We start from the raw sequence: 60,717 nt of genomic DNA, 5'->3' as shown, positions 1-60,717 counted from the left end.
GATAGGTAGGGGGCTGTGTGATCAGGCCCACAGAAATCCCAAAAATGCTGAAGTGTAAGGAAACCAGAGATGAGGGAACCAACCAGACCTCCATGCCCTAGGTGTCTTTTTCCTGACAGTCATCTGTGACCAACAAAGAATAACCAGGCCCCAAAAAGAAGCCATTCGAGATGTTATCACCAGCCCTCACTCAAACCAAGACATCATAAAAATGATAAGGCCATGAGCTCCCTGGTCAGTTCTAAATAAAAGACTGTCAGTGGAGGCTCCCATTGGTAAACACTTTCGGGATCCCTCTGGCTCCTGAGAGCTTTCTCTGTATCCTTGGTTAATCAACTTCTATAGCTTTATTCACTCTCCTTTATCCATGAGGTTCATCCTCTGACTCAAGATTCATTCTCTGACTCCATGAGACAAGAATTTCGCTTTCCTGCTTCCCCGCCACTGCCCTGGTGCCCTGGGGAAGCCAGTGGGGGGAGTGTCACCGTAGCGCTATGGTCCATTCTTTTTTTTTTTTAAGATTTTATTTATTTATTTGACAGAACAACAGAGCACAAGCAGAGGGAGAGGGAGAATCAGGCTCCCAGCTGAGCAGGGAGTCCAATGCAGAATTCGATCCCAGGACCCTGGGATCATGACCTGAGCCAAAGACAGCCACCCAATCAACTGAGCCCAATTCGCAGATAGGGCTCCATCATTCTCCCTTTTACTACCCTGAGAGCCTGGTACTCAGATGGCTGTGGTCCGCCCACACATCAAACCCCTCCTGTGCCCAGGGAGCCTACAGAGAACGGGCTAGGTTAGCCCTGCCCTCCAGGCACCTGCTGTCCATGAGCAGGTCAAAAGAAGTCCCTAGGCTCTTGAGGAAGGGTGTTCCCGGTGTTGAGGGACAGTAGTTGCCCTGAGGAAGGGGGGCGGGTGGCCTGGAACCCAGGGTGTAAGGGAGACAAACTTCGCTATCATGGGTGAATTTTGAATCTTGCCCATCATGCATACAAAGTGTACCTTCGGACAGCCCTGGTGGCGCAACAGTTTGGCGCTGCCTGCAGCCCAGGGCATGATGCTGGAGACCCTGGATCCAGTCCCACGTCGGGCTCTCTGCATGGAGCCTGCTTCTCCCTCTGCTTGTGTCTCTGCCTCTCTCTCTCTCTCTCTCTCTCTCTCTCTCTCTCTCTCTCTCTCTGTGTCTCTATGAATAAATAAATAAAATCTTTAAAAGAAAAAAAGTGTACCTTCATAAACGTTTTATATACAAGAATACATACGCAAATATACATAGACTTATGTATCAGGAGAGTATGCGGGTCAGGAGTGTTAGGGGAGTACAGAAATTGGGCTTTCTATTAGAAATGACAAATACCCACCATTTGCTTTGACATGGATGGAACTGGAGGGTATTATGCTGAGTGAAATAAGTCAATCGGAGAAGGACAAACACTATATGGTCTCATTCATTTGGGGAATATAAATAATAGTGAAAGGGAATAGAGGGGAAGGGAGAAGAAATGGGTAGGAAATATCAGAAAGGGAGACAGAACATGAAGATTCCTAACTCTGGGAAGCCAACTGGGGGTAGTGGAAGGGGAGGAGGGCGGGGGATGGGGGTGACTGGGTGGCGGGCACTGAAGGGTCACTTGACGAGATGAGCACTGGGTGTTGTTCTGTATGTTGGCAAATTGAACACCAATAAAAAATAAATTTATTATTTAAAAAAAAGAAATTGGGCTTTCTTGCAGAGGTGATATTGGAGGTTGGTTTTGAAAGAGAATGAAAATGTGCCCATCAAGAAAGTGGGAGTGGGGATGACAGAGGGACAGCTAGGAAGGAGGAATGGGATGGGCAAACACCCAGGCTTAGGAAAGCGGGATGTGTCTGGGGGATCCTGAGCTGTGTGAGGCTGTAACCGAGGCCCCCAGATAGCTGGAACCCCTCGGGAGGTCAGTCCTGCAGGAGGAGAAGCCTTCCAGGGAGAGTCTGAGGGTCAAAAACGGCTGAAGATAGAATGGGGTAAGGAGAGGGGATAAAGCAAGAAAGCCAAGACTTTATTATTTTTTTTTAAGATTTATTTATTTATGATAGACAGAGAGAGAGAGAGAGAGAGACAGGCAGAGGGATAAGCAGGCTCCATGCCGGGAGCCCAACGCGGGACTCGATACCAGAACTCCAGGATCACGCTCTGGGCCAAAGGCAGGTGCTAAACCGCTGAGCCACCCAGGGATCCCGAAAGCCAAGGCTTTAAGGGGCAAAAGAGGCAATGGGAGTCCTGACTGTCACTCAGGGTTGTTCTTAATCCTTTTCAACTCTGTGCCACACCCTCAACAGATAAACAGTTGGGGCCTGATACAGCTCCCTGGCCCATTCATCAGGCACTGGCAGGTCCAAATCCACAGGATGGAATCTAGGCCAACTCACATGGTTCCCACTTAAGCTCCATCAAGATGGTCAGAGACGTAGAACAAGACAGGAATGCAGGCTGTCCACACTCTGGGATGAGTGTAACCAGAGCCTGCTCAGTCCAGGGGGCCATGAGGAGCTCCTCCTTCCAACCCAAGGATGCATCGTCCAGTTTGGGAGCCGCTAGCTACCAGTCACTGTTTATAAATCAGTGTCAATTAACAAAAATTCATGGGATCCCTGGGTGGCGCAGCGGTTTAGCGCCTGCCTTTGGCCCAGGGCGCGATCCTGGAGACCCGGGATCGAATCCCACGTCAGGCTCCCGGTGCATGGAGCCTGCTTCTCCCTCTGCCTGTGTCTCTGCCTCTCCCTCTGCCTGTGTCTCTGCCTCTCTCTCTCTGTGTGTGTGACTATCATAAATAAATAAAAATTAAAAAAAAATATTAAAAAAAAATTCAATGAAAATTAAAAATAAGTTCCACAGCTACATGAGCTACCTTTCAAGTGCTCAACAGCCCACCTAATACCCCCTCTCTAGTGTTTCTGATTTTGCATACCAAAATAATTTGAAACTTCTCTCCTCACAAACTCCTCAGATGGTCAAAGAAACAGAAATTACTTCAAATGTACAGCTGAGTTCACACATAAGAAAGAGAAATCCCCCAGATGCCACAAACAAGAGGGCACTGACCCTGCAGAGGACAGCTAATGCACTCACCCTGCTTCTGTCCTGTGCTGAGGTAGGTGTGAGCAGTGATGGCTTATGCTCAGGGCCCATATGGGGACAGGACATAGCCTTGGGCCACACCGAAGGCCAGAGGTTGGTCCTGAGGTCTCTGAAAAGTGAAAGGGGGACCTTGAGACAATGTGCCCATCCACAGGGAGGTGACAAGCAAGCTTTGTCTGTTTCAGCCTGAGAATCCAAAGCTCCCAATCCAGCATCACGTGGTTTGGGATGTCAATTGGCTGGGCTGTGGCAGTCCCGAAACTTCCAGGCCAAACACTGCCATAAAAACTGAGCCTGGTCTGATGATACTCCTGGGGCATAAGCAAAAGGGAAAAGCTTGGGAGCCATGCTCCATTTTATCCAGGCTGCTACGGAATGAGGAAAGGATCATTCAACACCAACCACCTTAAAGATGAGCTCACTGTAGGAAATGGAAAAATCCCTGGAGGGACAACTCACTAGGATTGAAACTCAGGACACAACTAACAGAAGATGAGAAGCCCAAGACTCCAGAATACAATAAGCTGAAGGACAACATCAAATGAGTCCTAGAAATGACTATAAAAAGTGCTAACCTTTGGAAGGAAGAAGAAACTGGGAGTGGGCATTGGAGTGGCTTCCATGGGTTCTGGAATGTTCTGAGTCCTGACCCTGGTACTGATTCTAAGGGTTTTTCACTTATGGAAATTTAGTGAGGTGTATGCCTATGATTTGCACACTTCTCTGGGTATGCATTGTAATTCAATTAAAATGATTTAAGGGGTGCTTGAGTGGCTCAGTCACTCTTGATTTCAGCTCAGGTCAAGATCTCAGGGTCCTGGGATCAACCTCAGTGTTGGGCTCCCTGCTCAGCGGGAAGCCTGCTTCTCCCCATCCCTTTGCCTCTCCTCCTGCTCATGCTCTCCTGCACTCATTCTCTCTCTTAAATAAATAAATAAAATCTTAATAATAAAAAAAAAAAGACAGGGGTACCTGGGTGGCTCAGTTGATTAAGTGCCTGCCTTGGGCTCAGGTCCTGATCTTGGGGTCCTGAGATCAAGCCCTGCATCAGGCTCCCTGCTCAGCAGGGAGTCTGCTTCTCCCTCTGCCTCTCTCCTTGGCTTGTACTCTCCCCTGCTTGCTTGCTCACTCGCTCTTGCTCGTTCTCTCTCTCTCTCAAATGAGTAAAATCTTAAAAGAAAAAAAGACATAATGATTACTAAATTTTTGGACCTGACAAAAGACACAAATTTAAAGATTCAAGAAGCATAAACCCTACCCATACTTAGAAATGACAAGTCTTCATTTAGAAACCATCACAGTGAAAGTGCAGAACAAAAGCAAAAAGAGGGGGAAAAAGGAGGGAGGGAGGGGGGCCCCTGGGAGGTTCAGTAGGTTAAGCATCTGCCTTTAGCTCAGGTCATGATCTTGGGGTCCTGAGATGGAGCTCTGTATCAGGCTCCCTCCTCAGCAGGGGAATTTGCTTCTCCCTCTTCCTCTGCCCCTGCTCATGTGCTCTATCTCTCTCTCTCTCATTCTCTCTCAAATAAATAAAAATCTTTAAAAAAAAAAAAAAAAAAAAAGGCTACCAGAGGGGGAAATGCTGATTATCTGACCATAATGATGAAGGAGCAGAAGGCAAGCTGAGGACAAAATCATAGCTGATACCCCACAACCACCCCCCTTCCCCAACTTCTGAGTGGGATACATGTGACCTTTCTCCAGGAAACTCCCAACTGTCTTTTTTTTTTTTTTTTCCAACTGTCTTAATGTTAATGCTTTGCTAGAGGGAAAAGCACTTAGCTTGACAACTGTGACAAAGGCAAGGAAGGTCGCCAGTATCCTGAGGATTGTCCTCAGCAGATGAAAGTGTTTTTGGGCACCTCCCTTTTTCCTTCCACCAACTCCCAAGTATATAATCAGCCCCTCCTCACAGCCCCAGGGCAGCAGCTCTTTCTGCCCATGGGTCCTGTCCCCAGGCCTTAATAAAATCACCTTTTTGCACCAAAGATTTCTCAAGGATCCCTTCTTGGCTGTTGGCTGGGGACTTCACCCACATTCGAAAACTACATCAATAAGATTAACAGCAGAGAGGCACCAGGCTGGCTTAATCCAAGGAGCAGGCGAACTCTGGATCTCCAAGTCATGAGTTTGAGCCCCATGTTGGGCACAGAGCTAACTTAAAAAATAAAAATAACTCTAGGGTCCTTGTTTTATTTGGGATTACTTTTAGTCTTTGTTGCACCAAAACTGCATGCTGGAAATTGAATGACAATTTCTAAAATGTTTGAAATAGGATTCTTATTAGAAAGATTGGGGGAGGGCAGCCCAGGTGGCTTAGCGGTTTAGCGCTTCAGCCCAGGGCCTGATCCTGGAGACCCGGGATCCAGTGCTACGTCAGGCCCCCTGCATGGAGCCTGCTTCTCCCTCTGCCTGTGTCTCTGCCTCTCTCTCTCTCTCCCTGTGTCTCTAGTGAATAAATAAATAAAATCTTTAAAACAAAATTAAAATTACTTAAAAAAAAAGAAAGGTTAGGGGAAGGAATAAAAGGTATCGACCAATTTAATACAATGACATAAATAATCCAAATACATCTGTAGTCACAATGAATGAAAATGGACTAACTTGCCATTAAAAGGTTATCAAATAATATGATAGTAATAATATTTAACTGTCTGCTATTTACAAGATGCTCACCTAAAAATATAAAGATTCACAGAGGCTAAGTGTAAGGAAATGAGGGAAAAATATGCAAGGCAGAAGAAAGCTGGTGTGCAGAAATACAATAGGGAGTAGGTACTTACTCATATAAGTAGTATGAACATATTCAGGCAGGCTTTAAGACAAAAACAACAAAACAAAACACTAGTAGGAATAAAGAGGCTCTACATAATGTTAAAAGGATCAGTTGACCAAGAAGATAAAAGGATTTAAACCGTTATGCCCCTAACAACCGTCTCAAAATACACAATGCAAAAATTTACAGACTCATGAATATAAATCGACAAATCCACAATCACAGTGAAAGACATTAAAATACCTCCCCCACCAGCTAAGAGCTCCATTAAACAGATGAAAAGTATAAGATTTATAGGACCTTCACAGGGGTGACAGGCTGGCTCAGTCCTTAGAGCATGTGATTCTTGATTTCAGGGTTGTGAGTTTGAGCCCCATGTTGAGTGTAGAGATTACTTCAAAAAATAAAAAATCCTGGGGCAACTGGGTGGTTCAAGTGGGTTAAGTGTCTGGTTTCAGTTCAGGTCATGAGTCTGGTGTCCTGGGATCTGGGATCCAGCCTGGCATAGGGCTCTGCACTCAGCAGGGAGTCTGCTGCTCCCTCTCCCTGCTCATGCTCTCTCTTGAGCACTCCCCCCTCTCAAATAAATCTTTTAAAAATAAAAAAACAGGGTGCCTGAGTGGCTCAGTCAGTTGAACATCTACCTTTGGCTCAGGTCATGATCCTGGGGTCCTGGGATGGAGTTCCACAGAGCAGGGACCCTGCCTCTCCCTCTGCCTCCCTCTCTGTCTCTCATGAACAAGTAAATAAAATCTTTTAAAAAATAAAAACACAAAAATAAAATAAAATAAAATTAAATAAAATAAAATTAAATTAAATTAAAATAAACTACCCTCATAAAGTTCCATATGTGATAATTAGAGAATACACATGGATGGGGTTCCCTGGGTGGCTCAGCAGTTTAGCACCTGCCTTTGGCCCAGGGTGTGATCCTGTAGTCCCAGGATCTAGTTCCGAGTTGGGCTCCCTGCATGGAGCCTGCTTCTCCCTCTGCTTGTGTCTCTGTCTCTCTCTCTCTCTCTGTGTCTCTCATGAGTAAATAGATAAAATGTTAAAAAAAAAAAATCTTATATTTAAAAGAAAAAGAATACACATGGACCATTTTCAAAAACTGACCACATGTTAAGTCAGAAACAAGTCTTAATAAATACCAAAAAATTACTATCACATATATCATGTTCTCTGGCTACAATAGGGAGAAATCAGTGAGATAGAACATAAGCAAATCCCTATGCATTCAAAACTTGAAAATTCACTTCTGAGTATTCACTAGTCGAAGAAGAAATGAAAGCACCATATAACAAAACTGGGAGGATATGGCTATAGGAATACTTAGGGCAAAATTTATAACCTTAAATACATATCTGAGAAATAAAGAACCCCCAAAGGCAGTGAGCTAGGCAGTCAACTCAGGAAGCTGGGGTGGGGGGTGGGGGTGGGGCGGCAGGTAGTAGGGGCCAAACAAAACCGAAAATTCCAAAAGAGAGAATAAAGAAACAATAAAATTGAGAACAAAGAAATAAAAGAGGGGCCTTAAACCCCCCAAAAATTTTTAAAGCCTAATAAATCCTCTGGCAAAACATAAAGAGAGAGAGAGAGAACAGCAATAACTATTGGAAGGAAAAAGAACCATATTTTAGATACAGGTGCGGTTTTACTATGAACGACTCAGGACAGTAAATTTTAAATCTTACATGGAATAGGTATTGAGTCTTAAAAATGTAACTTACCAAAATATATTCAAGAAACTAAAAAGTCAAGGGCACCTGGATGGCTCAGTCAGTTGAGTGTCAACTCTTGGTTTCAGCTCAGGTCATGATCTCAGGGATGTGCGATCGAGCCCCACATCAGGCTCCAAGCTCAACAGGGAATCTGCTTGAGATTCTTTCTCCCTCTACCCCTGCTTGTACATGCATGCACACGTTCTCTGTCTCTCTCTAAAATAAATAAATAAATCTTTAAGAGAAAAATAAATTAAAAACCCACATAAATCAACAACCATTTATAAAATGGATATTTTAACATCCAACCACCAACTGGTCCTAGTGAGGGAATGAATAAATAGTCATTTATTCATACAATGGAACACCATATAGCTGTTAAAAAGAATGAACTAGTTCCACAAACATCAAGATCCAATCTGAGAAATATACTTTGGAATGCAAATGTACAGAAGGAATATAAAAGGTGCAGTCTGATACCACTCTATAAAATGGTAAAATACAAACTCAGTGGCAGTACCCAGTCCCTAGAGAGGAAAAGCCTGTAGGGAAGTCAGTAGGGAGTGGTGGGGCCCAGCATGGCCCAATACCCAACTCCAGTGCCCGGTGCCACAAACAAATGAAAGCCGGCAGTCACCAGATCATCCCAGTTTTTGAAGACAAACAAGAAATCAAGGCATTTCAGTGAATTATGTTCCAGTTCTTTGAAAGACATCAGTCAGGGGTGGAGAGTCTTCTATAAGAGGTATATTTGCTCCATGGTTCCCCAGGTTGTGCCTTTCCCCCAAGCCACAAGAAGTCAGGTCTAGGTTTGAGAAAGGGCTCTGGGGAGGACAGGCTGGATCACCTACCCTGGAAGCAACCTCGATTCTGCCCAGTGACTTCAAGCATCAGGGGTCAGACCCACAGCTTCCTTGGCCAGGGTCCTCTGAGCCAAGGGGCCCTCAGCTATGGCTCTGGGCATCCCTTCTTTCTTCTCCGCACTACATTTCCCTCTTGTGATCCAGAGGCCTGGGGTGCCAGACCAGACCTCAGTTGGCCAGAGGCCAAAAGGCCAAAACTAGCCTGGTTCTGAAGGAAACAACTGTCCAGTGGGGAACACAGGTCATGTAAATGACCAGCTGCTAAAACACTGCCTGACTGCAAGATCAGAGGGGCACGCCTGGGAAAAACAGGGAAATTTTCATATATGTAAGAGTAATAGTAATAAGTTACATGTGAAACATGTATTGCCATTTCTGGCATCATGCAAAAGCATTATATGACTGAGCTCATTTAATTCTGTTAACAACCTCATGAAGTAGAACATTATAATACAGACAATACCGGCATTTTGCATTATTTTTAAACTATTTTTATTATTTTTTCTTTAAATTCAATTAATTAACAGATAGTATATTAGTAGTTTCAGAGGCAGAGTTCAGTGATACATCATTTGCATATAACACCCAGTGCTCATTACATCATGCGCCCTCTTTAATATCTATCCATCACCTCATTACCCCATCCCCCACCACTCTCGCCTCCAGCAAAGGCATTTTGCATTTATTTCACAAATTTTTTGTTTGTTTGTTTGTTTTTTGTTTTTTGTAAAAACTTAGCAGGGCCTGGGTGGCTCAGTTAGTTAAGCGTCTGCCTTTGGCTCAGGTTGTGATCCCTGGGTCCTGGGATCAAGTCCCATGTTGGGCTCCCTGCTCAGCAGGGACTCTGCTTCTCCCTCTCCTTCTGCTCATCCTCCTGCTTCTGCTCTTTCTGTCAAATAAACAAAACCTTAAAAAAAAAAAGATTTATTTGACAGAGAGTGTGTGTGCACACGGCAGAGAGGAGGCAGAGGGAGAGGTTGAGTCTTTAAGTAGACTCTACATTGAGCACAGAGCCCGATGTGGGGCTGGATCTCACGACCCTGAGATCATGATCTGAACCAAACCAAAAGTTGGACCCTTAACTAACTAGGCCACCCATGCACCCCACAAAATTTATTTCTAAAAAGTGTTTAGGATGCACAAGCTAAGGTCAGTGAAGTTAAATATTTATTGTATTGCAAATACAAATATTTTAACAAAATATTAAGTTAAAGCTTATTTATAAAAAACATACTACTGTTTAGCCGATTAAAGAGATAAAAATGAAGCATTATTCAGAATGGCTGGGTAGCTCCCTCAGTTAAGAGCCTGACTCTTGATTTTGGCTCAGGTTATGATCTCAGGTTCATGAGATTGAGCCCTGTGAACACATGCTCTGTGCTGAGCGGGAGGCTGCTTAGGATTCTCTCTTGCCCTCTCCCTCTGCCCCTACCCCCAAAAGGCATTATTCAAAAGTTATAAACCAGGGGTGCCTAGGTGGCTCAGTGGTTGAGCATCTGCCTTTTGCTCAAGTCATGATCCTGGGGTCCTGCTTCCGGCTCACCACAGGGAGCCTGCTTCTCCCTCTGCCTGTGTCTCTGCCTCTCTCTGTGTGTCTCTCGTGAATGAATAAAATCTAAAAAAAAAAACAAAAAACAAAATCCAGCAACAGGAGGCACCTGACTGGCTCAGCTGGTAAAAGCATGAGACTCCTGATCTCAGGGTCATGAGTTTAAGCCCCACACTGGGCGTAGAGCCTACTTATTATTATTTTTTTTTTCCGTAGAGCCTACTTAAAAACAAACAAACAATAACAAAAAAAAAAAAATACCCCAGCAACAAAAGAGCACTGTCTTAATCTGATAGAGGGAATTTATGAAAAATCCACAGCTAATGATCATACTCAATGATGAGACTGGATGTTTTCTTCCTAAGATCACGAACGAAAGGAGGATGTCTAGACTCACCACTTCTTGTTTTTTTTTTTGTTTTTTTAAAAAGATGTTATTTATTTATTTGTGAGAGAGGGAGAGGGAGAAGCAGACTCCTTGCTGATCACAGAGCCCAATACGGGACTTGATCCCAGGACCCTGTGATCACAATCAGAGCCAAAGGCAGACACAATCGACTGAGCCACCCAGGCACCTCTACCCTCACCACTTCTGTTCAATATTATAATCTTTATCCAGAGCAATGAGGCAAGAAATGAAATAAAATGAACCTAGATTGGAAAGGAAGAAGTAAAACTATCTCTATTTGCAGATAACATGATCTTGTACTGAGAAAACCCTAAGGAATCTACTTCAAAGCCATTAAAAGGAACAAGTGGGATTCAACAAGGTTGCGGTATACAAGATCAACACGTGAAAATCAATGGTATTTCTATACAATAACATCGAGCAAACTGAAAAAGAAATTCCACTTTACAACAGCACCAAAAAAAACTTAGAAATAAATTTAACAAAAGTAGTACAAAACTTTTATGGTTGACCCTTGAAGAACACACAATTGAAATGTGCGGGTTCATGTACAAGTGGGTTTTCTTTTCTTTTCTTTTTCTTTTCTTTTTTTTTTTTTTTTTGATACAGTACTATAAATATATTTTCCTTATGATTTTCCTATAATGCTCTCTGGCCTACTTTATCATAAGAATACAATCTATAATATACATACAAAATATATGTTAACCAACTACTTTTGTTATCAGTAAGGCTTCCAGCCAACAGAAGACCACTGGTAGTTAAGTTTCGGGAAAGCCAAAGTTATACACAGATTTTTAAATGTGCAGAGGGTCAGTACCCCTAGCCTCCAAGCTTTTTGTGCATCAACTGTACTCTGAAAACTGCAAAACACCGGTGAAAGAAATTAATGGCAACCTAAATAAAGGGAGTGACATACTATGTTCACAGATCTGAAGACTTAATATTGTTAAGCTGGCAATAGTTCCCATTTTAATCAGCAGCCTTAACGCAATGCCTGCTGAAATCCTAGCTGACCTCTCTCAAGATGACAAATTGATCCTAAAATTCATATGAAAAAGAGACCCCAAATAACCAAAACAATCTTGATAAAAAGAAAAAGCACAGAATTGGAAGACTCACACTCGCACATCTTGGTTTGAAAACTCACTGCAAAGCAACAGTGATGAAGACACTGAGGTGCTGGTATAAGGCTAGACCACGTATAGACCAAGAGAAGAGAATTGAGAGTCCAAAAATAAACTCACATATTTATAGCCAGATTTTTTTATTTTATTTTTCTTTTTTAAAGATTTTGTTTATTTATTCATGAGAGACACAGAAAGAGAGAGGCAGAGACACAGGCAGAGGGAGAAGCAGGCTCCATGCAGGGAGCCCGATGTGGGGCTCGATCCTGAGACCCCAGGATCATGCCCTGAGCCAAAGGCAGAGGCGTCCCATATTTCTTTTTAAGATGTATTTATTTGAGAGAGAGAGAGAGAGAGAGAGAGAGAGCATGAGCAGGAGGGGCAGGAGGAGAGGCAGAGGGAGACAGAATCCTTAACCAGACTCCACACTGAGCACAGAGCCTGACAAAATGATTTTTGACCAGGTGCCTGGGTGGTTCAGTTGGTTGGGAGCCTCTTTTTTTTTTTTTAATTTTTTTTCAAGATTTTATTTATTTATTCGTGAGAGACACAGAAAGAGAGAGAGAGGCAGGCTCCAGGAAGCCTTGTGCAGGACTCGATCCCGGGACTCCAGGATCACGCGGGGGCCAAAGGCAGGCACTAAACCGCTGAGCCACCCAGGGATCCCCAGGAGTCTGACTCTTGATCTCAACTCAGGTCTTGGTCTCAAAGTCATGAGTTCAAGCCCCATGTTCGGTTCCATTCTGAATGTGGAGCCTACTTAAAAAAAAACAAACAAACAAACAAAAAAAAAACAGATTTTTCACCAGGGTGCCAACACAACTCAATCAGAAAAGAATAGTCTAGTCTTCAACAAATGGTGCTGGGACAACTGGATATCCACATACAAATGAATGAAGTTGAAGCCCTATGTTACATCATATATAAAAATTTACTTGGGGCATCTGGCTGTCTCAGCCATTGGAGCATGCAACTCTGGATCTCAAGGTTGTTAAGTGCGAGTCCTACATTGAATATAGAGGCTACTTTTTTATTTTATTTTATTTTATTTTATTTTATTTTATTTTATAGCTCAAGAGAGGCTAATAGAGGCTACTTTAAAATAAAATTTTTTTTTTAAGATTATATTTATTTATTCATGATAGATGTAGACAGAGAGAGAGAGGCAGAGACACAGGCAGAGGGAGAAGCAGGCTCCATGCTGGGAGCCCGACGTGGGACTCGATCCCGGGACTCCAGGATCGCGCCCTGGGCCAAAGGCAGGCGCTAAACCGCTGAGCCACCCAGGGATCCCCTAAAATAAAATTTAAAAAAACTAACTCAATGGGCACCTAAGTGGCTCAGTTGGCTGGGCATCTGCCTTCGACTCGGGCCATGATCCCAGGATCTTAGAATCAAGCCCCAAGTCGGGGTTCCCTGCTCAGTGGGAAGCCTGCTTCTCCCACTCCCTGCTTGTGCATGCACATGCTCTCTCTCTCTCCAATCCCCCACCCATCAAATAAATAAAATCTTTTAAAACAATTAACTCAAAATGGATCAAAGTCCAAATATAAGAACAGAAACTATAAAACTCCAGAAGAAAACATAAGCATGAATCTTTGTGACTGGATTAGCCAATGGTTTCTTAGGCACGACATTTAAAGCATAAGCAACTAAATAAAACATATGTAAGTTGGACAGGATTAAAACTTTATGTTTCAGGGATGCCTGGGTAGCTCAGTGGTTGAGCATCTGCCTTCAGTTCAGGGTGTGATCCCGGGATTCCGAATCGAGTCCCACATTGTGCTGTTGGGGGCCTGCTTCTCCCTCTGCCTGTGTCTCTGCCTCTCTCTCTCTCTCTCTGAGTCTCTCATGAATAAATAAATAAATCTTTTTTTTTTTTTTTATGATAGTCACAGAGAGAGAGAGAGAGAGAGAGGCAGAGACACAGGCAGAGGGAGAAGCAGGCTCCATGCACCGGGAGCCCGATGTGGGATTCGATCCCGGGTCTCCAGGATCGCGCCCTGGGCCAAAGGCAGGCGCCAAACCGCTGCGCCACCCAGGGATCCCAATAAATAAATCTTAAAAAAAAAAATTTTATGTTTCAATGGCACCATTAAAAAAGGTGAAAAAAAAAACCAACAACACAGAATGGGAGAAAAATCCTGCAAATCATATGTCTGATAAGGGTCTTATATCTAGACTATATAAAATACTCTTACAATTCTTTTTTTAAATTTTTTTAAGATTTTATTTATTCATGAGAAACAGAGAGAGAGAGAGAGGTAGAGACACAGGTAGAGGGAGAAGCAGGCTCTATGCAGGAAGCCCGACGTGGGACTCGATCCCCGGTCTCCAGGATCACGCCCTGGACTGAAGGGTCGCTAAACCGCTAAGCCACCCTGGCTGCCCTACTCTTACAATTCAATAATGAAATAAATAACTCAACTTAAAAATGGGCAAAGGACCTGAATACACATTTCTCCAAATAAGATCTATAAACAGCCAATAACCACACGCAAAGATGAGTTCACAGCCATCAGAGAAATGTGCATCAATAGGATGCCTGGGTGGCTCAGCGGTTGGGTGCCTGCCTTTGGCTCAGGTAGTGATCCCGGGATCTGGGATCTTGTCTTGCATCAGGTTCCCTGCAGGGAGCCTACTTCTCCCTCTGCCTCTGCCTCTCTCTCAGTCTGTGTCTCTCATGAATAAATAGAAAGAAAGAAAGAAAGAAAGAAAGAAAGAAAGAAAGAAAGAAAGAAAGAAGAGAGAGAGAGAGAGAGAGAGAGAGAGGGAGGGAGGGAGGGAGGGAGGGAGGGAGGGAGGGAGAAAGAAAGAAAGAAAGAAAGAAAGAAAGAAAGAAAGAAGAAAGAAAGAAAGAAAGAAAGAAAGAAAGAAAGAAAGAAAGAAAGAAAGAAAGAAGGAGGGAGGGAGGAAGGAAGGAGAAAGAAAGAAAAGAGGAAAGGAAGAAAAGAGGAAAGGAAGGGAGGAAGGTGCATTAAAACCACGAGATACCACTTTGTATCTATAAGATAGTTATAATAAAAAAGACAGTTAGTAACCAGCGTTGGCAAGGATGAGGACACATAGAAACCCTTACACAGTGCTGGTGGGGATATAAAATGGTGCAGCCACTTAGGAAAACAGTCTGGAAGTTCCTCAAAAAGTTAAACATAGAAGTACCAAATGACCCAGCATTTCCACCTCTAGGTGACACCTGTGAGAAGAGAAAAGGTATCCACACAAAAAAAACATAAATCTTCACAGCAGCATTGCTTGTAAATGATTTGGCCTAAAATGGAAACAACGCAAATGTGCATCACCAAAGGGATAAAAAATGTGATCTATTCATACAATGAAATCTTATTTGGCAATAGAAAGAATGAGACACTGATACATACTCCAGGTTGGAGGAACCCTGAGAACATGATGCTGAGTGAAAGGAGTCAGTCCACAAGGGCCACATATTGAAGGACTCCATTTATATGGAATGTCCAGAAGAGACAAATATATAAGGATAGAAGGTAGATTTCTTGGTCCCTAGCTCTGGGAAGGAGGTGGGGGTTTGTGAGTTAAGACTGAGGGGAGTATTGCCCATTCTTTCAGGTAATGAAAATGTTCTGGGGTGCCTGGGTGGCTCAGTCAGGTAAGTGTCCAACTCTTGATCTCAGCTCAAGTCTGGATCTCAGGGTCATAAGTTTAAGCCCTGCATGGGGTTCCACACCTACATTTAAAAAAAGGAGAGTAGGGGCACTGGGTGGCTCAGTGGTTAGGCATCTGCCTTTGGCTTAGGTCATGATCCCAGGACCCTGGGACTGAGTCCTGCATTGGGCTCCTCCACGGGGAGCCTGCTTCACCCTCTGCCTGTGTCTCTGCCTTGCTCTCTGTGCCTCTCATGAATAAATAAATACAATCTTAAAAAAAAAAAAGGGGGGAAAGGGAGGGAGGGAGTTGTTGACAGTTGCACAACTCTGATTATGCTACAAACCACTAAATCATATACTTTAATGGGTGAATTGTATGGTATATGAATTGTATCAAAATAAAACTGTCAAAAATAAACCTAATAGAGCACATGAGTGGCTCCATAATCGAATCACAGAGTCTTTGGGTCCACAGAGCTCCAGTGGTTGCAGAAGCTCTTTGCAATGCTGCCCACGTTGAGGGTCCAGAGGAAACAGGACGATGGAGAAAGGCTTTTAATCTAATTTTCATCAGATTCCCATCTCTGTTGAAGTAACCAGTATTTATTGAGTGTCTTCTATGAGGCAGACCCTGCTGCAGGTGCTAAGACTTTATCAGCAAGCAGAAAACAAAGTCCCTGCTCTCAGGACACAAATGTTAAATAAGAAAATAAGAGATAATATCTCAGGTAAGATAAGAGCTAACAGGAACTGGGGGCTGCTGCTATTTCAAGCAGAGCAGGTTAGGGAGGGCTTCAGGGCTTCTCTGAGCAAAAGCCTAAAGGAAGCGAAGGTGGGTGCCATGTGGGTTATCAGGGGGACCGCAGGTGCAAAGGCTCGAAGGTTGGGGCATTAGGCGTACAGAGCACAGAAACCAGCGTGGCTGGGCTGAGAGCTATGAGAGAGACAGGGAGGGGTTGGGTGGGGAGCAGACCAGAGGAGGGGCTCTGGCTCCTACTCAGGAGGACAGGAGGGTGGGAGAAATGAGGGCAGGCCCTGATTTCAGTTTTGCAACCACTCTGTGGCAAACAGATCAGACCAAGGAGACAGACTCAGAGCATCCTCCTTATCCAAACATTCCCATCTCTTCTCTGATAAATTTGGGAATCTTTTTAAACAGTTTTCTCAGTTATTTTGCTAAGTCCGCAGGCCTTTAATGCTAGTGAGCTATAGATCTGGTTACAAAGACAGGCGTATTCAGTACTTTGTTCTTTGTGGTCATCACATGTAGATGGAGAATTTCATGAGTCAATTTCCATTTTTCTCATACTCAGATTCACTTGTTTGGAAAGTCTCTGACCTGGAGCTTGTAATGGAAGCTTTGCGGTAGCTCAACACAGATGCATACTGAGATTCACACAAGAGCGGTCCTGTACAGATTCAGAGTATCAGTAGGCCTCTTCACAGAAATTGACTATTTAAATCACTGATATTAATCTCGACATAAAAATGATTCATACTTGGGTTATTTTAGATAAGTTAACAATATCACACCAACAAAACGTATCAGAACTTACAAATAGCTAAATACTAAAAATTAAGATCACAATGACTATTTTTCCTGCTTTATAGACGAAGAACTGATGCTGACACAATTTGCTTGAGGTCAGACTGCTAGTAGTTAGTGGCTTGGCCAGAATTAAACACGAGCAGCTTAAATGCAACCCACAGACCTTGCCACTACATGAAAGGTTCCCAGAGAAAGTGGCATCTGAGTTGGGCCTTCAGGGAGGCTCCTATCCCACAACTCCTGGGAACTGGTAAACACCGGGATATGCACTCTGCAGGAGTCTGGGAGCAAATTAGGATCAAAGCTCATGAGGACAACCTCAGAAGAGGCTGGGCATCTAACTGTGCCAGGGAGGCATTTGCCGTGTGGACGTTACTTTCTAGGGCTGGCTTCCATCCTCTGGATCCTGGGTGAGAGGCAGGCTGTGTGCCGGAGAACCCAAAAAAAGGGAAAGGTTTTCGGCTAGTAGGAGTACGACCCAAGACTGACCCTAGGTGCTAGCTGGATAGAGAAAGGGGGATTAACTCTGGAGTAAGGGGATGACTCATGGATGGTCCCAATACTTGGAGGGCCCCAGCCATTGGCCTTTCTAAAAGTCTTCCCTCTTTTTATTTTACTAATGATAAATTATCCCCTCTCCCTCTCCCTCACATACAGCTCTGTGGGAGATGACCGAGAACTCTCAATATGGGTTCCTGTCCCACAGGATCTCACTCTCGGTGACTTTGTGATTAAAAACCAAACCGTAGTTAAGAAAACAAAAAAAAGAACCGTAGTTAAGCCATTCAAGAATAAATATTGGGGCGGGGGTGGGGTGGGGTGGGGAGCACCTGGGTGGCTCAGTGGATGACCTTTGGCTCAGGTCATGATCCTGGGGTCAAGTCCCACATCACACTCCCTGCAGGGAGCCTGCTTCTCCCTCTGCCTCTGCCTCTCTCTCTGTCTCTCATGAATAAGTAAAATCTTTAAAAAATAAAAGAATAATATTAAGGTTTCAATAAAACTGGAAGAAAATAAAATAAAAATAACGTTTCCATGTAGTCAAGTGCATCTGGGTACGTTTTAAGAGTAATGGACATGTTATGGGGGGGCAGAGAGGTGGAGGGAGGGTCCTAGTTCAAGCTTTGCAAGGAGAGAAGAAACCAAATAGCCATACTGATGCCAGGTACATAGATGTGTGCTCAGTATAATCATTGTGCAACACGAATTTCCCCAACGTTTCTTCATCTAATCTTTACAATGCTTAGAAGGTAGGGGATATCCTCTCCTTTCATAGATGATAAAATTGAGACACTGAAGAGCTTAAGTAACTTGATTATAAGTCACACTGCTAGTAGGAGGCGGAGCCAAGTAACTCAAGGTCTAACAGATAGTAGTGTTTTGTTTTTTTTTTTAAGATTTTATTTACTTATTAATGAGAGACACAGAGACACAGGCAGAGGGAGAAGCAGGCTCCCTGAGAGGAGGCCGATGCCGGATCCGGAGATCACAACCTGAGCCCAAGGCACACGACCAAACCAGTGAGCCACCTAGGCATCCCAGTAAAGTGGTTCTATCACTTGGAAATAAAAAAGGGATGAAAGCATAAAATGACTCCATAGCTGCTCTGTCAATCCCAGCACTGGGCTAGAGTAGCAAAAACTGCCTATATCTAAAAAGTACCGGGCATGCACTGCAAAAATTGAGGTTCTTTTACATTGTGCCTGGACACAATCTCCACAGCAGAGCTGAGCGAGCACCAGCGTCATTAATTCTCATTGCATAGCCACGCTTTGCTACAGCTCGCTGAAATTCGAGTCAGGGTTGAATGGCTTCCCAGCGCAATGACCTCTGCAAAAGCAGGATGCGCCAACTCTTGCTAGTTCGGACACCTACCCGGTCCTCTCAACACGGCCGCCCACCCCCGACACCCACGAGCCAGACGGCGGGGTCGCTCGCACGCCCGGGTCCTCACCCCGTCTGGGCCCTTCGTCCCTGCGCATTCTCAGCGAGTGCCCAGCTGGGGGCGGGGGGGGTTGCTTCCTGGAGGAGTTGGCCCTTGCTTAGGCGTAGGCGGGCGACCCTCCGCCCGGGAAGAGGGTGTCGGGGCGGGGCCAAGCGGAGCAGAGCTCCGGGGGCGCTGCCAGGGCTGGAGCGCAGAACGCTGAGCGACCCCGGGGGCGCGGCGCAGCCCCGGGAAGGACAGTCAGGGCGCGCCGAGGGAGGGCGCGGGCCGCGCGCACGGGCGGGGCGGGGCGGGGGCGGCGGCGGCGGCGGCGGGCAGCCGCGGGGGAAGCCGGGGGGCCAGCACACAATGGGCGGGCACGCAGGGCTGGGCGCCCGGCCCCCGCCCCGCCGCACCACGTGGGCCGCAGAGCGCGCCGGGCCAGCAGCGGCCCGTCGGCCCAGGCCGGGCGCGGCGCGGCGTACGTGCGCGCGCGCGCGCGTGCGTGCGTGCGATTTGCGATCAGGCGGCGCGGCGGACAGCCCCGGCGGCGGGGCGGGGGGAGTTATATTGCGGGGTCCTTCCTCGCTCACCCTGGTTCCTCTCGGAGCGGAGACGGCAAATGGCGGACTTCGATACCTACGACGATCGGGCCTACAGCAGCTTCGGCGGCGGCAGAGGGTGAGGCGGCGGGGCGCGGGCCCCGGCCGGGCGCGGGGGGCGGGCGGGGGCGGGGGCGGCGGCCTTCCCGCGCTCACCTGGGGCGGCGGGCGGCAGGGGGCCCGGCCGGGCCCGCGGAGGCCTGGGAGAGGCGCCCGGAGGGCCGGGGCCTGGAAATGGCGCGCTCGGGGAGGGGGCGGCGGCGGTTAGTGTCCCCCGCGTCCTGCTCGCGGCGCAGGCCCGTCCCTGGGTCTCCCGCCGCCGCCGCCTTTCGCCGCCGCGTCGTTTCGGCGCCGCCTCGGCCGCAAGGCCAGGCCGCGGTGGCGCTGAGCGCCCGGGAAGACGCGCTCCCGCTCCCGCTCCCAGCCCCCAGTACGGCAGGGCCCGTGCGAGCATCTGCTGCCGGGCGGAGTGGGGGCCCGGCCCGGTTCCGGCCGCCGGTGGTCCGTCTGCCCTGCGGGCTCCCGCGCTAAGGTCGGGAGGGCGACCGGGGCGTGAGTCCCTGCCCTTCTGTGTGAGGCAGGGATTTGGCGGCTCCAGCCCGGCAATGGTCCGATCCACGCCGGGAGAGGGGGACACCAAGCAAAAGAAAATACATAATAGCTTTTTTTTTTTCTTTTCTTTTTTTTTTTTTTAATTCCAGTGCGTCTTGGGAGCACCGTGCCTTATTGACAGGTGCTACGTACTATTTTTCCGTCGTTTCCCCTTCCGACCCGGAGAAGGAACCGCGCGCGACTTCGGTTATATACAGACTGTCTATAATCGAGACACCTCATTTAAAAGAGCAATTCTTGACTAATGAATAAGAAGCTTACGGTGTTCAATAGCGGGCATCCGCACTGGGTGTGTGTGTGTGTTTAATACAAGTTCCCTCACACGGAATTTAGGAGACGGGCTATAAACGTCTTGCTGTTTGTCAAGGACACACTTGGCCATTGTGTACTCTAACAGAAAGGATTACTTTGCCAGGACAACACTACAATAGTACCTACTGAGGTGTCCAGTCTCCTGGGTTGCTATCCCAAAAGTGTCTTTGGTGAAGAATGACCTTTTAATACCTAGGTTTGGGACCGGCTCAAACAAAGGCTTGTTTGGGTGCGGGAATGCACCTAATATTAATGGCACTAGAACGTGGAAGATGGGGAAGGTGGAGCCACCTGTTATTTCAAAGAATATTTTATTTGCTAATAAAAAAAAGGAATAGATGTTGGATGACACGTAAAAGTATTGCCTTTGGGGTAGGTTTCTAGACACCAAATTTGCACTTAAGTCATGTTGACATTTAATAACCAGGATTCTTTTCTTTCTTTTTTTTTTTTTTTCCAGTTTCAAGAAACATTTGGGAGTGCCCAGGAAAACTCTTACACGAGTAGTTTGATTTAAGGCAGATTCAAGGAGTTTTAGTTGGTTTGGGACTACAATAAGTTATACTGAATCTGGGGTTTGGAGTTGGTTTTTGTTTTTTTCCTTATTCTGCCTTTTGACAGATTTGCCCCTGTTCTGGTGACTTGAGGTGTTTGAGTCACACTTGTAGTGACATTTTGACAGTTGGGATGCCTTGAACAATACCAAGTGGTCAAGATGCTCTTCGTTTCAAACATCAGAAGGCAGATAAATGTTAGTCGTGTCCAGATGTAATCCAAAAACCCGTGTGAGAAAATAGCTAGTCACTCTGCATCTCCTAAGCTTTCTGATAAAAAGTCACTTTACTGTTAAAAATCTTCTGTATCTGACCTTGTTGGAGTTTTCCATTTGACTTCAGATCCGTGTAAAAACTATGTGGGAAATAGGACTCAGATTCCTAAAAGTAGTTCTGTTCTAAAAACCTATTGGTGAATTTGTGTGTTTGTGTAGACTGTCTGGAGTGGGTCCAGAAACTTCACAGAGTACCGCACATGCAATGGAGTGGTCTGGGCCAAAGCTTCCTATCCCAGAGTCCGTGTTAATTTTAATTTCATCAGATACGGAGTTATCAGTTAGTGGTTTCTCTGAAATTTAGCAAGATGGTAGGCTAGTTGATAACCTTTAGTGATAATTTCTACTGTTAGATGAATTATGTTTCCCATCAACAAATGTCTAAGTGTTGTTTGCTTATGCTGAGATACTGTGCTTAGGCATTTTGGAATATTGTCACTTCTGGAAAGCCAGTCTTGCATTGCTGTGTTTGGTATTTTTGTACCAAGAGACCTTCCCTCTAGTCTAAAACACCTTAGCTAAGTAAGAGATCTCAACTCTAAGCCACTTGGGTCATAGACGAAAGGAATAGCAGGTTTGAAATGCAATCATAATCTAAAAATTTGGTTGTAATGATTATGCATTCCGTGCTAGTTTATTTTGTAGTTGTATGTAGTGACCAGTGCTGTTGTCAGTAAGCAGTGTTAAGCGACTGGTTTATCTTCTCGATCTACAGAGGCATGTCCCTGGTAGCCAAAGAGAGACCCTAGGGACTGCATTGTTGCCCCAGAACAAGTCAAATCAGAATTCCAAATTATCTCGTTAATTGTACTAGATCTGGAGTGTTATTTTGTTCTGTGGGTTGCTAAATTTTCTTTCCTGGTTTTATTTTTTATTTTTTTTTTATTTTTAAAAAATTTTTATTTATTAATGATAGTCACAGAGAGAGAGAGAGGCAGAGACACAGGCAGAGGGAGAAGCAGGCTCCATGCAAGAAGAGCCCGATGTGGGATTCGATCCCGGGTCTCCAGGATCGCACCCTGGGCCAAAGGCAGGCGCTAACCTGCTGCGCCACCCAGGGATCCCATCTTTCCTGGTTTTAATTTTTCATTTGGCCATTGGCAATAAACTGGACAGTAACAGTGTTTTGTTTTGTTTTGTTTTTGTTTTTTTTTTTACATTTCTAACTACAACATGCTTTTGAGTGCTCCACCTAAAACTGTCAATTCTGAGAATCAGATTGGAACTTGGAGGTAACAAGAATTAAGATTGCTGAAAATGGTACCTACTAAAAACTGGTAAAACTACACATTGAAGTATTTTTAAGTTCCAGTTGAGGAGGGGCAATTGGAATTCTAACTTTTGAGTCTTCTAAGGCTTAAGCTTCGCATCTCTGTCTCAATTTCTAAGCATATTTTAAGACTAAAAAGGGGAAAGAAAACAGTGTATAAAAAGAGTAGCTATTTGCACTAATCACGTAGACTTCATACAAGTATTGAAAAGCTTATTTTAGGGGATCCCTGGGTGGCTCAGCGGTTTAGCGCCTGGCTTTGGCCCAGGGCGCAATCCTGGAGTCCCCGGATCGAGTCCCGCATCAGGCTCCTGGCATGGAGCCTGTTTCTCCCTCCTCCTGTGTCTCTGCGCCTCTCTCTCTCTCTCTCTCTCTCTCTGTGACTATCATAAATAAATAAAAATAAATAAAATAAGCTTTTTAAAAAAGGATTTATTCATTCATTCATGTGAGAGAGAGAGAGAGGCAGAGACACAGGCAGAGGGAGAAGCAGGCTCCATGCACCAGGAGCCCAACGTGGGATTTGATCCCGGGTCTCCAGGATCGCGCCCTGGGCCAAAGGCAGGCGCTAAACCGCTGCGCCACCCAGGGATCCCAAAAAAAGCTTATTTTAAAATCCTGTTTGCCTACCAAGTGATAAGTGGTTTAGGGTTATTATTATTGTCCTCTCCACTCCCTAATTCCCACTTCTTGATTCCAAATCATTATCTTCTATGAAAAAGTGTTATCACAGATACTTGGTTTTACAAAACAAGAGCCTCTGACACAGTTTGGGGAAAAGGCCTAGCTTTGGATTGGAATCAGGCAGACTGGACAGAGGTCCAGTGTCACCTGAGCCTTGATTCATGTATTAGCTGTGTGACTTGGAACAAGTTTCTTTACCTCTGAGCTTCATCCCCCCCACCCCATGTAAAATAGAAATTCCTCTATAAGGCTATTGAGAGTATTCAGTGAGATGTCTCAAGCATGCAGCACAGTGTCCATTACACTTAATAATTTGTGGATCTTGATTTATATAATATGTTGGTACTTGAAATATTTCCCTTGCATCAGTAAGAGTGGGAAAAGTTCTGTTGAGCTAGCGAGTGAGTTTTTACTTTCTGGGCAATATTTCTAGAGCCAGGTAAGAGAAATCTATTCAGTTTATGGGTATAAAGCATTTTACAAGTAGAGTACTATGTTGTAAATGAATGCTAGTTGAATAATTTGTTCTTGTACGTTACTGGTTTGTTATAATTGTGCTTGGAACATTTAATGTAAATGCTTCTGAAATTTCTAAAAACTATCTTTGCATGTTTCTATTTGAAATTAACCTTTAGTGTTCTGGGAGGACATTATGCAACTTCAAGTAGTCATCCCAGAAACTTGGAACATGTGGAACAATGGTGGGGGTGGGGGGGGCAGTCCTAGATCAGTCTCCCATCTTCCAGTTTCCAGCTTCCTCTAGAAATAGAAGAGAGTGTTGGGCAGGAGAGCATGCCAAGCCTCTGTACTTCATTTGTACAGCTGGTTAGACCTGCATACTCAGGCCACTAAATAAGTGATTGCTTGATTTTGATAGAACGTAACAGTAATACCTAAGTTGTCTTTTTTAATTGGATGTCCTTGGTTCTTTGAAGTTTTTTCCCCATGTCATGATTTCTTCTTTCTTTCTTTTCTTTCTTTTCTTTTCTTTTCTTTTCTTTCTTTTCTTTTCTTTTCTTTTTTCTCTTTTCTCTTTTCTCTTTTTTCTTTTCTTTCTTTTCTTTTCTTTTCTTTTCTTTTTTTCTTTTCTTTCTTTCTAGATTTACCCATTTATTTATTCACGAGAGAGAGGCAGAGACACAGGAGGAGGGAGAAGCAGGCTCCAGACCGGGAGCCCTACACGGGACCCAATCCCAGGACCCCAGGATTGCGCCCCGGGCCAAAGGCAGGCGCTAAACCGCTGAACCACCAGGGATTCCCAACCGCCCCCCTTGTCATGTTTTCTAAAATGTTCTTGATGGGGCCCTCTGGATATGCTCCAGGATGTTGATACCTCATTGAAAACATGGCACCTCCAGTTGAGCCTTGTATTCCAATATAGGGTACACAGTACCTGTGGGGTACAGGGTACATATTTCAAATGGATTCTTTACTAGTGCATGATCTTGTAACATAATGGGTTGGTTATTATTGAGTTCTGGAAGTCTTCAAATATTGGCACATTTTGTTTTATCATACAGCATCAAAACTCGTGTTTATTAACATCACCATTGATTTTATCAGAAACATTTCAGGTACAGTGAGGCTGTCAAGCTTATGTTGATGGATACAAGTTTTCTAAAATTTTATTTTTTGTTTAAAAGCCCAGTCTACATTTTAAAGAAAAGAAAATGTCTGCCTAATACCTAAGTCTGAATAACCATAGTTTGTCAGTTCTTCAGGTGAAAATGGTGTTCCATGAAAAGAATACCTAGTTCAGCTTGTAACTCACTTGCATGAGTGTTTTCCTGGAGATAACCATCACATTTCTGTAAGCCGCAGAAGTGTTTTGCCCCTATTTTGAAACATGGGATAATAAAAAGTGGGTCAAGATTTAAAAAACTAATCATTTTTACTGCTTGGTCAAGGACATTGTTTTTTGTTTTTTTGTTTTTTTCTTTTGAAGCTCGCTGGCTTCTTTCTCTCTGTAAATACTGTGTAATGAAGCATGAGTGATAGTACGGTTTGGGTGCCCCTGCCTTGGTTTATGCTGGGGTCAAGTGCAAGACCAGTGCAGGTCACAGGATACAGCCACTAGTTGGACTGTGAGGAACTGTTCAATGCGGAGAGGTGACTCTGGAAGGCAGAGCTAGAACCAAAGGAAGTACACGTTACTGGACTTTTACAGACTGTCTGAAAATCTGAAGGATTGCTCTTTGAGCTAAATAACTTCTTTAATGGAGGAACATCCGTGTGGTCTAGACTAGACCAGAATTTAGCAGTTGCTCGTTTTATGTGACATTTAAAAATAAATCTGAGGTGCTCAGTCGGTTAAGCGTCTGCCTTCTGCTCAGGTCATGATCCTGGGGTTCTGGAATCGAGCCCTGCATCGGGCTCTGGACTCAGTCTGCCTCTTCCTCTGGCCCTCTCTCTGCTTGTGTACTCTTCTTCCTTGCTCTTTCTCTCATGAATAAATAAAATCTTTAAAATAAAAATAAATTAAACATTTTCATACATAAACAGAGACTAGTATATTGAACCCACCTGGCCGTTCCCCGGGTTCATTTTTCTTTTTCAAGTTTTGTGTGGTGTGAGTGGTAAAATATATACATAAAATTTACCACTTTGACCATTTCTTCTTTTTTTCTTTTAGATTTTTCGTTTATTTTAGAGAGTACACATGAGCGGGGAGGGGGGGTGGGAAGTGAGCAGACTCACTGAGCACAGTTCAATGTGAGGCTCCATCTAACAACCCTGAAATCATGACTGGAACCCAAATTGAGTGCGACACTCAGCCAACTGAGCCACCCAGGTATCCCCCGACCATTTCTGAGTGTACAGCTTATGCCCACAGTGACACTCACCATCTTGTGTTGTTGCCGCCACTGTTTCCAGAACTCTTTGATTGTTCCCAAACAGACCCATTAAGCAACTCTTCACTCATTTCCATTCATTAACTTAAACCTTTTTACTGTTCTTTGCGCCTGTCTTCCTCATTGTGGGGAAGGGATAGAATATTTTAAAGCCAATCGCAGCCATCCTGTCATCTGTCTTAAGATATTTTTAATACTTGAGTATGTGTTTCAAACTGATCAAAGGTTTCTTTCTAACCACCAGTTTTTCTATCACCCGGTTCATGTTCAGTTTTGCACAGTTACCTCAAAGATTATTTCATATAGTTGACCTATTTGAATCTGCAAAAAATTTGATTACAGAAAAATTAAAGCAGAAAAGTAGAGTCTCCTATAATGACCCACCTCATGTGCCCATGACCCACTTTTTAAAGTGACCACGTTGGGATCCCTGGGTGGCTCAGCGGTTTAGCACCTGCCTTTGGCCCAGGGCGTGGTCCTGGAGTCCCGGGATCGAGTCCCCGCATCGGGCTCCCTGCATGGAGCCTGCTTCTCCCTCTGCCTGTGTCTCTGTCTCTCTCTCTCTCTCCCTCTCTCTCTATGTCTATCATGAATAAATAAATACATCTTTAAAAAAAAAAAAGTTACCACGTTTATTTCATCTGTATCTTCTTGTGCCACCTTCCTCCCACATGCTACTGGATTATTTTAAAGCACATCTTAGATGTCACATTTCATTTCATCTGGAAGTACTTTAGTATGCGTTTCAAAGGTACAGACCTAAAAGATGTGACCACAATATTATATCCAAAAACTTCCCCGTAAATATTTTTACTTCTCTAATTAGCTCCTACAGTTTGATGTACAACTGATTTGTTTGAATCAGGACCAGAGTTTGCATATGGCATTTGTTCCATGTGTCCACTAAGTCTCCTGATAAGATTCCTCCTCTCTTTATTGGTTGTTGTTGTTAAGTCAGGGTGTGTGTGTAGCTTTTTTCCAGGTACTTTTAAAGTATTTAGGGATCCCTGGGTGGCGCAGCGGTTTAGCGCCTGCCTTTGGCCCAGAGCGCGATCCTGGAGACCCAGGATCGAATCCCACGTCGGGCTCCTGGTGCGTTGAGCCTGCTTCTCCCTCTGCCTATGTCTCTGCCTCTCTCTCTCTCTGTGTGACTATCATAAATAAATAAAAGTTTAAAAAAATAAATAAAGTATTTAATCCAGAGCGCCTGGGTGGCTCACTCGGTTAAGCATCTGCCTTCAGCTTGGATCATGGTTTCTGGGTTCTGGGATTGAGCCCCACATGGGGTCCTCCACTCCGTGAGGAGTCTGCTTCTCCCTGTGTGTGAGCACGCATGCTTTCTCTCTCAAATAAACAAAATCTTAAAAATAAAGCAGTTAATTCTTGTAACTACCATGTGGAAGGTAGCTATAAGTTAGATTTTGTTAGCAAAAACAATTATTAGTAAATACTGAGTATTCATCTTAATACATACCTGTTTAAATACAAGTAACTTAAGTTTTTATGATTTTTCAAATATTTTTAAGTGAAGTATAACATACGGTGTTATATTTGTGATTTTTCAGATATTAAGTGAAGAAAAGAACTGTTAGCTTTGCATGCCTTTAAATTCTGGGTTTTGACTCTTTTTTTTTTAATTTTTTATTTATTTATGATAGTCACACAGAGAGAGAGAGAGAGAGAGAGAGAGAGAGAGAGAGAGGCAGAGACACAGGAAGAGAGAGAGGCAGGCTCCATGCACCGGGAGCCTGATGTGGGATTCGATCCTGGGTCTCCAGGATCGCGCCCTGGGCCAAAGGCAGGCGCCAAACCGCTGCGCCACGCAGGGATCCCTAAATTCTGGGTTTTAACTGGTGGTCTATCTGTAGCTGTTTGTGCTTCTCTAAATAATTGAAACTTGTAAGTTATTTGTAGATCATATAAAATTGACCAGCGCATGAAAATGTAAAGTGTTCTTTAAAATGAATTGAAGCTGGGATGCCTGGGTGTCTCAGCACTTGAGCGTCTGCCTTTGGCTCAGAGCGTGATCCCGGGATCTGGGGTCGAGCCCCACATCGGGCTCCTTGTGGGGAGCCTGCTTCTCTCTCTGCCTGTCACTGCCTCTCTGTGTCTTTCATGAATAAATAAAATCTTTTTTAAAAATTAAGATAAGATGAATTGAAGCTGATAGTACCTGGAATGTCAAATCTCAAATAATAGGCATTCTAATTTAGAGAAAAAGAACTCTTGGGTTATAAAGTTCAAAACTAACCCATAGAAATATTTACATCATAGCTTCAAGACAGATGTTTTTTGTGGCAGTACTCTGAGGACCAATAAACAGCTTTAGGTTTAAGTTTTTATTTCCTCTGAAAAATCTGGAACTTTGGATTGAATGACAAATTGCACCATGTGAAATTACTAAATTAATAACCCATTTGTTTGCTTTCATTAATGCATGGGAGTCCAAAATTTTAGTACATTGTGGTAAATGGCCTTTTGCCTAGTAAGAAAGATTTTTTGAAAGACCATGTAAATCAGAAGTCCCCCTTGGGTTTGCTGTTCTCCTATAACAAGGCTTTCAAACTGCCTGTCTTGTTGGTAGATGATGAAATCAATTTATTTTAGGGGTCCTGATGAGCTTTTTTAATGGTGAAATAGAATAAGAGACTAGTGTGTTATATTGTGAGTTTATAGTCTTACTTTTGGGCAAGCTTTTTGTTACTTGTTCATATGCAGTCAGGTAGATATGTGTGTATATGTTTGTAGTCATGATGTTGATCACAGCCAAAAATTTTTTGGAAAAACACTGAAGGACCTAATTGGAGAGGTCATCTAAATACACGTCACCCTCTCTTACATTTTACATTTTTTTGCCAAATAAAATAGCCATATTAGTAGAAGTTGTTTGTGATACTAAGGTCTTCATTCCTTCTACCCCGCTAAGTACCAGAGACTGTAATAATTCTGAAGACTGAATTCTTGCCTTAGAACTGCTTTGCATGTCCCTGCCAGGTTTCTTTTTAATCCTACAGATGAGATTAGTTTATGAAGAAATCATTCACAGCAGAAAAGAGCTCCCTGAAATAGGGCTTATGAAAAATTCCACCATTGATCCTGCCCCACCCCAGGGTTGATCAGAAACATTGGGGGCTTTCATGCCCATCCTGTAGTTATAAAGGGGTCTAATTGTGAATGCTGATTAGGGGCCTTGGAGACTGCATACATTTAACAGAGGGAGATCTACTTGGAAATGCTTTTAAACCAAGCAGTGTGGGGCTGGTTTTCAAAAAACGTAAGCTACAACTAAAATGTCATGTGATCTTTGGCTCCTGGAACAGAAAAAGGGTGTTAGGGTTAAAAAACTAAGGAAATCTGAATAAACTGAACTTTAGTTGAAATTTATTGATACGAGTTCAGTGATTTTTTTTTTTTTAAGATTTTATTTATTCATGAGAGAGAGAGAGGCAGAGACCTAGGCAGAGGGAAAAGCAGGCTCCCCGCAGGAGCTCAATGTGGGACTTGATACCCAGACCTGGGATCACACCCTGAGCTGAAGGTAGATGCTCAACTGCTGAGCTACCCAGGTGTCCCAGGTTCAGTGATTTTAATCAGTGTTTAATAATATGTTAGTAGTAAGATAAATCAGTATATATGAAATGAGGGCTTGACATTTATGAGTTAAACCTTTTTTGCTTATTTTCTAGAAACCAAATAGGTTGCGCGTTATGACCATTACTTTTTAATTTTTTTCATTTTAAGCATGTTCAGTGGACTTTGTTGCTTACTTGCATTTTAATCTTACAAAGGCAGTCTTCTGTTTTTGTTCGTTTGTTTTTAAGCCCAGTGAGGGGCTGGAACTCAAGACTCTGAGATCGAGACTAGAGCTGAGATCAAGAGTCGGGCTCTTAGCCAATTGAGCCACCCAGGCTTGTGATTTTTATATAGGATCCAGCGTGGTGCCACATGTCAATATAATCTATGCTAGTAAGCATTTCTGGATGGCACATGAAAGAGCAGATTTGTTGATCAGCCCTGATGATACTGTGTCCCTAACCTAGAGGTAATAGGAGAACACCTGATGTTGCAAATACCAGAGAAAGGTTAATACTCTGTACTGGATATCTTGGCAGTGGTCTTGAATTTACAGTGGCAGCAACAGGGCTTAAATTCTGTGTAGTTTCTTATGGCACCTAGAAATCTTCATAAAGTCCTTTCTCAGAAAATAGCTTATCGTGAGTCCTTCCTTTTTCCTTATCTTTTATTCTTGGGAAGTAAGTCTGGGGCACTTTTTCTCTTGAATCCACTTACTGGATCTAATCCCAGCCCGAATTCTCTCTTCTCTTGCTTTTTTTGTTTTTTGCTTTTTCTAAGATTTATTTATTTATTCATGAGAAAAAGAGGTGGGGGGGAGCAGAGACACAAGCCGAGAGAGAAGCAGACTTCCTGCAGGGAGCCCAACATAGGACTGGATCCCAGGTCTCCAGCATCATGCCCTGGGCCAAAGGCAGACACCCAACCGCTGAGCCACCCAGACGTCCCTCTCTTCTTGTTTCTTTTTATTTATTTATTTATTTATTTATTTATTTATTTATTTTTATTAAAGATTATTTATTTATTTATTTATGATAGACATAGAGAGAGGCAGAGACACAGGCAGAGGAAGAAGCAGACTCCATGCCGAGAGCCCTATGCGGGACTCAATCCCAGGACTCCAGGATTGCGCCCTGGGCCAAAGGCAGGTGCTAAACCGTTGAGCCACCCAGGGATCCCCTCCTCTTGTTTCTTACAGCCGCCTCTTCCAGGCTCCTTTCCTCCTTCTGGTCTGTGTATTCGCAGTTACTGTCTGCTTAGGAGTTCAGTGTTTCCCTGTGTGTGTGGGAATGCGGAGTGGAGTGAAATCTTGGTTCCTGGCGGCTCCACCCTGCAGAAACCTGTTCCTGTTACTGTCTTTCGGGTTGTCTGCGCCCTTTGTTTTGGGATGTGGTTTCTCCTTTCCAGAGGAGACCTCTTCAGTTGAATTATCTGCTCCTTAAGGGCAGGGACTGATTCTGAGATGTGAGCCCTCTGTGCCTGTTCTGGCCTTCATAGATACTGCATATATTTAGTTAATTTGAGTGAAGAAAAGTGATTTGTCTCTCAAGGATTTTGGTCACACTTTGAGTTGAAAGTTAGATTTCCTTAGTTACTAAGGATGTAATTTATGACCTTAAAACTCGTATATGTTGTTTTGAAAATTGGCGGGGGCACCGCAGTGGCCTGCTGCCTTGTTCATCTGTTTCTGCCGGTGACCTTGAGCGTGTTTAGACTTCCCTGTAACATTTTAGAATTGTTATTAAACTTTTATAAAGCAGTCAAGATTTATGAGGTGGTTTTATGATCAGTTTTAAACTTTATAAAATAAAGTTTTGAAGTATTTGCGTAGTCACAGACACGAAAACTGAAGCACAGAGGTAATTTGGAAGCAATCCTACACAGGGCTAAGGTGTCAAATGAGTCTTCTCTCCCTGTCATTTTTAACCTGTTCTAGAAAGTGCTTTTGTGTAACGTAGCTTGTTCAGTTAGGGGATAGTCCGTATAAACCTTAATGTCACAGTTATCTTAGGACTTTCAGCTCAGGATTTCCTGGCTTGGGGATTTTTTGGTGGACTGCTAACAGGATGTAACATTTTATGACTTGTATGTGTACTCTCTGGTGTGTCTCCCCCACTCTTGGTTCTCAAGTTGCTGGCACACTGGTGACTTCCACTTTCCACTTCTAACTTTGTAACTTTTGGAGCCAGTAAATTTGGAATCTAGGGAGAGGGCCCTGGTCCCACTGCACTGACTGCCCCCACGTCTTCAGTGAACTACCTACTCACTGAAAAGCTAAAACATACTTAAGTCCAGTAGAACTGACTACATCAGATCAGGTGGTATTTAGGATGATTGCGGTGACTCTTGGGAAAGGTCTGGAATTGTCAGCCACCAGCTATTTTGTGAGACTTGGGTGAAATGAGCAGGTTAATGGGCTGGGTTAGCTGTTCCCACATTTTTAGCTTTTTTAAAATACTGCTTGCCTGAAATGAGATTCTTCAATCTTCCCAAAGCCCGGGCTGGCTTCTTACCTATTGCATTTTTCTAGCGCCCTGTCATCTAATTAGCACCCTCACCCCGCCGGGGAAGCAGTCCTTATCAAGGCTCCCTGACCTCAACCTTCCCGGGCTTGTATCTAGCATCCTCCAGAAGTTCTCGTGTAAATGTTTGATGCGCTCTTTAAGCAAGCCCTCCATATTCCTGATTCATGGATGTACACCTGCTGGATTTGTCAGCTCTCCATCCTTACCTTTACCTTAGATTAAAAAAAAAAAATCATTGCAGCTCTTTGCCATATGTGTGTGTGTACATAAATACACAAATATGCATGCGTGCATGCTCATAGTTATTCGTATTTTATATGTGCTACTCACTTGTGAGCTGCTTGAGGGCAGAGGACTGTTCCACCAGATGTTTAGTAAATATTGAATACGTGAATTTAAAGTTGTTAAAATTGTTAATTCATCTTGTGTTTTGACAGTTTTGCAAATGCTTATGCTTATACTGTATCTTACATAATCAGTATTCCGTCTCAAAGAGTATCTTACTGAAAATATTTTAACGTTTAGGGGTGCCTGATGTCTTAGTAGGTTAAATGACTGACTCTTGATTTCAGCTCAGCCCATGATCTCAGGGTCATGGGATTGAGCCCCATGGCAGGCTCCTTGCTCAGCAAGCAATCTGCTAGAGATCCCCCCCCCCCCGCCCTGCTTGCCTGTGCATGCTCACGTACTCTCTCTAATAAATAAGTAAATCTTTATAAAATAGTTTAAGGTTATCAAGATAAGAACAATGGTGTTGCAGAGAGTATTGAAGTCAATTTACTAAACTCAGTGGGACAGGGCTGGGGAGTGGGAGCAAGTGGAATGCAGTCCACTTGAAAACAAAACATAGGATTTCTTATCTGCAAGAGGTGGAATTCTGAGTCACTAAACTTAAAAAATTTTAGTCAAGGGGACGCCTGGGTGGCTCAGCGGTTAAGCATCTGCCTTCCGGCCCAGGGTGTGATCCCGGGGTCCTGGGATCGAGCCCCACATCAGGCTCCCTGCATGGAGCCTGCTCCTCCTTCTGCCTGTGTCTCTGCCTCTCTCTGTTTGTCTCTCATGAATAAATAAATAAAATCTTTAAAAAAATTTTTTTTAGTCAAGAATTACGTCATGATTTGGTTCTTCGGCTAAAAACATGTCTTAAAGAAGGTTACCTCAGGGGGCAGCCCGGATGACTCAGTGGTTTAGCACCACCTTCGGTCCAGGGCGTGATCCTGGAGACCTGGAGACCTGGAGACCCGGGATCGAGTTCCGCATCGGGTCCCCTGCATGGAGCCTGCTTCTCTCTGCCTGTGTCTCTATGAATGAATTAAAAAAAATAATAATAATAATCAGGAGTTTAAAAAAAAAAAAGAATGTTACCTCAGGAAAGATGGGGAATCTCTTTCATGATATTTCTAGCAAAATGGGATTAAAAAAACAAATTACTAAAAAAAAAAAAAAAAAAACAAATTACTTTCTGTGACTTGTATTGATGCTTGCCCTGCAAAAAGGGTAACTTTGAGCAGATCTTTGTTGTGAGGAGACTTATTTAAAATGAATTTTACGTGTCTATAAAAAGAAACACCACTTCCCTCTTTTGGATTTTTTTTCCTCTCATGTTCTGCAAATATTGGGAACATTTTCAAATCCACAGTGAAGTTGAAAGAATGATAGAGTAGACACTGTTAGAGTCACAAGGCTCACATTTGCCTTATCTTTTTTTTTTTTTTAAGATTTTTTTATTTATTCATAGAGACAGAGAGCGAGGCAGAGACACAGGCAGAGGGAGAAGCGCAGGCATCATACAGAGAGCCTGACGTGGGACTCGATCCAGGGTCTCCAGGATCACGCCCTGGGCTGCAGGCAGCGCTAAACTGCTGCGCCACCGCCACCGCGGCTGTCCTATCTTTATAGGTACCTGCACGCGTCCTTTATGCTGAACCCTCTGGGTCTCTCCTGAGAACAGGGCCATTCTGACCACAGTACCAGTTACCACTCCCCAGAAATTAAACATTGATGCAGTGATAGCTGTTCATGCCATATTCTAATTTCTCCATCTGTTTTTTTTCTTTTATAGCTGTTTGTTCCGGGATCAAAGATGATATGTAGCATTAGTTGTCATGTTTCATTGATCCCCCTGCCTTTTTCACGATTTTTGACATATTTGAAGAATCTGTGCCAAAATAGAAGGCACAGTGTAAAAGTTTGTCAGTTAGCGGTTAACATGGTGATGGCCAGGTACATTTTATATTGGTGGTTTTGATGTCCATTGATGAGACTTGCCTGAATCAACCACTGCTGTTTTGGTGGGTACAAGTAGTGATTCTCTTTTTTTTCCATCTTCCTTTTTTTTTTTTTTAATTTTTTTGAGAGCACAAGAAGACGCAGAGACGCAGAGGGTGAGGGACAAGCAGATTTCACAAATAGGGGCTCCATCCCAGAACCCTGAGATCACGACCTGAGCCGAAGTCAGAAGCTTAACGAACTGAGCTGCCCAGGCACCCCTAGAGTACTGGTTTTCTATGGACATGATTCCTTTTACATTTATTAGTTGACATTCTTGTTGATATAAAGAAGAGCTCCCCTCCCCAATCATTTGTTCTAACTTATTATTTTTTTAAGATTTTATTTATTTATTCATGAGAGACACAAAGAGAAGCAGAGACAGGCAGAGGGAGAAGCAGGCTTCCTGCAGGGTACCTGATGCGGGACTCGATCCCAGGACCCTGGAATCATGACCTGAGCCAAAGGCAGACACTGAACTACTGAGCCACCCAGGTGCCCCATGTTTTATTTTTTAAAGCAATTTTAAGTTCACAGCAAAATTGATCAGATAATACCAGTTCCTAAGGGTGCCTGCATGGCTCTGTCACTTGAGTCTCCAACTCTTGGTTTCCCCACAGGTCATGATCTCAGGGTCATAAGATCAAGCCGTGTGTGAAGTCTGCTTCTCTTCTCTCTCCCTCTGCCCCTCACCCCCACTCACTAGATCTCATTTGCTCTCAAATCAGTCAGTCTTTGGGGAAAAAAAGAAAATGCAATTCCCATATTTGCCCTGCCATCACACACACACAGGGCCACAGATGGCCCTGCTGTCAACACCCCACAGCAGAGCAGTACATTTGTTACAGTCCGTGAACCTACACTGACATTGTCATCACCCAGAGTCCATATTTTACATTAGGGTTCACTGTTGGTATACATATTCTGTGGATTCTGACAAATGTGTAGTGGCCCCAATTTATTTCTTAATTATCTATAAAACATTGTGAACCTTGAGTTATAGGTGTGATGATGATAATGTTACTTCCCTGTGTGTACTGTGCTTCAGTCAGTGTTTAGGGGCCTTATATTTGTTATTTCTCAGTAACTCAAGCTCTGTATTAATATTAACCCAATTTTACAAATAAATAAAGCTTAGAGAAGTTGAGTAACTCATAGGGTAGAGTGAGTTGGTGACAGCTGGGGTTCAAACCAGAACCTGTACAAATTAGCAATGAGATGTGGTAGAGTCAGTTTCTGTCCTGCTTTTGCCACTTTTGAGCCTCATAACCATAGACACATAACCACTTATTATAGGGGAGGTTGCTATTGAGGATTAAGTGGATTAGGTAATACGCATTTGAGGACCGGTGAAGTGTGCATGGGCAGTGGTGGAAGGTAGTATGTACATGGTACTTGCTGTATAAAATCTAAAATTTTTATTCGAGCATTTGTATTATCCACAGTGTGACAGTAGCAAGAAGCAGGTGTGTTACGAATGGGTTAAACTTCAGCAGCTTTACAAATCCTTTCTGAATACAGTGTGCTAACTCTGGACAGTCCATTTCCGCATGTATTAGGATGATCATGTGTGAAGAAGGAGGGTGTTTTCTAAGGTTTTAGGATATAAATCTTTTGCAGGTAGTGAATCTAAGTAAATAGAATGTAACCAGTTTTGCAAGGAGGGTATGTCCTACTTGGATTTGAATTTCCAGGGAAATGAATATTTATATAGATTGTGTTTCGGTGGACATTTCTGTCACCAAAACCTAGGCACCCTGGTCAGGAATGATAGTTTGGAAGACTTGATAATTTCAAGGTGTTATTGTGTCTTCAAGTGGAATGATTCACATGGGTGGTGTGGCTGAGTGGAAGACCATTTCCTCGTTCCTGCTCCGAGGCAAGTAGACTTGAATCCTGTCTGTTTCCCCTCCAGGTCCCGCGGCAGTGCTGGTGGCCATGGTTCCCGCAGCCAGAAGGAGCTGCCCACAGAACCCCCCTACACAGCGTATGTAGGAAATCTACCTTTTAATACAGTTCAGGGCGACATAGATGCTATCTTTAAGGATCTCAGCATAAGGAGTGTGCGGCTAGTCAGAGACAAAGACACAGACAAATTTAAAGGTGAGTTTGGGGGTGTTCTTTGTACCAATGTAGAGGGAGCATTGAAACCAAAATGTTAGGGAACCAGAGAGCTCCAGTTATGAAAGTGTTCTAAATATTTGCCTGTCGTAGCTGAAATAAACAGGCCTTTAGCTCATAGTCTTTCAGTTCTACTTGGGGAAGAAATGTCTACACATTATCTGGTTTGTAGAAATACACAGTATATATATGACCGAGTAAATCTTTTTGCCTGACCTAGCTATCTTGTCTCACCAGTAAGGGAGTTCCCTGAGAGGGGAATGAACAGATAAAATTGAGGACTTTGCAGGTGCATTTCACCTTGGCCCGACTCCTTGCATATTTCTTTATAGTTTTCCTGTAATCTAGGTATTTGTGTGGAATAAAAAGAAAACCTAATAAATATTGTCACTCTACATTTGTGGCTTTGGAGCATGTGTGTTTGGGAAAGGTGAGGAGTGGTATGAGAAGTGGAAGTTTCACTCCTCTGAATAGTTTTGCAAATAGGTGGTACTTTTATCATTTTGAAAGTTTTTTTTTGGCTTTAGAACCTGAAGCCTTGTTTTAAGTGCCCAAACAATGAAAACAAATGTATCCATTCTATTGTGAAAGTAAGCCCCAGCCAGTATCCCTCCCTGAGGCACCAGGAGTGCCTGGCTTCAGGGGAAATGGGTGGGGGAGGCCAGCCTTTGGGCTGAGTCTGTAGAAGCAAGTTTTAGTTTGTCTACTGGAGGGTCATCCTCAGTTTCAGCAACTCAGGAAGGGTGAGATGGGTGAGTGGGCTTTTGTGGCCTCTTTGAACTTGCAAAGTGGTTTCCTCAAGTACTCCAGACATTGAATCCACTTGCAGGGAAGGTGGAGACTCTACAGCTAAGCAATGCGTTCTTTAAGTAGTTAATGAGTAGATGGTGAGCAGGACGAGTTTGGACCCAAGCCTACAGAGCACTTGCGGTCTAGTGGGCTTTGAAGGTGAAGTGTAATCATCACACAGGATAGGGATATACAGGGTGGAAGGGTGTTGGCATGGGGTGCAGTGTGAGCGTATTGGGGCAGCGGGGATGCTTAACCTGGATTTAGACACCAGGTGGCAAGGACAGACCATGGAAAGTGTGTTGGAGGTAGAGGGAGAAGCTAATGCAAAGGTTGGAGGTGAGAGAAGGTGTGGTTTCCTCTGCCTGGGAATGTGCTCCCGGGCCTTTGTCAGAATCTGGCATCAGGGACACAGATTGTGGGTAACACGTGTTTGGACCTAGGCCATCTGTCTTTTAACTAGCATCCCAAAGAGGATGCCCTTGTTACTGAGGGTATATTTCTTAGTTTTATAAAGCAGATTTTATACCAACTACCTGAGTACTAAGTAGTAGGCACCTTCAGCCTATTCCTCCAAAGCATGTTTGGTATTGAATGTGAAATCTGTCTTTAAGCCCCTGTTGTGTTATATTAAAGTTACTCAAAAGTCAGTCCTGACAGCTCTTCAATGACTCAGGAAAGGTTTGAATATTATGGTTAAAATTCATAAAAAGAAACCTGTAAAAACGGAGCTGCCAAATATCTCAATGCCTGTTTGGCTCTTTCTGACAGAATATAATTGAGAGGGAGGAATGCCAGTCAGGTATTTTGTATTTATCCGAAAGTGCAATCTCACTTTTAGGCTCTACTAGTCTAGTGTCCCCTAGATACAAGAGTTGGGAAATGGACCCGACAGGAATCCCACCATGTCTTCACCTAGAATTCCTTGAGGAAATTGGGGTTTGTTTCTCTTACAGGATTCTGCTATGTAGAATTTGATGAGGTGGATTCCCTTAAGGAAGCCTTGACATACGATGGTGCAGTAAGTATCTTCAGGTTTTCTGTGTCATGTTAGAAGTTGAGATGTTTTTTTCCTGCCAATACTTACACTATTTTCCCCTTATCATTAGCTGTTGGGTGATCGGTCACTTCGTGTGGACATTGCAGAAGGCAGAAAACAAGATAAAGGTGGCTTTGGATTCAGGAAAGGTGGACCAGATGACAGAGGTGATTGGTTCTTCTAAAATTGAACATAAACTTGCTGTAGCCCACTGATTACAACTCTTGAAGGTTACTAGTAAAACTATCTTACAGGTCTGATAGGTTTTTGTGAGTTTTTAAACACATGTAAAAATCTTGAGAATGGATGGTGCTTCTGCAAGCCTGGAGGGTTTTTTGGTTTGTTGTTTGGGTTTTTTGGTTTTTCAGGGTTTTTTTCTGTGGCAGCAAGAACTCTTATAATTCCGGTGAACTTCTCATCACATGAGTTGTCCATCTTCCCACTGAATTTTTCCATGTTTGTGCAGCAAGGTAATGGTACAACCTCAACTTTATCTTTCTTGTGTATCCTCAGGAATGGGTGGCCCTGGAGAATCTAGAGGTGGATGGGATTCCCGGGATGACTTCAATTCCGGTATCAGCATTTAGAATATTGCCACTTAACCTTTTTCAGTGGCCTTGCTGCTGTTGTACGTTTGTTGTGAGTAGCCCGCCCGGCCGGACCGCTCCATTAGCTCATTCCACAGATGAAACTTTCCCAAAAGGTCCCCAGGCATGCACCAAGCCTCTATTAGAACCTGAGTGTTTGGAGTAGGACTTGAGAGGTTCCCCACTGGGCAGGGTAGACTGATCCTCCATCTTGTCTTACCTTGCCTTGGCCTACAGTTATCATCCAGGCCTTGGTCTCAGGAATCCCCTTGGCAGCGCTAGGGTGCATGGTACAAATAGAAGCTCTGCTACTTCTAGAAATAGCGTGGAGGTTTTGGAAGCTTACAGAAAGCTTTGTCACTTTAGTTCTTGGTGACTCCCTCTTGCATGGTTGAAGTCCTGGTGACCAGGGTTTTTTTTCTTGAAGGGCATGGAACTCCCATCCCTTCATGGTGGACATGATCCACTTGACTATTCCTTTTCTTAACCTACCAAGACAGGCTGTCAGGTGCCTCTCTGTCTTAACATAGGAGATCAGTTTGCGTGTCAGGCCTCTGCTTTGAAGGGTCGGTCTCCTACTAAACATTTTTTAATCTTTTTTTTTTTTTTAATTTTTATTTATTTATGATAGTCACAGAGAGAGAAAGAGAGAGAGGCAGAGACATAGGCAGAGGGAGAAGCAGGCTCCATGCACCAGAAGCCCGATGTGGGATTCGATCCCGGGTCTCCAGGATCGCGCCCTGGGCCAAGGGCAGGCGCCAAACAGCTGTGCCACCCAGGGATCCCCCTCTTTTTTTTTTTTTTTTTTTTTTAATAAAAGTAATTCACATATGCAATAAAAATATCAGTTGTAACAGAAAGGTGAAAAAATGAAAAACAAATGTTTTCTTCAGACTCTGCACTCCCCACTATATAAGATGGTGCCATCAGCGCCCCCACCCACTATCATCCTCCCCCCACCCCCCATCAAACCAAATTCAGCATAAAGTATTTGAGTATTTGGTAAGTATTGGAAGAAGTAGGACAAGCTGTTGTAGATCAGAATTATTAAAAATTCCTTTCAGCACTAATCTAGCTAAACAGATGACTGCTTATATCTGTTGAATAACTTAATTCCTAAAAGTCCTCTAGCCAATCAGAAATGAGCTTATTCATAAAAGTACAGTATGATCCAGTAAACCTGTAATTTTATGTATAAGCTAGTCTCTGATTGAAACATGCAACAAATGTCTTCTCAGTCAGTCCAGGTGCAGCCCTTAGTGGCCTGATGAATAGTGGTCTTGAACCTGCTGGTTTTGAATTCCTGGGACTGGAGGAATACACAAGCTGTGGCTCTGGATATGTGGAGGTTACCTAAGGACCTGCTGCCTTAGCTTGGGCTTGTACTCTTCTGGAACAGAGAACACAGCCAGAGGCCTCCTCAACACCCGCCAGTTTCAGCGTCAACTGCAGTGTTTGGGGGGTATCTGAAACCCAAAGTGCCCACATGGAGTAATGCCTATATGTGTTATTTGTGAAAATAGATCTTTTCTGTTCTTCAAAGAATGATGCTTTGTTTTTTACTTAAGATTTTACTTATTCATGAGAGAGGCAGAGACACAGGCAGAGGGAAAAGCAGGCTCTGTACAGGGAGCCCAATGTGGGACTCCATCCCAAGAGTCCAGGATCACGCCCTAAGCTGAAGGCAGATGCTCAACTACTGAGCCACCCAGGTGTCCCAGAATGATACTGTTTTTAAGATGATACATGCTCATTGTAAAAAAAAAAAAAAAAAAAGACAACTTAGAAGATTCTCATGAGGAGTGTGCCTCCCAAAAATCTGTCTTCAGACTTTGTTTTGTTTTTTTTTAAAGTTTTATGTATTTGTTCATGAGAGACACAGAGAGAGAGAGGCAGAGACCAAGGGAGAAGTAGGCTCCCCATAGGGAGCCCAATGCAAGACTTGATCCTGGCGTTCTGGGATGCCCTGAGCCAAAGGCAGATGCTCAACTGCGAGCCACCCAGGTGTCCCATCTTCATACTTAATTAAAAGATACTGACTAATGTCATGCCTTGCTTTTCCCTCGTCATCTTCCCCTGCTCCTATCACAAGCAGTTTGGGAATGGGGCTGTTACTTGCTCTTAACATGCACTGGGTATTTTTCCTCCATTAGACTGTCTCCTGCCACCTGGACAAAGCAGCAGTTGTCTTTATCTGCCTTGTCAGTGTGAGTGTGACCTGCTTACTGGTACACACTGGTAGCAAGAATTATGTGCACAGGGGAAGTGACTTCCATGTTCACGTGGGAAGATATGCTTCCCAGTTTATTGGGGGGGGGGGGGGGATATGTCAGGTTAAATGTTTGAATACCAGGCAAGCTTATTTAATAAACAGTGTGAGCTCTGATTCAAAAGATTCTGTAAAGAATCTTCGATCTGACTCTGCGCGTCCTAGTGTATTTTCCCCAACTCAGTGCTTCTCTTGGCCTGAATGTTTTTGAAATTGTTTTCATTACTTGTTTTGTTAAAATTGATGTTGTCCAGCTCTTTTTGTGATACAACATACCAGATACAACGTAACTTGATCTCTTCCCAAATTCCTTGGCCACCCTTAAAGAACAGAAAAATAACATCCTTGCAAAAAGAATCATTCTCCGTATCCAAGGGAGTTAAGTTTAAAAGTACTGGGAACAGGGATCCCTGGGTGGTGCAGCGGTTTGGCGCCTGCCTTTGGCCCAGGGCGCGATCCTGGAGACCCGGGATCGAGTCCCACATCGGGCTCCTGGTGCATGGAGCCTGCTTCTCCCTCTGCCTGTGTCTCTGCCTCTCTCTCTCTCTGTGTGTGACTATCATAAATAAAAAAAAAAAAAAAAAAAAAAAAAGTACTGGGAACACCTGATAACCAGACACCAAACCATTGCTCCTGGGGAGACAACAAGGTCGGATTCCTGAGAATCTCTGGTCATAGCATTTTTGTCAGCCAGGCAGTGCATACTTTCTTGTATGGATTTCTGTTTAAAGACACCTTAGTTCATATATACTGTTGATTCACCTGACCATGAACTCATGGCCAGCAGCACTAGAACTCTGCCCGAATGGAGCTTACCTAACTCGTACTTTCTCTGTGAGGCACAAGACCACCTTCTTGCACTTATACCAGACAACTCTTTGGCGCTCTGTTCCGAGGAAAAGCACAAAAGAGCAGAAACCTGGCACTGAATAGATTGAAAAGACATTTGTTTATGGTCTGAGCAAGAAGGCCGAGGGTTGCTTCATTTGACCTCAGCTGTAAAATGTGCATTTCAGGCAGCTCCCATCTTCCACCACTCTATGCATGTCTAGAAAAGCAGAAGTGCCAAAAGTATTGGTTTTAGGGTCGCATTCAAATGCTAGCTAGTAGACCTATTGGCAAATATGAAATCTACAAGTAATGGGGATAAGACCACATCTAGAATATTCCTCCAGCTCAGGATTTTTTTTTTTTTTTTTAATTCATGAGAGACACAGAAAGAGGCAGAGACATAGGCAGAGGGAGAAGCAGGCTCCATGCAGGGAGCCTGATGTGGGACTTGATCCTGGAACTCCAGGATCACACCCTGGGCTGAAGGCAGACACTCAACCACTGAGCCACCCAGGCATTCCCTCAGGATTCTAAATAGAGTTACGTTCCTCAGAAGCTTTAAGCAATGGCACCATCCTTAGAGTGAAAGTAGCCCTTTGAGGGCTGAGAGGGAGTAGGCTCATTTGTTTGATTACATTTTTGTCAAAGTTTTGACCGAATGTGAACTCTAACTTCAATGGTCTATACTGTTAAAAGGCTAATAATTAATTAGCTCAGACCCCCCCTCAATGAAAGTCTTTCAGTAAAAAGGAAGCTAAAGAAAAAAGCTTCAGGGCCCGTGGGGGGCTCAGTCGGTTGGAGTGTATGCCTCCAGTTGGTGTCATGATCATCTTGGGGTCCTGGGATTGAGCCCTGCATCGGGCTCTCTGCTGTGGAAAATCTGCTTCTCCCTCTCCCCCCACCCCCATTTGTGTTCTCTCTCATTCTCCCCCTCTCAAAATCTTTTTATTTTTTTAAAGATCTATTTATTTATTTGTTCATGATAGACATGGGGAGGGAGAGAGAGAGAGGCAGAGACACAGGCAGAGGGAGAAGCAGGCTCCATGCCAGGAGCCCAACACAGGACCCCATCCTGGGACTCCATCCCGGGACTCCAAGATCGTGCCCTGGGCCAGAGGCAGGTGCTAAACCGCTGAGCCACCCAGGGATCCCCTCAAAATCTTTTTTTTTTTTTTTTAAAGGAGGGACACCTGGGTGGCTCAGCAGTTAAGCATCTGCCTTTGGCCCAGGGCGTGATCCTGGATCCCAGGATCGAGTCCCACGTCGGGCTCCCAGCATAGAGCCTGCTTCTCCCTCTGCTTGTCTCTGCTTCTCTGTGTGTATGTGTCTCATGAATAAATAATCTTTTAAAAAAAATAAAAAAGGAAAGAAAACTTAGGCTTCTTAAAACCTATGGAGAAAATCATCTACACACGAGCATCATAATACTCTTAGCACTCATAATGAGGCACAGCTTACTTTGGTAACTATTTTAGCAGAGACCCTGGGAACAAGGAGAAGCACTTCCTCTGGAAGAGGTGGCATATATTGGGAGTGAGTCCAGCTCCGTAACTACTTTTGTTTACAGCACAGGTGCTTAACTTTTAGAGTGATCTGCACCTGACACACAGCAGAAAAACAGATGATGGGGTGTTACCCAGAGGTGGCGGCGTGTTTAAACTTCGGGTTTGTCTTTAACAATCAGAGGTTTATATTAGAAGACAAAATAAAATGGGCTTTGAGGATTTTTATTTTATTGTAAGCCTTATTAGATTATAGTCTTAGGTGATTTTCCTCCCACTTTTCCTGCAAGCTAAGGTTTAAACAACTTTTTTTTTTTAACCTAAAAACTGTTAAAAATACGTTATAACTGAAAATTACCCAACATGTTCACATTGGACTCCTTTCAGTACACTTTATTTTCCAAAATTTCTGATGTCGGACAGACTGAATTTCTAATCAAACCATCTACACCAGCTGCACTGTCAGCTTTGAGACAGGAGCTTAAAAAGTAATCCAGTGTCCTCTTCCTTCTTTAGGCTTCAGGGATGACTTCTTAGGAGGCAGGGGAGGGAGTCGCCCAGGTGACCGGCGAACAGGCCCCCCAATGGGGAGTCGGTTCAGAGATGGCCCTCCCCTTCGAGGTTCCAATATGGACTTCAGAGAACCAACAGAAGGTATGGCACTATTTTGTCAGCAGAGGGTATCTTGTCCTGGTACTCTGGCTGTACCCCCGCACACACAAGGCTTCTTAGGCCATGGACAGTGGCCTCTGTGGACCACCTCTTAGTCTTAAATAGTAAGCTTACCTTCTTACCTCTTAATAGAAGGTTTGGGGATAGGGTAGATCTTCAAGGCGGGCATGTTGGTTAGAAAGCGGGCTGGGTTGTAGGGGCTGCCCTCCATTTGGTCATTTTGCCTGGATGGGGAAGGTGGTCCATTCTTTATAAACCACCGTTGGTTTTTCTCCCACAGAGGAAAGAGCACAGAGGCCACGGCTCCAACTGAAGCCTCGAACAGTTGCAACGCCCCTCAATCAAGTAGCCAATCCCAACTCTGCTATCTTCGGGGGAGCCAGGCCCAGAGAGGAAGTCGTTCACAAGGAGCAAGAATGAGCTTGCGGTTGGGAGGGAATGGGGTGTGGGGGAGTTAGCTCGAGACCACAGCCTGGCCAGCCCCTTGGGCTGGCAGTCCTGCATCCACCATTCCTGCGCCTGACCTTTGTCCTCCTTTCTTACAACGGAAACACAGCTTGTGAGCGCATGTCAGCAGTTAACAAGTGGTTTTTAGTACATTCTTGGCTTTGCTGAACCTATCTAGTGCCTGTTTCGTGCTTTTTTTTTTTTTTTTTCTGCCATTCCTTTCGCCTTTTCCTTCTGTCTTTTCTCCTTCCTGCTTCTTGTTTCTTTCCAGTACATGAGTGTCTCCTGAGGGACAAAGCAGCCACCCATGGGCGTTCTCTGGATGGAGGTGCTGCTCCATTTTTCTCCTTTGCTTTCTCTCTTTACTTTCTCTCTTTACTTTAGAGCACTGGCCAGACCCAGGTGTTTCTTTGATTTTTCTCAGCGCTTCTCTTCTAACCTGCATGTAGAGTTCTGTATTGCTGTGGCTTCCATGGGGAGGGGGAAAAAGATGAAGAGAAAAAAAAAAAAAAAAAAAACAGGAAAGAAATCACAAATTGGGTAGCATCTTTATTCCGCTGTGATCAACATACAGAATTTAAGGCACCTTGTTTTCAAAACAAGAGTAAAATACCTGTTGATCCTTGCAAATTCCTTCCTATTCCTATTTATAAGCAGCCTTGTCTCTGTTACTCCTGCCCAGAACGGACTTTTCAAGCAGAAGAGGCTCTCAATTCAAACATGGAACCCAAAAGAAGGGGATAGGGGTGTGGAGTGTCGGTGAGGAACTTGGATCAGGCCAGCTGAGCACATTGCTGTGTTCACACCCGCCAGTGTCCCAGGCTGCTCCCCTCCTCCCTGGCAGTAGTAGACGTGCCTCTGGCCGGCTAGACACAGAACCTCCATCTGCTATCCCTCCTGCTGGCCAGGGTGCTGTGGGGGCACTGATGGGTGGCCGTGGCAGAGCCGTGCCAGGGCTGCACTGCCCCTCCTCAGATCCCCGCCATGCGTGGGTCCCACCTCTCTCCCTTGAATTTGTCTCTCCCCCCGGTGTAATAGTGAGATACTGTGCTTCCCACCTTCCCTGAGTTTTATAATGAAAATGGGCCTAAAATCTGGCACTTTATTGTTTCACTTAATGAATTGAGGATTCTACTATGCAGGACTGTCCAGAACCTTCAGATAGCTGGTAGGTGGCTGTCTGTCACTGAGTCTCCTCTTTGGGACAAAGTTTCTTGATCCCACACACACTGTGTTCGGCACTTGGCCAGGGGCCCGGCAGTGTGCTGGGCCTTTGCCTTTGAGCTGGAACACACCTGTATGTGAACAACTTCCAGTTCCGCAGCACTGAGCCCTGCTCCTCCCCTTGGGAGCAGCTTGGGGCCTGCCAGCAGCTAGAGCCTGGGGAAGAGACCCTGGTGACCAGGGGCCACGGGGTAGCCCGGCCTGGGCGGCACACTGGGCTGCGGCAGTGCTTGTCACCAGCTGGCTGCCTCGGCTTCTCTTACCGTGTCTTTGTCCTAAGGTCTCAGCAATTACAGAACTCTCTCCCCTCCTTCCTTTCCCCCTGCCACCTCTGCTTCTGAAATAAGAACCATTTGTGTGACACCAATACTTAACTTAAGAAAGACATGCATTATGTGGTTGTAATCAAACCTGATGCTTTCAGATGACCTACTTACATCTTCAATGTGGAAAAGATTAAGAACAAAACAAAATCATCTAAACTTCTGGGCCATCCAGTTGACTTTTAAAACATAAGAATGGAATTCCAAACACTTAACACATTCAGCTATATGACAGAAAGTAAATCTATGGATATGGTATTTTGTGAATGATCTTTTAAATAAAAGAAAACCTTACGTAATATTTAATGCTTGTCCTTATTTTTGAGTTCTTTTTACCTGCCCTCATGTGGAATTTCACAGTTTTAAAGTTGGGAGGTGATGGCTGAGTTTCATAGAGCATCCTTCACCTGCAGTGAGAAAAGTGTCTTGCTTTTGCAACTTAGAGGAGTCATGAAATTAAGAGGGATGCCTGGGTGGCTCAGTGGTTCGGCAGCTGCTGCCTTCGGCTCCGGTTGTGATCCTGGGATCTGGGATCAAGTCCCACATCGGGCTCCTGTGAGGAATCTGCTTAGTCCTCTGCCTGTGTCTCTCTCTCTCTCTCATGAGTAAATAAGTCCTTTTTAAAAAAGTCTTCAGAAACACCTTCTACAATGTCCTTTTTTAAAAAAAAAGTTATTTTAAGAGCCAGTGTTGGTTAGAAATGATACCAAGGTTTTCCTGCTTTATTTATTCATGAGAGGCAGAGGGAGAAGCAGGCTCCCTGTGGGATACCTGACGCGGAACTCGATCCCAGGATCCTGTCTTCTCTGTCCCCCTGTGCCTCTTGACAGGCACCTATTCCCTTGGTCCATAGTGTTTGTACGATACTAAATTTCATAGAAAGCATCTTCATACCTGCATCTCATCCATAAGTAACTGAATTAAGAGAGGAGGGCACGTCTTTGCCCAAATAAGCACCTAAGTAAATAGGTTCATTTTCATAAAAGTTTGAGCCCACTATGAATGTTCTGGAGATAGGTTTAGACAGACCATTGGCCTGGTTCCTCTGCATTTTCTGTCCCTGCTGCTCTTGAACTGCCTTAAAAGGAACCAGATTTATTTTTTTAATTTATTTTTATTGGAGTTCAATTTGCCAACGTTTAGCATAACACCCAGGGCAGTGCTCATCCCGCCAAGTGCCCCCTCAGTGCCCATCACCCAGTCACCCCAACCCCCGGCCCAACTCCCTTTCCACTAACCCTTGTTCATTTCCCAGAGTTAGGAGTTGGCTCATGTTTTGTCACCCTCACTGATATTTTCACACATTTTCTCTCCCTTTATTCCCTTTAACTAATTTTTATATTCCCCAAATGAATGAGACCATATAATGTTTATCCTTTTCCGATTGACTTATTTCACTCAGCGTAATACCCTCCAGTTCCGTCCACGTTGAAGCAAATGGTGGGTATTGGTTGTTTCTAATGGCTGAGGAATATTTCTTTGTATATACATAGACCACATTTTTATCCATTCATCTTTCGATGGGCACCGAAGCTCCTTCCACAGTTTGGCTATTGTGGACATTGCTGCTATAAACGTTGGGGTGCAGGTGTCCCGGCAGTTCACTGCATCTGTATCTTTGGGGTAAATCCCCAGCAGTGCAATTGCTGGGTCGTAGGGCAGGTCTATTTTTAACTCTTTGAGGAACCTCCACACAGTTTTCCAGAGTGGCTGCACCAGTTCACATTCCCACCAACAGTGCAGGAGGGTTTCCCTTTCTCCGCATCCTCTCCAACATTTGTGGTTTCCTGTCTTGTTAATTTTCCCCATTCTCACTGGGTGTGAGGTGGGATCTCATTGTGGTTTTGATTTGTAGTTCCCTGATGACCAGTGATTCGGAGTATTTTCTCATGTGCTTGTTGGCCATGTCTGTGTCTTAGAGGAACCAGATTTAGTGGAATGCCACCTAAGGCCCTTTTCATAATAAGGAGCTCAGGTTTCGAAGAATGTTCTGGCCTCAGAGGCCATCTTGTTGGGGGCCAGATTGTTTCTCCAGGTCCCAGGAGAGGAGAAGTTTGCACAGCCAACTTCCAGAAGCCGGGGCTTCCCATCCTGATTGAAATGTCCTGTTCCTTTAGGGAGGTCTTAGCAGGAGGCAGAAAGGAAGAGGTGAGGAGGTAGGTGCTGGGATTGTCTGGCTTCTACTCTCTTGATTCAGAATCTGAGGAATAGCCTGACTTTCTTGCTGACGGGAGGTTACTTGGTCAAGAATTCAGTTGAGAGCAAGAAGAGCCAGTTACCAGCAAGCCTGTCAAGCAGCTCCTGCTTGAGACTCGCTGCAAATGGCATTTCTTGGCAGTGCATGCAGTGAGCCGGCACTCTGTGGCCCTAGGGGATTCTTAACGCCTGCTTGTTTCTTTTGTTTTGTTTTGTTTTGTTTTGTTTTGTTTTTTTGTGAACTGTACGCCCAACAGCCCAATGTGGGGCTCGAACTTATGACTCCGGGATCAAAAGTCACACATTCCAGCCAGGGACCCCCTATTTGTTTCTTTAAATTATTCCTTAGAGTTGGCTCTTTTCACAGGAGTACTTTAAATATTCTGTTGTTTCCCTCCATCCTCTTCTCAGATTACACATAGCTGCTGGGGTCATGTGGGGCCGCTGGCCTCTGCAAGGTTTATTCTTCGAGTGATAACCGCACCTGCTACGGCCCAGCGTGGTACGTGGGGCTTCTTGATCTTGCAGAGAATGGGGCAGGCAGCCCAGCCCAGCCACTTCTGGAAGTCTTGCCCAGTGGACTTCTCACCAGTGCTCTTTCAGGGAAGTCAGGAGGGGAGGCAAACAGGGTGTCCGATCCCAGGCTTTGTAAGCGATCCTCAGTACAGGACAGCAGTCCAGGTGGCTGTCTTGCCCTCTCCCCAGGCCCGGTTTCCCAGCGTGCAGGGCCACAAAACAGCCCAGAGCTGCGGGGAGACTGCTCTGTGGCTGGTGGTTTGGGCAGGGCTCCTTGTGCTTTCTCAGAAGCATCTGGCCTGGGCCTGGCCACGTCTGCCCTTCGTTTTAGTGAGAGCTTTGCTCTGTCTCGTGTGTTTTCTTGGCCAGTCGCTAACAACGGTGAGATGTTTGATATTTACCTAAAGTTAATAGGCTTATAAATCCATTTTAGAGGCTTTGCAGTTTTTTTTTTTTTTTGCCATGATTGTGAACTGAAATAATGAAGACTCTGTACTAAACTATAACCTACTACTACTAATCTCTCCCCCCACCCTGTAACCACCCTCTAGGGGTAAAATACCAAATATATAAATAAAAGCACACTATTTCACAATGGCAGGCTCTTTGGTATTCAGTTTGGGCACTACAGAGACTCCTTTCCTGTACCTGTTGGAGGCAAGGTAAATGTTAATAAAATCATTTCTGGCCCAGAAGCTTATCTTTCTGAAGGGAATGGGGAGAGAGGGAAATGAGAAGCTTTTCAGGCAGCCCAGAGATGCTGTAAATAGCACCAAGATTCCTTGGAATGGGTAGAGGTCTTGCTCACATGCATTACACTCTTGAATTTAAGAGTGTGCTCACTAGATTTTTTTTTTTAATTATGCCCTCAAAATATAAACAAAATGAGAAGAATGACATTTAGCCTCCCTAGCAGTCGTGGCACTGTAATCAAAATCTCAGGAAATACACATAGAGGACAAAACAACATGAGCAGGTCCCGAGATGGAGGGAGGGAGAAGAATGAGGACACTCTAGGTTCCTTTGGGTACTGAATTACAATGAAGAATAAATGTCAGAAGTTGCTGGGGAGGAGAGGTGGATGGGAGGCTCCTTTGCACCTTAAGACTTGGGAGCTGGGGGTGACAGACGACCTAGGCAGGCTCCAGGGGTTTCTAGAATGTCGCACACACTTCACAAGGTGATTTTTCTGAAGAAAATGCATAGTTTCCCATCAGCCTTTAGGGTATACGTGACTTCAGAAGATTCTCCACTTGTGGTTAAGTTTTGGGTGCTGTTGCATCACTACATAGGTATCTTGATTGGGTTACAAATGTGCACGCACACAGCAGGTACTCTGAACTGAAAAGCCAAATGTCTGAGGAGTGATGAAAAAGTTTTGGGGATAGATCATGGTGATGGTTGTACAACATTGTGAATGTAATGCTACTGAATCGCACACTTAGAAGTGGCTAAATGGTCATGAAAATGGATAATACACAAACTGCTGAATTATTTAAAATACTTTTTAGAATAAAATATTTTTATACCTTAAGTGCACTACAATACAACTGGGTGTGAACCGTCTAGTTTTTCAAAGCTTATTTTCTGGGTCACAACTCAGTGGTTTATGAATAAGACAGAACCTTGGAGGACTTTAAGAATTGCCTAGAAAGGGCATGGCATCCCATTGCCAGTCAGATAACAAAAAGCGTCTTTGGGTTGACTGGCCCCTGTTGCTGTAGATGGAAAATGGGCTCAGAGAGGGTCTGAGGGCTCCTAGGCTCCACTGCAGACTGTCCTGGAGACTGCCAGCGGTCTGAGGTCACTCCTGCCATTGCCAAGGCCCCAGAAAGAAGTCAGGCGTCGGACAGCAACTTCCCATTGGACAGGTGGAGCCCCCGCCCCTCTCTATCAGCTGGAAACCCCCGGGCAGGTGCACAGGCCAGGGATCCATGGAAACCGACGCTGGTGGGTCCCAGTGGTATGAATGGGGGGGGGGGGTCAGGCAGGTGGTCCTGACGGGTCCTGGCGCTCACCCACCGACCCCCCTGCACTTGTGGGTGCTGGGAAGACAAGACTGGAGGCTGGAGGCTGGAGGCTGGGTTCAAGTCCCGCATAGCTTCCACGGGCCTCCAGTCTTCTCACCTGTGTAAGAAAAGTGACATCCAAGGGGCCAGTTACCATGGGAACCGAATGCGGCACGGGCCAGTGTGGAACAAGGGAGTGTGGTGGTGCCGGACGGACACGGGCCGAGCGTGGGAGTCAGGCGCCCGGCTTGACCCCGCGCGGGGCTGGGGGAGCTCCCGGCGGCGGGGCGCTCGCGCTCTCCCGCCCCGAGGCCGGCGGGCGCAGTCCCCTCCTCGCCCACCGGGGGGCAGCCGCGGGCGCGCGTGGCGGCCCCGACAGACCCGCAGAGAGACCCGCCGTCGGGCGTCGGGCCCGCGTCCCGGAGAGCCAGGCCGACCGAGCCGGCGCCCCGCGGGGGCCCCCCAGGGTTTGGTGGCCTCGGGCCAGCCGCTTGCTGCCGGTGCGGGCGGGTGCGGGTGCGGGTGCGGGTGCGGGTGCGAGTGCGGGTGCGGGTGCGGGTGCGAGTGCGGGTGCGGGTGCGGGTGCGGGTGCGAGTGCGGGTGCGGGTGCGGGTGCGAGTGCGGGTGCGGGTGCGGGTGCGGGTGCGGGTGCGAGTGCGGGTGCGGGTGCGGGTGCGGGTGCGGGTGCGAGTGCGGGTGCGGGTGCGGGTGCGGGTGCGAGTGCGGGTGCGGGTGCGGGTGCGGGTGCGGGTGCGGGTGCGGGTGCGAGTGCGGGCCGCTCAGCCCCGCCCCCCCGCCCCCGTCCTGCTCCTGCGGGCGCGCACCTGCCGCCCGCCCTGGGCCCCGCGCCCGCCCCTCCGCCGCGCTGCCGCGGGCCCGCCGGGTGCGCCCCGGGGCGGCCCCGCGGGAGCCCCGCCCCGCCCCCCGCCCCCCGCGGCCCCGCGGCCCCGCGGCCCCGGCCCTTCCTCCGCGAGCCCGGCCCGCTGCGCGCAGCCCGCGGGCGAATCAGGCGCGGCCAGGAAGCCGCCGCCCTGCGCTGCCGCCGCCGTCCGCCCGCCGTCGGCTCGCTCGGGATGAGGGGCGCGCGCTGGGCGCCCGCGAGCTCAGGTGAGGCCCCCGGGGCGGCGCCCGCGACCTCAGGCGAGGCCCCGCGGGACGGCCGGGCTGCGCCGGGGTGGGAAGGGGCCCCCGCCCGACCCTGCGGACCCTACACAGGCCGCGGAGCCCCCGGCTGGCCCCGCCGCTTCCTTCAGACCGGTGAGGGGCCAGGCCCGGAGCCTTGGTTTCTTCATCCGTGAAATGGGACCATAACAGCCCTGCCAGGAGGCACGCGGCTCGGCAGGCCCCGGGCAGCAGCCCTCGCTCCCCAGCCCGCGCCGCTCTCCGCCGGGGCGCCCCGACCCCGACCCCGACCCCGACCCCGCCTCCCCACCCCCACCCCCACCCCCGCCCTGGCCCGGAGCGCCGGGAGCCTGCGGGGCCGCAGGTGAAGGCCGGGGTCATGGGCAGACCGAGCAGAGCCGCGCGGGCCTTCCCAGGGCTCCGACCAGACCTCCCACTCCACCCCCACCCCGGAGCCCGCCCTGCGACCCAGGGAGGCCTCAGTTTCCCCACTCAGGCCCGAGGAGGGCTGGGAAACTGGGCGGGAGGGACACTGAGGCTTGCCCAGCCCAGCCCTGAGGGCTTTCCCACAGGCCTGGCCGCTGCAAACTTTGTTCATCTGAAAACTGCGCACTTCCCTTTGTGCTATTTTGGCTCTGCAGTGCTGGGCCTGTGGCCTCCTCCTTCCCCACCCCACCCAGCCCTGCCTGCCCCTTGGGGCCCTCCCACCTCTCCCCGTTCGGCCTCCACCCCCAACCCTCCTCTGACCGCCTGCCCTGCTCCCCGACCCAGGTAGAAAAGCCAGGCCGGAGGGCAGATCTGCTCAGTCCAGGGGCAGCCACAGGCATGTGCAACAAGTTGGTCTCTCTTTTTAAAAAGAGGTTCTTAAAAACGTGATGTAAGGGGTGGGGGAGAGCTGGGAGGGCCCTTGGGGTCAGCCCAGCCTGAGACGGGGTCCTGGCTCTGTGACTGGCTAGCTGGGCGAACTCAGATCGAGTGCCTGCCTCTCTGGGCCCCCCTCTCCTCCCGGGCATCTCCCACATGGCACTCGGTGTGTCTGTGACAACTGAGGGGCTGGGGCAGAGCGCAGCCTTCCCTGGGGACCCTGCCCTCCAGTCTCGGGGTGGAGGCAAGGTGGGGGGAGGTGCAGATCTGCATGCCCCTGGGGACCAGGCAGGGGGATTCTGGTAAGGTTGCTCCACTGCTCCTCCTGACCCCAAAAAGGCTGCCACTGCCACTTCCCATTCCACAGGGACCCAGATGATGGCAAGGCATAGTAGTCATCCAACAGTGTCCCCCCCAACTTTCATGCATCATCTCGATGCTGGGCCTCATGACAAACTGGGGGATGAGTGTCATTATTTCCCCATTTCCAAGGGGCTACCAGAGGTCAGCAACGCAGGGCTTCAACAGTGGAGGCCCACTCTGTGTTCTCGTGCTCCCCTCCCCTCCCCTCCCTCACTCAGTGCCAGGTGGATGGGGGTAGAGCGAGGCTGGGGGCACCCCGACTGTGCTGCTTGGCCCAGGACTGCAGGGCCCAGGAAGCAAGAGGGCTCCCTGGTGGCCAGGATCCTCTGGGGAAGACCACTTTTCCAGGACGGCTGCAAAGGTCAGTGGGCCGGCTCCTGGGCCTCAAGTGCAGGCCTCGGAGGCACGAGGGAGTTCTTCAAACCAGGCAGCTAGAAATCTGACCCGCAGCAGGTTACTCTTCAAGAAGCCCGGACAGTGAGCCAGGCTGCTTATCATCTGCCAGCAGTTCTTTAAGGCACTGGGTTGATCCCCACTGTATAGATGAGAAGACTGAGGCCAACAGACTCAAAGGCACAGGCAGGAGTCCTCCCTCCACCACCCGGTGCTCCCCACCCCACTCAGCCTAAAGTGCACTTGGGCTGAGGCTAGAGGCGCAGCAGAGAGGCTGAGGTGGGCGGAAAGAGGAGGGTGTGCAAGTGGGGAGGGCAGTGCCCAGGCCCCGAGAGCAGGGGACAGCCACGGACGACATCCTGGGGTGATGGGACCATCCCATCATAGGGTTGGGGAATTCTCGTGTTCCTACTGACTCAGTGTTTGGGGAAGGCGAGGTGGCTTCTCCAGGAGGGCCCCGATGGAGGCTCGGTGTTGCTCAGCCTTGCCAGTTGTGCCGTGAGGATTCAGGAAGCTGGGAGAAGTGAGGGGACAGCCGGGAGCAGCGGAGGGCTCAGGGGAGCCCAACACAGGAGCTGAGCAGCACAGAGCTCTGCTTCTCCCGAGCCCAGCCGAGCCTTCCCCCGCTGAAAAGTGGGGAGAAGCCCTCCTTCCAGGTGGCTGAACCGGGAAAAAAAGACATGCAGAGTGGATGCTCTGGGGGCTGTGGGCTCCACCTGCCTGCCATGGGGTGGGGACCCCCTCGGAAGGCGCTGTCGCCCTCGGCCGTGTCCCCGGCCACTGCCAGGAGACCGAGTCTCTATAGTTGCAGTGATTCTCCTTGGGGGCCCTCTCACGGGGGCTGTACTTACACCCACCAGGCCCTGGTGTGTGGCTGCCTGGGGCTTCGCCACGGCCTGGCAATCACAGCATGGCTCGACCAGCAGTGGCCTGGTGCCAGGCGGGTTCAGAGCCTCCTCACCCTGCAGAGCCCCCCCGCCCCCGCACATCCCACCACCAGCAGCCATGGGCAGCCCACCAAGTCTCTCTGCCCAGAGCACCCGTCTTCCCCTTAGGCCCTCGGGAACCCCCTCTGTGTTTAAAGAACAGAAATCCCACTCCCAGCTCCCCCAGGGGGCCATGAGCAGGGGCTTGGGTGCATGGGGGCCACCAGGGCTCCTGTGTGGAAGGGGCCATGGACTGAGCTCAGGGAGCAAAGCTGGGTTTACAGGCGGTGACAGGACACAGTGGGTAGAGGCAGAGTTAGGGTCCGGAGGCCCGAGTTTGAATCCTGTCTTTCTACTTTGCAGCTGAGAACCCCAGCCTGTTTCTATATTTGTGTAACGTCGGGAGCCTCTCCCCCGCAAGGGCGGTGGTGTGGATTAAGCAACGGCACATTTGAGACACAGAGTGCTGTCTGGTGGGTCCCCAGAACCTTCCAGCACTTGTCAAGTGCAGGCCGGGGTCAGATGGGGGAGCAGGGCCGGGTGCAGCCTGACCCGTTCCTGGTTCCATGGTGCTTCCATGGCCTGGGCTCAGCTGTGGGGCTGGGGGACTCAACTGGCTCTCACAGGATGCCCCACGTTGCAGCATTGCAGGACGAGTGGCCAGGAGTGGACATGAATGTGGAGAGTGAGCTGCTGTGGCCCGGGGTGGCCTTGCTGCTGCTGCTGGGGACGGTGGCAGGCCTGTGCGTGCGCTGCTCCCGCCCAGGTAAAGGCGCGGTGGAGAGGGGTCCTGGGGGTGCTCAGTCAGTGAAGCGTCTGCCTTCGGCTCGGGTCACGATCCCGGGGTCCTGGGATTGAGCCCCACGTGGAGCCTGCTTCTCTCTTTCTCTGCCCCTCCCCACCACTCATTCTCTCCCTCCCCCCGCCGCCTCAAATAAATAAAATTTTTAAAAGAGGGGGATGCGCAGTAGAGGATGAGGGCAGAATCCCCAGACCTGGCTGCAGCCCGAAGGGCAGTCAGATAAGTTTCATGAGGCAGAGATGAACCCCCTAAACTGCCCGTGAAGACAATGGGTCTGGCTCACTGTGGGACTTGGCTTTTGGTGGAACAGTGAGTCTGGGGCAGGGGAATGCTCTGGAAAAACGAGGGAGCGAGGTTGCTGTGCTGCCTGCAGCATCCACCTTCTGCACGCTCTGCTCTCCTGATAGGTGGTGAGCAAGCCCCTGTCAGTGACAGGTGGCCCACAGTGATTGGCAGTCCAGCCCCCACGTCCCATCTGAGGCCTGCCCAGGGCACAGGGGAGACAGGACGAGGGGGGCCTCGGATCTCGGTTAACACCCTGGCTGGGGACGCTTGCTAATCTAGTCTTGTTCTCTCAGCCGTGAAGAAGTCCGAGAAGATCTACGAGCAGAGGAGCCTGTGAGTGCCTCGGGGTCCCCGGCCTAGTGACTTCGTGTGGCCTGGCTGTGGGCATCCCCTCGCGTGTCCACACACCCCTCCCCTCACCCCTGCACTCCCACCTCCTCCACACCGGGCTCTAGTGGGTCCTAATTGGTCCAGGGAGGGAGGGACACGCGGGGCTGTCCTTGTGCTGCCCGGGCCTGGCCGGAGGGCTTGGGGACGAGGAGGCGCCACTCTGGGGCCTGCCCACCTGCATCTCCAGAGACACTGCCTCTGGCCCCAGCCCGGGGGAGCCCGCAGTGCTGGTGCTGGGGGAAGACGGAGAGTCCTGCCTTCCGGGCAATGTGGGGAACAGAGACTGGGCACAAAGCAGAGTGAGCTGTCTGCAAGTCTCCCCGGGAAAGTGCTGACAGAGCTCGGGGAGGATGTGGGCATGTCCTTGGGGGATTGAGAAGGCCTGGTGGAGGAGGTGGGGAGGATGGCAAGAGAGAAAGGAGGCAAAAGGGGATTCCAGAGAGAGAACAGGGCGGGGAGTTGCCGACATTGGACTGGGGCGCATACTTTCTTCTGGGGATGAGGTGGCTCGTGGGGGTGTATCTTAAGAGGCATGAGCTGGATGAGGAGGGAGGAGAGCCTTGACTGTGGAGAGAGGCCAGGGCCTTTGTCTTGAGGGTCCAGGGGAGCCACAGACGAGCTGGAAGCAGGGACTTATGTGCAGTAGGAAGCAGGGAGGTAGGAGTAGAGAGGAAATAGGGCTGGGGTGGGGGGTTGGTCACTGACCCCAGGCAGAGCCACAGGATCCAGGCACTTTGCGGTTGGGGGGGGCGAGCTGCTCTGTGTGGGAGCCCTGGGACAGTCAGCCGTGCTGGTCACTGCAGACCACGATGTGGCCCAAGGACAACCCCAGGCAGGAGGCCAGCGGCCACTGGGGTCCTTGGGCTGAGCAGGAAGGTGACTGACGGTGCACCTGGGGGCCTCTGGACCTGCGTGCACACACGCACACAGGCCGGCATGCCCATTCACACCCACATGTGCCCACACTCTTGCTCATGCATGCGCTTCTCTGGCCGCGTACATGCCTAGGGGGAAGGAACTCACGTACAGACGCGCACACACCCTTTCTCATTTCCTTTTGCAACTGAAAAACCACAATGAAATTTGAAAACAGAATGTCCGCGTCCATGCCCACCCCTGGGGCTGGGGCTGGACTCTTCCAGGGTTTTTGGCCACTTGGTGCTCTGGGTCACCAGCCCACAGCCTCTACCGGGGAGGAGGGGACTGGACTCCCCTGGTGCCCCCCACACCCCTGCCCCGAGGCAGGCCTCCTCCGTATCTCCCCCTCTTCTCTCCTCCTCTCTTGGCCCACTCCAGGACTCTGACTGGTGGTAGAAACATAGGCTGTTTCAGCCAGAAGTGAAACCTCCTCATGGTGGGAAGGAGATGGCCTGGGTGGGAGGAGGCAGGAGGGGAGACTTGGATTCTCCCCACTTCACTTGGGTCCAGTCCTGCCTGTGGATTAAGGGCATCCTTCCCAAATCAGGTCACCCTGACTCCCAGCCCCCTGGGAGCCCCTGGAAGGCTGGGCCGGGTCTCCTTTCTAGTCCAGAGGAGGAACCCAAAGGGCTTTAATGTGTAGCTGAAATCCACTCTACCATCCTTAGTGGGGGCTTCCATTCTTGAGGGAACTTCATGGTCCAAAATGACAGCTAGAGCACCAGCCCTCATCTCTGTGTTCCACGCAGTAGTAAGAATGAAAGGCAAGGACAAGAAGGGCACACTCCTATTGGCAGTGCCTCCTCAGAAGCAGTTTTCCTGGAAATCCCAACAATCTGGGCTTGCATTTCACTGACTTCAGCACCAAAGCCCTCAGCCATACTTAGGCATGAGGGGGGCTGGAAAATTCAGCCTTTTAGATGGGCCTAAATAAAAATCCGTTTCAGAGGACGAAGGGGATGCAGGCATGGCTAGGCACCTGGCTGTGTCTGCTAAGCCTTGAGGTTATCTCGCCGGTTACTTGGGAGGAAAGGCTGTGTTCGAACATCTCCAGAGGGGTTGAAGTTACCCTCTGGTTGAAGGCTCTGAAGAGCCACCCCACCCTCACCTCGGAATCTGAGGGCCACCCCCCCCAGCCCTGTGCACAGACCCTCAGGACCATCTCCAGGGTTCCTGGGGAGGCCATAGGGGCAGCCGGTTCCAGCCAGGGCCATGTGAGAAGGGCAACTACCCGGTGGGCAGGGCTGGGAGCAGTCCTGAGAATGGGGGGCATCGGGGAGCCCTGGCTCTGAGGCCCAGAGGGGTGGCGGCTCCTGCTCACCCTCGCCCTGGTCCGGCCCCTCTCCCCTCTGTTCCTCATCCCTGTCTGTCTGTCTCTCCATCTCTGTCTCATGAGCTGTGAGAAGCCAGGCCCTGGCTCAGCACAGCTCCATGTTTTTCCAGGGAAGAGAGCCAACAGAACTTTGCGGTGGCCCGGACCTATTCTTGTGAGTCCCTGAACGGCAGGGTCCAGAGACTGGGCTCTGGGTTGGGGGTGTCCATGTGTGTCCTCATTGTTCTGAGACTGTGGCCAGGCCTGATCTGGGTGAGTGAGGGACTGTGCTGGCAGGCTGGCTGGGGCCCAGCCAACGCCCCTTGTCCTTTGCAGTGGTCAGGCAGGCCTGGCCAGGGCCCCTGGTGGACAAAGACCCTCACGTGGCACCAACAAGGTAGGAATAAGCCCCCATCCCTGGCCTAGAGGGGTCGCAGCCCCGTGGGAGGCGTTGGGAAGGAAGGCCCCGGGGTCCCCTCTGGCCAGGCTCAGGCCAAGACCTTGTTGCCACCTCGGACCTCAGAGCCCCAGAGCTGGATTGTGAGGGCCCCATGAGGGGGCCATGGGGCTGTGGTTCGGAAACCCCAAAGCCTCTTCCCCGCCGGGCCCTGCTCGGCCCCTCCCCTCCCCCTCTCCTGCAGGAAGGACAAGCTGCTGCGGTTCTCCCCCAGCCTGGAGGGTGAGTGGCCCTCAGACACCGGGGTGGGGCGTGGGGTGGGGGGGTGCCAAGACAGGGGAACACCCGGTAGCACAGGAACTCCCCTGTGCAGGGGAGGCCTGGAGGTGCCGCGGGAGCTGGGCCAGAGGCCCTGGTGGGGCCTAGCAGGGGAAGGGATGGAGAGCAGTTGGGAAGTGGGAAGGTAGGAAACCTGGGGACCTGGAAGGCCCTTCCCTGGGGCTGGAAGGAGGGCAGGGGAGGGAGGAAGCAACAAGCGGGCCTCTCTTCCAGATTCTGAGTCTTCCAGGTACCAGAACTTCAGCAAAGGTGGGTGGGATCCCGGGAGGTGGGAGCTACGGTGGGGCCCACAGCCCAGCGCTCAGGCCTAATTCTCGCCTCCTCCTGCAGGAAGCAGACACGGATCGGACTCAGCCTACATGTGAGTGGCCTTCTGCGGGCAGCCACCTCCTCCCCCCACCCTCCCTGCCGGGCTTCCCCCTTCATGAAGGCTTCCTGCCCTAGAACCACGGGCCCAAGCAGGTGCTCGGTAGCATCACTTCCCCTCAGGTGACCATGGCTTTGTGGGGACAGGGACGATGTGGCCCTGCTCTGAGGAGGGATTGTCTGGGGGACTCATCCTGCATCACCCAGAGAAAGGGCCTCGGGGATATCTCTTCATCTCACAGATGGGTGAACCAAGGCCCAGGGAAGAGGGGCAGAGGGACCAGGAAAGAACCTGGAGGGTGATGGCTGGAGCAGCCCTCTCATCCCTGCCCCCCCACAATGCCCCCACCCCAACCACACGCCTGTCCAGCCAGTGCTCTGTGTCTGTGCTTTCTTGCCAGAGACCCCATCACCACAGACTACTACAATTGGGGGCAGTTCCAGAAGCCCAGGGCAGGTGAGGAGGAAGAGGAGGAGGGGAAGAGGGAGGAGGTGGTGAGCTTCCTAAGCTACACTCCCCAGGCCAGAGGCAGTTGGGAGGCTCGGAGGAGGAGGCTGGCTGGGCCTAGGTTTGGTTGGCTGGGGGAGCTGGGGAAACTGCGGAGGCTGGCAGGGGGGTAGGAGCCCAGGAGCAGAGCAGGGAAGGGGTGTGGGGGGCAGGGAGGGGAGAGGGCGGTGGGCCACAGAGGGGAGCTGGGGCCAGGGGCAGCGGGGGAGGCTGAGCCCCTTGTCACGCAGGCCCCCGTCAGGGCTGGGCAGCAACTGCTGAGAACATGTGGGACCTCAGAGGAAGGCCCTGGGCCCGGCAGCCTTGCTGACAGACGCTGAGCCCTGTGGGTGCTGAGGAGGCTGGGATCTTTCTTAGGCCCTTAAAACCTTTGCTTTACAGAAGAAGAAACTGAGGACCGAGGGTGGGCAGGGCCTGCTGACAGGTGCTCAGGTCTGCTCCTGCACCCTGGCTCCCGCCTGGGCTACACTGAGCTGGGGGCTGGGCACATGGTGGGCAGGAAGTGGGGGGGTCCTCTTCTTCCCCCTGCCCCTCCTGAGTAGGGGAAGGGCCCTCATCTCTTGGAGCCGCTTTGACACAGACGGACGCTGAGTGGGGCAGTGGTTAGAGCTTGGCTCGCAGGGGCGATATGGGGTGCCGGGCTCCCATAGGCCCATCCAGCCTTGGTTCTCTCTGCCCTGCCCAAAGGTGCTGCTTTCAGAGCAGCCGGGGCCTGGTTCCCGGCTCTCCTCTGCCTCCAGCGGCTCTCACTGGCCCTAGTTGGCCAATAAGAAGAGGCTTCTCTCCCTCCAACTATCCAACTGCCTGTGCAACCCCATCCCCTAATCTCTGCTCCCCAGTGCATGTGGGGTGACCTCGGAAAACAATGAAGGAGGCCAGGGTAGAGGCTGCTGGAGCCAGGCCAGCATCTGCTAAGAATCTTGTCCAGGAAAACAAACAAACAAACAAAAACAAACAAACAAACAAACAAACAAAAAGAATCTTGTCCAGGAGAATGTTTGGAAGGCTCCGTGGGGAA

At 47.7% G+C, this 60,717-nt stretch overlaps 2 protein-coding genes and 1 long non-coding RNA gene across 9 annotated transcripts in view; 2 read left to right on the top strand and 1 right to left on the bottom strand.

The window, feature by feature from the left end:
* Positions 1-568: 568 nt before the first annotated feature.
* Positions 569-4,286, bottom strand: LOC112646385 (uncharacterized). The gene is made up of 3 exons (XR_007411064.1): positions 4,094-4,286; positions 3,113-3,230; positions 569-1,179 (listed from the first exon to the last, which is right to left on the bottom strand). It is a non-coding gene; the product is annotated as an uncharacterized LOC112646385 (long non-coding RNA).
* A 14,865-nt stretch (positions 4,287-19,151) lies between these two features.
* EIF4H (eukaryotic translation initiation factor 4H) lies at positions 19,152-46,299 on the top strand. 2 transcript variants are annotated; one of them, XM_025425789.3, is made up of 7 exons: positions 19,185-19,343; positions 36,105-36,292; positions 38,056-38,120; positions 38,209-38,305; positions 38,652-38,711; positions 43,844-43,981; positions 44,280-46,299. In XM_025425789.3, exons 1-7 carry the CDS (start codon positions 19,285-19,287, stop codon positions 44,417-44,419), a joined length of 747 nt encoding a protein of 248 aa, XP_025281574.1. In that variant the 5' UTR covers positions 19,185-19,284; the 3' UTR covers positions 44,420-46,299. The 2 variants fall into 2 exon arrangements, with proteins under 2 accessions (XP_025281575.1, XP_025281574.1); XM_025425790.3 differs by lacking the exon at positions 38,652-38,711 and having other exon boundaries at positions 19,152-19,343.
* Positions 46,300-51,709: 5,410 nt separating this feature from the next.
* The window catches only part of LAT2 (linker for activation of T cells family member 2), a 13,733-nt gene continuing 4,725 nt past the window's right edge, over positions 51,710-60,717 (top strand). For 2 of the 6 annotated variants that reach the window (XM_049111054.1, XM_049111055.1), the window contains exons 1-8: positions 55,026-55,148; positions 55,763-55,802; positions 58,221-58,264; positions 58,426-58,486; positions 58,731-58,768; positions 59,039-59,074; positions 59,156-59,186; positions 59,593-59,648. In XM_049111054.1, coding sequence (XP_048967011.1) covers positions 55,055-55,148; positions 55,763-55,802; positions 58,221-58,264; positions 58,426-58,486; positions 58,731-58,768; positions 59,039-59,074; positions 59,156-59,186; positions 59,593-59,648 — 400 coding nt within the window. In that variant the 5' untranslated portion in view covers positions 55,026-55,054. Of the gene's footprint in view, positions 51,822-53,281; positions 53,425-54,745; positions 54,856-55,025; positions 55,149-55,762; positions 55,803-58,220; positions 58,265-58,425; positions 58,487-58,730; positions 58,769-59,038; positions 59,075-59,155; positions 59,187-59,592; positions 59,649-60,717 lie in introns of those variants that run through there. The other 4 variants (XM_049111058.1, XM_049111059.1, XM_049111057.1 and 1 more) reach the window with 4 other exon arrangements.

Source organism: Canis lupus, chromosome 6 (genome assembly GCF_003254725.2).
Source record: "Canis lupus dingo isolate Sandy chromosome 6, ASM325472v2, whole genome shotgun sequence".
Classification (NCBI taxonomy): Eukaryota; Metazoa; Chordata; class Mammalia; order Carnivora; family Canidae; genus Canis; species Canis lupus.
Note: the sequence above shows the minus strand (reverse complement) of the source record. Positions and strands in the feature narration are given on the sequence as shown.

What these genes read in the sequence shown, in the direction of transcription:
- EIF4H (XM_025425789.3), top strand. Translation starts at nt 19,285, where the DNA reads ATGGCGGACTTCGATACCTACGACGATCGGGCCTACAGCAGCTTCGGC. An exon ending in AGACACAGACAAATTTAAAG is followed by an intron (nt 36,293 to 38,055) that starts GTGAGTTTGGGG and finishes TTTCTCTTACAG; the next exon opens with GATTCTGCTATGTAGAATTT. An exon ending in AGGTGGACCAGATGACAGAG is followed by an intron (nt 38,306 to 38,651) that starts GTGATTGGTTCT and finishes GTGTATCCTCAG; the next exon opens with GAATGGGTGGCCCTGGAGAA.